Below are 62,441 nucleotides of genomic sequence, written 5' to 3'. Positions count from 1 at the left end.
TTATTAAAAAGTCATTAAGGCAGTTGAGGTGGGAGGTGCAGGGAGCTGGGCTAAGCCGCTGAGTCAGGGTTGTGGATCTGGCAGTGACAGTAGGCAAGGGGACCTCTGCAAGCAGGAGGAGACCCCAGGTCTGTCTCACTCTTAAGTCCAACTGTATCCAAGGGGCCTGTTCAAGGTGAAATGAGACCTTAAAAGTCAATTCTTGCCCCCTCCCCAGCAACCCCACCCTATGCCTATCCAGCTGTCCAGAGTCTGCCCCATCCAGACTGAGCTCCATAGGACAGAGCAGTGGGAGTAAAAGGTCCCTCGGGGGACAATGTGACATACTGAGCCTGAGCCCACTTTGCAGTGGTCCTGCACAAACAGCTGAGAGTCCACCTGACTCCCCCACCTCTGGCAGGGAGACCAGCCCCTCCTCCCAGCTCAGGCTCTCAGAGCCCCCAGCTGAGGACATGTGGCTCTTTGGAAGGACACCTGGTGTGGCCGGGTGCCTTGTTCCAGTCACTGGCCCTGCTCACTCAATCATTTAATTACTCCTCTGACACTTCCTACTCCCACGAGGGATTTGCAGGGGTTTAAGAGGCTGGCAAGCTACAAGCCCAGCTTAGCCTGTGTCCTGGCTGGGATGGGAGCTGAGGGGCCTCAGTAGGACCTACGATCAAGTCACGGCTCAGCCACTTGCAAACTGTTAACCTTGGACAAGTCAGTTAATCTTGCTGCACCTGAGTTTCCACTCGTGGAGAAAGGTGGTGTTTCTGCCTGTCTCCTTGCACAGGGAAAGGCTGGTCATAGGATCTGTCTGTCCCTCCTGGCCTAGAATTCTGCCATGTCACCACCCTGCCCCTCTGCCATCAAGGCAAAGTCCTGGCTACTCCCTCAGGGGCCACTTTACCTATGTTGTTCCCTCTGACTAGAATCCCTGCCCTCTCCCATGGGTCTTCCTTCTAGAGAATTCCACCCACTCCTCTTTCAAGCCTCTGCTTTAAAGATATTCTCTAAATCTGAACGGGACCTTTAGATGTTCCCATGGCCTCTGGGCTGTTCCCTTTTATCGCACAGTGCTGACCAGAGTCTTTTCTGCCCCCATTAAGCATGGACCCCCAAAGAGTCAAATCCTGTTCCTGACCTCCACCAGCAAAGACCTTATGCCCTTCCTCCACCTGAGACTGACCCTAATCTGGCCTGAGACCTTGCTGGACTGAGCTGGCTATTCTTTCTGGGGCTGTATTGGGAGGGTCTAGGATCCCAGAGCCAGAGGATCAGACAGTGCTCGGCCCTCATATGCTCTCTTGATCCAGTGCTGAGAGACCCTATGCAGTAGCAAGACCTTTCAGCCCTACCCCACCCCAGTGCTCTACTCTGGATGTGTTGCCAGGGAAGGAAGACACAACCCCATTCGCAGGATGCCCCATACCCACCAAGAAACCCAGGATGAGGCAGGTGCTGGGACCAGAACTTACACTGCCACCGACTTCTGGGTTACCTTGATTAGTTCCGTCTCTATGTTCCTCAGTTTCCCCCCACCATGTTAGCTGAACAGGAATGGAACTGGGAATTAAATATCTGAATGGAGGGAAGATTCCAGGATAGCAAGGACCTGGGAGCAAGGACTGGGGGTTGAGCATTTGCATAATTGGGGGTGACCGGTGGGATTGAGGCTGGACCTGAGGCACAGGGCTGGATTCCAGGCTTGCCTGACTCCCTACTGTCAGAGCCCACAAGGCCACAGAGAAGGATCTCTGGTGCCAGGCACCCTGCCCCCCTCCCTACACCTCTCACCTGCGGGCAGGTGGAATTGAGCGTGTTCCAGACACTCCATTTCCTGGGAATTTATGGAGGATTTTATCTTCCCTCTTTGATCACCGGTGAGGGGAAGGAGAGGGCACATTTGGCTCCCTCCTCTCCAGAGGGGCAAGGAACAGCAGCCTGGCCACCCTCAAGCTTGGAAAATACTGTCTGAATCCCACCTCAGCAACCCCCTTCCACCTATGGGGCCTTGTCAGGGCCCGGCGAGTATGGGGAGGGGATGGCAGCCATTTAAGCTGTCACTAGCTCCATCAGAGGATTTAAATCACTGACACAGAGTAACAGCGCTGTAGATTACAGCACGTGAGCCACGCGGGCACAGCATGGCAGAGGCAGAGGAGGGGTGAGAGAGGAGGAAGGAGGTACAGGCCAAGAGAGGCATAGCTCTGGCACTTCAGTGGTGGTGGGGGGGGGCTCTCTGCAGCTGAGGCTGCCTGCCCTTCCACTCAAACTAGCCCCCCACAGAAGCCTCCACACCTCTGGGCTGCTCCTGGGCCCCTCCCCAGGTGGAAGATCCATTCTTTGTTCCTTCCAGATAATGGCTGAGACCATGGCTCATGTCTCTCCCAGATTCTCCATGGACCTTGCATCCACAGCCATGGGCACCTCTGTGAGTGGGTGAGGACAGGATGGGGGCTGGGGGCACCTGGCAGGGAGCCTGCCTGCTCCTGCTCACAGGCGCCCAGCCATTGTCTCTGATTGCATGGTATTAGCCGTAAATTACAGCCTTTGGGAGGCCGCATGTAAAAATAAAATAAAATAAGTGTCAAAAGACAGAGAAAATATTGATTCTTCAGGGAGAAGAAAAGATGGCTTGGTTAAATTAAAACTTTGAGAGGAAAGCGAGTGTGGGAAGATGGTCCCCAGGACTGGAGAGCAGCCTGGGGCATGGTGGAGGTAGCCAGGCAGACCATGATTCAGTTGGTCAACAAACACACTGGTCCTGAAATCCTGGCCTGTTAAGGCCAATGTGGAGGAGACACAGGAAGGATGTGACACCACTCACTGAGGAGACAACAGACCCATGAGACTCACCAGGAGGGACCCCAGACAGGGACTCACAGGCTGCAGTTTGGCTCTGGCTGGGGCCTGGGTGGGTTGTGGGAGCTCTCCATGGTGCTGATGGCCATATGCTAGGTGAGAGGACTCCCTGATCCTGCCCTCCCAGCCCAGGGAGAATTCCACACTCACCCCTTCTCTGCCTGAGTCTGGGACCTGGAGGGGGGCCCACATTAGAGCCCAGTTTTCCCACCCATCTATTTCCCGCTCCACAAACACTCATCTTCTTGTCCCTCTTCCTTTCCTCTCCCACTGAGAAAGATGGGGAGATTTCCCAAGACTGACTCAATGGGGGCAGAAACAATGGAAAGACATTCTGGAGGACTGACAATGGCCCTCACTGCTTGGGACAGATGGACCATATCCACAATGATGTTTCCATACAGGTGGCATTTCCCATTGGGGTCTGATATAGATACCAGAACTACAGCATCTTGAGGCCAAGGCCAGGCATTCAGCATCCTTGCATTCCTCGGCCTGTGGGGTTGGGCTGAGGCAGAGAGGATGCTCAGAGCATGGAGAATGTCAGGCCCAAAGAGACAGACAGGAGCCCTTAGAAGTGTTGACTGACAAGGGCTGAAGTGATAGAAAGTGTCCCTCACTGCCTGCAGGTCGCCTAGAGCTCTACTGGGCCCCTTTGAAGGGACCAGGAGAATTCTGAGGCTGCAGCTATTTTTCTAGAGGCTCCTGGGCTTCAGATTGGGGGACTCATTTATTTCTTCAATAAGCAAAATGCATTAAAAGGACACTCCACTCCCAGCAATAGCCTCTGGGTCCTTCACTCACTCCCCATAGCCATGGGCAGAGGGAAGCTCTAAGTTAGCCCTGCCAGGCTCCCTTTCCTGTAATGAAGGAGGTCACAGCAGGGACATCTCTAAGGTGCTTGCCATGAAGGAACAATGATCTGGGCACAGCAAGGGCTGTGTAGCTGTCTCTTGCCAGAGATGGGGAAGGAATTCTTGGGCGTGAGACACCTTGTCACCAGGGGCACCTGCCTGAACCTCTCCCCTTTCCTTCACCTACAGGCTCTGGCTCCACTCACCTAGCTGTTCCCACTTTTCAAGCTTACTGCCCTCAAAGTGTGGCAGGAAGGGGCACTGGAACAGGTCGGCTGGATAGGTCCTGGCATGGCCTGCAGTGTAGTGCCTGCCCTTATCAGCAAGTGGGTCCTTGCTTGGGAACACCCTCTCTGATGAAGGTGCCCACATGATGCCAGTCATCTGGATGAAAGATGCCTGCCTTCCTGAAGTGGGGAGGTGGGTGGGGCCAGAGCCAGAGCAACCTCTGGTGCCAGGAACCTCTACTCACCTTCCTGCTCAGTAGCCCTGAGGCTGGTCATGTTTAATTCTCCACTGGCACTCAAGGCCAAAGTCTGGCCCTGGCTTCCTCTTGCCACTTGGGCTCCCTGACCCTGCAGCCCATGCACAGCTGCCCCGGATGCCCACATGGATGACAACTGCAGGACTCAGGAAGTACCTGGGGTGGGTGACTCTCTGAGGACCCTACAGGGATCTGACCTAAAAACCCTCTCCTCAGTACCTAAATCTCCTTGACACATCCAGCCACCTCCGGTGTCTTTGAACCTATCCTCCCCTCCCCATAGTTTGGCCCCCAGAGCAGCCTTTCCCCTCATCCCTCCTTCCTCAGCTTCCCTCACTCCAGTGCCTCTTCGAGTCCCCTCCTGTTTACCTCCTCCCCACTCTGAACCCCTCCCCTGCCCAGCCTAGGGGCCATGCTGGCTGATTTCACCTTGAAGCTCCCTTATCACAGTCTCCATCTCCTGCTCAGCCTTAGCTAGAGCAAAATTGTTTTCTTTGTGCTTGCCCTGAGCAGTGGGGCCAGAGTGAGTGTGGGGGTGGGATTGGGCTATGGTGGGCGGAAATTCAAGTCCTAATATCCAAGGGTCTCCTCTGCCCCCTCTTCCGGCACGTGATCCTGTCCCTATTCCCCAACCCCTGGGCCAAGCACAGGCGTGGCTCACCCTAATTTGCTGTTCATGCCCACACTCACTCCTTTCATCCTGGGCTGAGCTGACTTAGCAGACACTTGGATTGCCCTCTCCCCTGTGTGAACATGCTTCCCCCACCCCATGGGTTAGGATGCACACAAGCACATGCTCACATTTCTTTGGACTCACATTTTGCACTTGTGCTCCCCCTAGGCATGCACATACTCCCCCCGCCCAAACATGTACCCACGTGTGTGCATATGCCTAATAGAGACACCTCCAGATCAGAGCCCAGAGAAGCCCAAGAAAGTTCCATTTTCTTGACCCAGTCAAGACACCCTATTGTACAAATGGGAACGCAGAGGCCCACAAGGGTGAAATGGAAGCGGGCATCCTGGGTGGGAGGTAGGGCTGCAAAGTCCCAAGGAGAGGTTAGGGTTAGGAGCCCACCTGGTTTTCCTACTGCCTTCAAGACAGGCCTCTCTGCTGGGCTATTCACCTGGGCACATTCTCTCTCCAGCCTTTATTCCTCCCCAGAGCAATCAAGATCGCAGTGCTGCCCTAGGGTGTTTCAGTCCCCCATGTCCCTCCACCCCTACCATCCACCCTTTCCTCTCTATCCCTTCCTTTCTATCCCTCGCCACCTCCCCATCAGGAAAATCATCTCAGACCCCAGCCATGGTCTGGAGTCCCAGCTCCAGGATCCTGCTCTGTGACCTCAGGCAGGTCATCTCACCTCTCTGAGTTTCCATTTCTTCACAAATGGGGATGATAACAGAGCTGACCTCACAACCTCACAAGATCTTATGAAGCTGAAAGACTTACCTGGAAAAGGACTTAGAACAGGGAACAGGTATATTACATTATACCAGCATAATAGTAACAGCAATGGTAATAATAAAGCTGCTGCCCTTCCTGCATCCCCATCCCTGGCCCCACCCTTAAGGATAATTTCTGTATCAAACTTCTTGCAAGAGTTACCTGCACCCCAGCCACTACTTCTTCTCTACGCACATACTCCTACACGTGTGTGTCCACCCATGGGGGTGCGCCCCCCCAAATTCACATTCATATCTAGTACTCTCACATGCTCACACACACACACACAAATGGTAAACAGAATATAATTCATTTGTAAAGGAGACTTCAGTCGTGCCATCCATCTTAAGCTAAAATCCAATATTTCCCAGCGCAGCCCGCCGGGTCTTGATGAATGGAGAGGACAAAGGCTCCGACCCACACTCCCTGCTCTCTGGCACATCTAAACGCCAGCCACGAGGGGCCAAGTGGGGCTGGAGGGGCAGGGCAGCAGTCCAGCCATCCTGAAAGGGGTTTTCTAACAGTCTAGCAGCCCAGGTAAGGCCAGAGCAGGAACTCCTCTGCATCTGTCTCCCATCTGTAGCCTCCCAGAGGTTCAGGTGGTTCCTTTCTGATGCTGTATTTTTTCTGGGCCTTTTGGGCCTGTGCATCCTGACTAGGGGATGGGCTGAGCCTCTCCAACTGCCTAGATGCCAGTCCCCACTCAATTCCATTTCTCTGTCCCCAGCCTCTTCACTCTCTCAGCTACCCCTTCTTTTTTTTTTTTTAAATGTTTATTTATTTTTGAGAGAGAGAGAAGAGACAGAGTGCAAGTAGGAGAGGGGCAGAGAGAGAGGGAGACACAGAACCTGAAGTAGGCTCCAGGCCCTGACCTGTCAGCACAGGGCCCGATGTGGGGCTCGAACCCATGGACCGTGAGATCATGACCTGAGCCGAAGTCAGATGCTTAACCAACTGAGCCACCCAGGTGCCCCTCTCAGCTACCCCTTCTGAAACAAGTTCCCCTGTCCCTGCCTGCACTCCACTCCCTTAGAGCCTGAGGCCACTTCTCGAGTACCCCTGGCCTCTGCTAAGATGTTCCACACCCTAGATCACCATTCCTTCCCTTCTTAACCTGAGGAGCTCCTCTGCACCATTCAAGGCCCAGTTCAAATGCCCTTCTCCCAAGAAGCCAGCCCTGACCCTCCTGGAAACAAACGAGTCCCAGTTAGTCAAGGTGACTACGGCCATGCGGCTGGACACGGTGAGGGAGGACAGAGCATCTGTCTGGGGCCCCACCACGTAGGCCCCTGCAGGCCAAGGAGGGGGCTAAGATGCAACCCAGGCAATGGGGATCCATGCAAGGGATTAAGAGGAAACAGCGTGGCCAACTGAAGCTCCTGGGTGTGGTCCTTTCCTGACGGTAAGCCTGGCTGAGGAGCCCCAGCGCGGGCTGTTGGCTGTCGGAGTGCTCGGCTCCCGGTTAGCGCTGGCGCCAGAGCTCTCTAAGTGCACATTCCTCCGCTTGGGGAGTTTGATGGCGCGCGGGGCTTCCTCCGCAATGGCCTGTGCTGTTTACGAACCCCTCTCTGGCTTGGAAATAGACTGTCTTTCCTGAACGATTTTCTCTTTTCCCATTTACTAAACATTGATTTCCCCCCTCCTGCGCCTCTAATAGAGCAGAAACCAATACGTCTTTGTTTGCTTTTCTCGCGCGTTTGGGACGCGGGCGGCGGTGGGGGGCGCTGCGGAGGCGGCGGGGCCAGGCGGCGGCTGCGCGCATGTGCATCGGTTCAGGTGGCAGTGCCCTCCGCTGAGCCACTCGAGCCCCGGCCGGGCTGCCCAGGCCCACATCTGGGACACCAGTACGGTGCCGGCACACCCAGTACTCTGGGCTGCCGCGGGGAGTGGTGGCAATGGTACCGGGAAGATAACCTTTTCTTAATCGTTTCCTAACTTTCCTACAGGCAATTTTATTAGCAGTGCCTCACCTCCAGATCCTTCTTTGAAGTCAAGGTACTTCTGGATGAGGGGTCCATTTAGTGCCTGGGCTGCATTCAGTAGTGGCCAAGTGAGGCTGGGACATTCTTTTCTTCTTGCATTCAGTCACCAGACATGTCAGAACACTTGCTGTGAGCCAGGTCTGTTGCTGGCTTGGCATGGAGGAGGATGAGGCCCCTGCTCTAGGGGCTCTAACTACGGGTCCCACACTGCTTTCTCCTCAGGAGGCGCTGGAGTAGAGAGAATTCCTAGACTGAGGCAGCTCTGGCAGGGGAGCGAGGAGCATCAGATTCCTAGGGGTAGGCCCTGGGCAGGCCACTGCTCCCTCTAAGCATCAGATTGTGTATCTGAAAACCCGGACTATAATAGTTCCCTGAACAGAGTGGCTTCAGGAATGAAGTGTTGCCCAGCATTGTGACTGGCATGGTGTAGCTGCTCAAGAAAAGTTCCTTTCCATCCTGGTCCTGCCGTCCCCCTCAGCCCACTGAAGAAGCAAACAAACCAGGGCAGGGAGGAAGGATAACTGAGCATGAGAAGACCTCAGCCACCTGTGGCCATGGTGTTCCCCAGACCAGCCAGCTGTGCAAGCCTTCCCCTTGCAGAGTGGGGATTCAGCTCCCTGGTTGTCAGGAGGAGCTTGGCAGATGGAGTCACTGCTAGACCAGGATTCACATGTGACTTTGGCAAGTGTTTTCCCTCTCTGGACTCTGGTGTCGCTATCTGGAACATGAGTCTGGTGCTCAGGTGGGCTAGAACTGCTGACCGAGGCTGGTGCTGCCCATCCTGACCCTCAGGAGCACCCAGGCTTACCAGCACCCACTAACCCCCCCCAAGAATAGCTGCCACAGCTCTGGGTCCAAATTTTACTTTGCTGTTATTCGCGGTGGGAGCTTAGGCATATCCCTTCTGTCTTTGTGCCAGCTGATGGCCCCTAGTTCATAGAGTTGTGCTGGGGATCAAATGTCATGAGAGTATCCAGCTCCTGAAATGCAGTAAAGACTCCATTTGTGGAGAGGGTAGAGGGGCTCAGAGAAAAGAATGGTGGGCCTGGGTGAGATGCCCCAAAGTAGAAGTTAAAACAGGGCCCCTGGCCTCTCTGCCAACAAGTTATGTGGTTACATGTCCATCCAGAACCCCTAGGAGCTTCCCAACAGCTCTGTGAGGGACCTTTTAGAAACTGTGGTTTGTTCCCATTTTACAGATGAAAACAACGGGAACTCAGAGAAGGGAAGGATCTTGCTGAAGTCACACAGCAAGAGAAAGGCAGAACCAGAAGAGGGCCCAGACCTACTGACTCTAGGTTGGGGTAGTCTGTAGTCATTGGATGTGTCAAGAGAAGAGAGGGCACATCTGGCAGGGATGCCTGCTGGGAGCAAAGATCTAGAGGCAAGAATATGTATGATGCAGTCTGGAGGAAATGAAGGTCAAGGTCAATTTTTAAACTTCCCAGGAATTTGGCTCTGGCTTGTTTGTGACAAGTGAAATGTAGGAGGAGACTTCATGGAGTTGTGGCTCATGGAGACAAAAACCAGAAGTCTCGGTGGACAAATACCAAGGGAACAAGGCTAGGGCAGATGCAAAGAGGAGTTTGGGGAGACTGAAGGGCAAAAAATCAGACAGGGATACAGGCAGAGAGATGGAGAGATAGAGGGATGCACAGATAGATGGGTTAACAATGGATAGATGGATAGACAAATGGACAGACCAATGAACAGAATCACTGAGAGCACTGAGCAGGATCCAGCAGAGCCAAGAGGAAGAAGGGTATCCCCATATCCCAGGCAAGAGTACCTGTGTGAGCAAAGGCTCCGAGGTGAGGCTGAGAATGACCTCAGGGCTTTGGGCAGTTGGGAAGGAGGCTGGTATCCATTACAGTAAACCTCAGAGGCCGAGGGCTATGAGGAAAGCAGGACTGGGGTGGCAAGTGGTTGGGAGGTGGGAGAGGAGGTAGTTATGTCCCCCTCCAGACTCCTGCCAACCCCAGAAAAGCCCACAACAGGACAAAGGTGATTCTAGGGTGGGTTGGGTCATTCACATCCTCTAAGGATCACTGTACCCGTAACCCCGTACAGTTGGTGCCCAATGTCTATTTGGAGAAAGGACTCAGATGGAGATGACTTCACTGCACCAGGAGCCAGGTGTGAGGCTGACCTCCAGAGTAAGGCTGTGACCACCCAGGGCCAGCTAGGGCAGGTGGTGGGCAAGCGACAGACACCCTGAGGGAGCCAGCTGCAGCCACAGCACAGGGAGCCTCAGTAGGGGCCTGGACCAATTAGGAAGGAAGGGGAGGCAGCAATAATTAAAAATTAAAAGCCAACAAGACAGCAGTTTAAAAATGGAAGGAGTGAGTAAAACAATTAGCAGAAATGAGGCAACAGGGCAGGCATGATACAAATGGAGCTGATCACAAAGCACTAATGACATCGGGAAACCTAATTTTTACGGTGTCAGGACTGCGTGATGAAGCACTGGGCCTGCTCCCCTGAACCAGTCTCATGCTGTCTGAGGTCAGTGGCACTTGGTCTCCCTCCGCACACCGCAGAGGGGCCTGAACACGAGGCCTGGGGGCAGAGGGCACCTGCTGGTGGGGAAACTTGGAGGCGGAGAGGCCTAGGGACAGTGCTGGGGGGTGGGGGTGGGGTGGAGGAGGTTTCTGGGAAACCAAGGCACGAGTCGAGGGGGCCAGATATCACCCCCTCAGTGTCGACGCTGACAAGGCAGCGGTGGTGAAGTCACAGTCCTCCCCAGCACGCACCCGGTTGCCGTGGAGACCAGGGGACCCTCCCGCCAGAGGGAGGCTGAGTCAGTTTGAGTAATGGCGGAGAACGCCGCCGCTGATGGGGAAAAATACATCTTCATAACAGGGTGAACCTTTTGGAAAATGGAATAAGTAAAATAATTGAGAGAAAGAAAATTGAGTTTTTATTGCTTTTTAAGTGTTTAAGTGGAGGTTTCATTTAGGGAAATTATCGTTGCTTTTATTTTTAGCCACCCGGTAGGGTAGGGCGGGGCCTGGGAGAGCTTTGATTCGGGGCGGGGCTCTCCCGCCCCTCCTCCGAGGAGCCCCAGGGGCAGCCCATCCATCTCCCCAAGATAGGAAGGCGTCCAGGGCTCCTTCTGGATCGTGCCTTGCCTCATGGGGTGTCTTGGGTCCTGCGTCAGGCTGGTTGCTTCACCACCTCTCTTGTCCTTCTCCTGTGTTGGAACGCCCCCCCTGTTCTGTCACAGCTCTTGCCCACACAGTCTGGGATGAGCTGGAGGCCTCCCCCAGGGCTCCTCTTTAGGCTGAGTCTCTGGATGCCCCGCTTTTAATTTCCTGGCTCCTCCTGACTGGTCCTGTGTCTTCTGTCCCCTGCTCTTGTTGAGGGACTCATCTGCTCCATCCCTGATGGAGTCGGGGGCGGGGGGGGGGGGGGGGGGGGAGGGATTCCTCAGTCTTTGGACCTGATGCCCAGAAAGTGCTTGTTGAGCCTCTCTGATGCCCTCTGCCAAGCCTGGGTGTCTACAGCCGCATCCACCATTCTTATCCCCATTCACTCCCCCGTCCCACCTCTGGTTGGAACCCTTCCATCTCCTGGAAATGGTTCAGTCCAAGGCCACCAAAGACCCCACCAGGCAGATCACACACAGTGGACGAGGTGGCCTGCCTCTCCAGACCCCAGTGCCCTCCTCTGCCCCATGTCTGGCTGTTACTTGGGGTTCCATCTTAGGCCTACTCCAGTACTCCCTTTTCTGTCTCTGGGATTGGTATCTCCAAAGCTCCAGTCTTCCTAGGATCTTCCAGATTCTCTCCTGAGCCTCACATGGAAAGCTTTGCTGGCTAGTCTTCCTCACTCTTCACTGGACCCACCAACCCTTCTTGTGCAGTTCAACCCCTGATCGATTTATTCCACAGACCCCCTCAGCTCTCACCAACATGGCAGTTCCAGCAACTCCTTGGTCTCCTGCCTCCACTCTTGGGCTCCCTGCCCTGACAGCTTTTTTCAATTCTTCAATAGTGTCAAGCTTTTTTCAACCCCTTTGGGGCCTTTGCTCATGTTATTCTATTTGCTGAGAAACTCCCCCCTTCTTCACTTAGCCTTGCCCAGGCATAGGGGGTACTTTCATCCTTCACGTCGTGAATTGGGAGGCAGAAACCATGATTCATGTTATTGCAGTAACAAAATGGAATTTACTGGCACAAGTAACTGAAAAGTCCAGATCTATGAGCTTCAGGCATAGCTGGATACAGGTGCTCAAACATTATTACCAGAACACAGCCTCTCTATCTTATACTTCTCTGAGTGTGAACTCCATGCTTCTCCAAGACCTTCCATGTCCTTCCCCCTCAGAATACCTCATTCCTGTACCCCCGGCAGAAGCCTCAGCTTCGAATTGGTCACATGCCCATCCCAGAAAGTCATTATGGTCCTGAAGCTGGAAGAAGCTGATTGGCCAGGCTTGCACCAAGTCAGGGAGATAGGGGGAGGACGTGTGCTTGTCTCCAACCCATAGAGAGAGAATGATGGAGTCATGGATTCCCCAGGGACAACTGGGAGTGAGAACGGGAACAGGCCCGGCCACTGCTGAGGCTTCATGCTGCTTTAATTCCCTTTCCTTGATTCATTCCTGGGGCGGGGTGGGTGGTGGGTGGGGGTGATTCTTTTCTTGTCTGGTCCCCTCTAGGCTGTGCCCCAGAGGCAGGGACCAGGCTGTCTTGTTCACCACAGGATCCCCAGTGCCAATGAGTTAAGGGGAGCCCCCTCGTGTTACAGATGGGGAAACTGAGACAGGGTCTTGGCTAAGATCACACATCTATGTTCATGCTAAGGTGCCCTATGCTCTGCTCCTCATGACATCTCCATTACTCTCCCACCAGCGCCTCCCCACCCTCTTCCCAGTGCTCCCACAGCCATCTCCCCCCTCCCAAATCACCCCCATTCCCACACATGCCTCCATCCGTCTGCCTGTCTGCTCATCTCTCCTATACTCCTCCCATGGTATCCACACTCTGATCTCTACTTCCTCAGTCCCAAAGCTGCCATATGCAGCTCCAAGGCCTTGGTGGCCCCCCACTGATTCTGACATGCACACAACAGCCCCTCACCAGCATGTGGCTTGTTGGCTTGTTAGCAACTGCTTTCCACACCACACACCTGCCTCCCCTCCTGCCCCTTAGCTACACTGTCTCAGTCCCTTCAGACATGTCTTCTTCCAGCTGTCCCTGGATCATGCCTGTCCCAGGGCTCTGTCCCCACTGATGGTCTCATACCTTCTCTCCAAGTCCATCCTTGCTTGTGGCCTCATTCTCATCCTTGGGCCATAGTATGCATGTTGTTCTCTTGGATCCTTTTTTTTAAATTTTTTTTTAATGTTTATCTATTTTTGAGAGAGAGAGAGAGAGAGAGAGACAGAGTGCGAGCAGGGGAGGGTCAGAGAGAGAGGGAGACACAGAATCTGAAGCAGGCTTCAGGCTCCGAGTTGTCAGCGCAGAGCCTGATGTGGGGCTTGAACCCACAAACCGTGAGATCATGACCTGAGCTGAAGTCAGATGCTTAACTGACTGAGCCTCCCAGGTGCCCCTGTTCTCCTGGATCCTGACCTCTGACTCGAGTCACCTTATGAGACACCTCCCACACTGCACTTAGGATCTATTCCCAGACATGCTGCTCCCACCCACAACCAATCCATCCCTCCTCCCAGCCCTGCATGCCCTATAGAGCACAGGTTACAACACTCTGGTTTGGACAATCCAAACTCCAGATGGGCCTTCCCATCCCACCTCTGCTCAAAACCATCCCTGACTCCCTATTGTCCTCAGGATCAGCCTAAGCTCCTCCCTCCCACACCTACCACACTGACTGCTCCAACCCACGCCCATGTCCTGACCCTGGCTGCTGGTCTCCACAGATAGACAAAGTGCCATCTCTGGAGGGTGTTTTCATTGGCTTTCTTCCCATGCCCCTGCTGTCCCCAATGCCTAAGTGCCTTCCCTGTCTTCTCCCTACACCTATTCCTTTCCTTGGTTAACTGCTCCTATTCTTCCACCTTAGATCAGAGATCACCCACTCTAGGGAGACTTCTGTGCCCTCCATCCTGAGCCAGACTCTTGTCCCTGTCTTCTCCCCTGCTGTAGGATGTTTACCCATGTGTGCACTGATTCCTCTCAGTGTCTGCCTGTGTCAAACCCTGAGCCTGGTGCACATTACTGAATGAATGAATGAATGAATGACTTTCCAGTGCTAGGGACTTTCACACATTGGACCGGTTCTTCCAATGTAGGATGTAGGTCAGTCAAAAAGGCCTCCCAGCGCATGTTTGGCAGAGTCCAAGACCAGCATTGCCAATTGAACAGGTCCTAAAGCATCCTGAAATGTGGGTAATATGTCTGTATTATCACCACTGGCCCCTGCCCCACCAGGAGAGGATCCTTGGGAAGCTGAGAGGGCACAAGCTCATCCTCTGCCCACCTTGGGTCTCCTTTACATCCTTCTTATTCTCTCTGCCACCACTGAGTCCCGTCCTGGTCCCTTTGGTCAGTGACCTTGGTCATAGTTCCTTTCCCTTCCCCTTGCCTTCTGCCTTCCTCCCTGGGGTGTGTTCAGGAGCTGTCTCTGGCAGCCTCCCGCCTCACCCCCACACACACCTTGCCCTGCCAGCTCCCATCCCCTCCTTGTGCAGCCTCTGTCTCCTGAAGCCCTGCCCTCCCTCAGCTGAGTGCAGCTGCTTTCCTCTACGAAGTTAAGTTGAACTGATCTGCTGTTTAATTGCCTGATGTGTTCATTGTCCATGTGGTCCATTGGCAGAGGTGGCTGAGGTGGTGGGCAGGCAGAGAGCTGGGATGTCTCAATGCCTAAGTGGGCACCTGCCTGCCCACCTGGGAGCATAGCAGTGCAGATGTGCTTCCCAGAGAGGCCAGGGCAGCAGGAGAGGACTGCATACACCCACCCACACATGCATTCACCAACACACAACACACACACACACACACACACACACACACACACACACACACACTGGCAGACTCTACTTCTAGCTGCAGCCAACAGCTGTTATCACTGTCTCTCCTGGGCCTGGCATTCAAGGCCTCCATGATCAAGCTGTAATAGACCACGCCAGCCACACCTCCTCAAGGTATTCCTGGACACACTGGGGGCTGACCAGAGGAGGAGGCATTCTATCTTTGTCCATCAGTCTGTCAGTGTGTCTATGGAGGCGTCAGTCACTGTGGGACTCCCCTCTACAGGCACTTCTCTCTGAGCCTGCCAGGGTGGGCAGGAGTAGGCCAGGCCTCCCACTCACATGCCACCTGTCTTCCTCTCTCAAATCTGCACTGGGAAGCTCCTGAATTCTGCCCAGCCCTGAGTTGACCCCAGGCACTAGGAAAGGAGGAGGGGTGGCAAGGAAGATACCTCCTGGAGGAGGCAGAAGTCAGAGGATGAGCCTTCACTGAGCACCTACCGTGTGAGGAGCTTTTCACACCACTGTAGTTGTTGGGTTTGGTTCTTATCACAATCCTGGCCTTCCTGTCCCCTGCCTGCACACCCTCCATGTCCCCTCCCCTTCCAACAAGCAATGAGCTCCTCAGGGTGTGCCCTTCCCAAGTCACACCCCCCTGCTTGACCCTGTCCAGCATTCCTTGGTTATTTTTGCAAGGCCAAGGATAAATCCCAGTTGCATCTCCTCTCTGGGCCAACCAGGAACCCCGGGGTGGGCTTGATTGCCCCTTCTGCCCACTGCTAACCTAGGTCCATCTTGCCACATTCCACCATGATACTCTCCTCCTTGCCTCCTCACAATGTCCATGTGCCAGGCAACCCCTGAGGTCCTCACTGGCCCTGTGGCAGAGGTGTGCCTCTTGATCCCATTGTATAGGTGGGGAAAGTGAGACATTGAGAGTTTAAGAGACTTGCTGGGGAGCTCACGGTAGAAAGTGGCAGAGGCAGGAAAGGAACTGACCCTGGGTCATCATTGGGCTGGTTGATACCCAACTCCTTTGCACACCTTCCAGACAGATGGGAAGACTGAAGCCCTGAGGCCAAGAAAGAAAGGTGCATGGTGGTCCCATGCACTGCAGCATGCTGATATTCAATGCATGGTATTCTTTCCAGAGGACAAAGTTTCCTCCTGAGGATTTCCTGCAGATTGGATTCCAGATTACCATGAGCATATCTAGGCTGCTTGGGGATGGGATGCAAACCGTCCCAGGCCACAGCTCACATTTGCATCCGATGCCCATTACTAGACCCTCTTATCTCTACAGCCCCAGGGGCCTCTCTTTCTAGGGTGCCATTAGCTGTTCCTCCCCTGTGAAGGTAAGTGGTCAAAGGGGTCTTTGTCCAGCACCAGCCCTAGAAGGCTGACCTTGGATGAGTGAGTACAGTGACCACTGTCAGTAGCCCCCTTCAACTCCTTTCTCTCCCCTAGCGAGAGGGCATGTGTGGGGGGAGGGAGCAGAGGAGGAGGAGGGGAAGTGGTGGAGGAAGAGAACAGGGAGAAGGGAGGGGAGAAAGGGAGAAGGGTGAGGAGACTGACTATGAGGGAGGGGGAGGGGAAAGGGAGGGAGGGAGGAGGAAGGTGAAGGGAGGAGAGGAAGAGGGAGGAGAGGAGAGGAAAAAGAAGGGGAGGGGAGGGGAGGAGGAAGCACAACCTGACCCGCAGTGAGGCTGGAGGGAGGGAAAGGCTGGCCGCTGGGGAGGCAGCGGTGGCTGCAGGAGACAGATAAGGTTGGGGAGAAAGACGTGGCTGATGGGAGCAGAGGGATTAGGGGCTCCAAGGGCCAGTCCTGGGCCTGTGAGTGGAAACTCAGGAAGAAGGCAGGCTGCCTTATCAGAAGGGATGAGAGAGAAGAGAGATCCCACTCTGGGGGACCCCTGTGCCCTTGGGGAGCAATGAGAAAAGCCCTGCCCCCATTCATCTCTGTTGCCTAGTGAGCTATCCAAGCAGGCTCTGGCCTCTGGACCTGGGCCCGGTCAGAGGGACAGGGCAGTGTGGAAGACACCCTGAGCTCAGGGCCCTCCCCTGTAGGGGAGGAAAACTTCCTCCTCTTCCCGTCTGGGTTTTTTGGCTAGCCTAATAATTAAATTGACATAGACAGATTAACAGGAGAAAAATATTTAATTTCATATGTACAGAAGCTCAAAAAATCTGAGACTCAAATAAGTGACCAGATTTTATACCTTTTGGACAAAAGTGGCAGCTTTTATACCTTTTGGACAAAGAAATTATAAATTTGTGAAGAACTGACAAGGCAAAGTTTGGGGCAGGGGTAGTAAACGGGTGAGGTTCTCAGCCTTGAATTCCCATCTCTGGCAATAAGGGTGTCTCTCCACCTCCTGGTACAGGAGGCTACTTTTCACCTGGGAGATGTATTTCCTGTTTTCAGGGGGACAGAGAAGGGCCAAAGTGTCCTTCCTGCACCAGCTGCTTCTTAAGTAACTTTAATTCCCAAAAATCAGTATGCCAAAATGGCATGTTTTGGGGTGGCTTGCCCTGAGCCCTATCACCTCCAATCAAAGGAGATAACTCATGGCTATGGCAGTCCACCACATGCCAACCTGGCATGCTCACACCCTGGCAGGCATGTATGCCAGCCATGGAGGCAACAGGGACTGTCCCTGCCCTGGCGGAGATTGGCTACCCTTCACACATGTGTTCTATGCAGCTGTGTTCTTACTGAGGGCCACGCACAGTCTCTTGGATTCCCATACTCTCCTTGGTGCCTGTGGCCTCTCACCTGGGGCAGGGGGAGACATGCTCATGCCAGTTGGGCTGGGCCCCAGTACCAGGTGGGGTAAGGGCCCTGCATAGCATGCTGTCATTCTCAGGGCTAGATTCTGAGAACATTCCTCTTCACCTCCTGAAACAGGATAAGGCAGGCTCCTTGGGGAGGCCTATGGGCCCCCTGGGCTCCAAGCTGGAGGAGCCCAGGCCTGAGGCTTCCTGAGTTTGCACTGATCATAAGGCTGAGCCTGGGAACCAAGTCTTTCCTGGCCAGAGGAACACAGCTCAGTGTGGGTGAGGGTGGGACCCCCACCTTGCTAACTGTGCTGTGCCCAGTACCCAACACATGTGGGCATGTTGTGGGCACTCATAGATGTCTGGAGCAGATGAATCTTGAGCTCTTAGAAGCTGAGTTTCCCAGGGGCTTGGTGGGAGGGGGTCACTTCTCCAGTCCCCTGCAGAACTGTGCAGGGACCTACCTGTGGTAGCTTCCTCCCTGGGGGAGTCCAGCTGATGAGACTGGGAGTTAGGGAAGGGCTACCCAGTATCAGCCCCATGGAATAGAGATAGGACCTGTTGGCCAAGAGCCTGGATGCTGGGAGCAGCTGATGGAGATAAATGTTCCCTATCTGGGTGGGGGTCAGGGCTGGCTAAGGTGGCCTTGGGCCTGATGGATGAGTCAGGGGTGGGCCAGGAAGTCGGGGAGGCCTCCTGCAGGGGATCTGTCCATGTAGCAGGGACCCAGCTGCCTGCAGCCTGCCCAGGCCACCTCCATGGGAGGGCTGAGAGTCTGGGGGAGGGGAGAAGCTTGCCCTACCCTGTCACGGGTGTGGATGCTGAGGCCCTGCTGGGCCCACAACTGCCCAGTGGGCCAAACTTCTGTCCAGGCAGGAAATGGTGGGTTTTCCCGGGTATATTTGTCAAGTAGACCAAGACTGTCCTCACAAAGACCTCAGTGTGAGGGCTGAGCTGCTGGAGGGCCTAGTCCCAGGCCTTATTTGTTTGTTTGTTCATTCATCTATTCATTTATTCCCACGTCTGCCCCTGGTGTCCTTTCCTGCCTGCTATAAACCCTTCTTCACCCAGTGAGGCCAGGCCCTTCCCACTCTGGCCTCTCCTTGCCCGTGCCACTCTCCTTCTGCCTCACTGGCTTCTTGGCTGTTTCTCTAAGAAACCTCTAGACCTTTGCTTTTGCTGCTGTTGTTTGTTCCCATCTGGAACCCTCCTACCCCTGATGCACGCATGGCTAACAACTCTTGACATTCGGGTGTCAGCCCGGTGCTTCAGGAGCTCCCCCTCCCTGAGTGCCCATCTGAAGCTCCCCCTCCACTTTTTATTTCCACACAGTCTTGTTTTGTCTCATTCAGAGCCTAAAAATACCTTGTTTATTGGTCCTTTGTTTATCATCTGTCTTTCCCAGGCATTGGGGAGCCCAAAGGAGCCATCACCTCACCAAGACCTTCCTAGGAGACAAGGTTTCAGCTGCTTTCCCTACTGGTCCACGAGTGCCCAGGACCCCGGGGGGGAGGACACACTCAGGTCGGAGTAAGATAGGCCTTGTTCATGGACCAGTAAAAAAAGGGTAGTTGCCAGGGCAATTGGCTGCCCATCTCTGAGGGTCTCACATAAAGGCTTAAGGCTTTGATCCAGCCTGTCAGAGGGGGCTCAAATGGTCATGACTCCAGGGACCCTACACACCTAGAAAGTAGGTTCCCCAAGCCCTGCCATGGTTAAGCCCCATGGCTGGGGTGCAGAAAGGGTGCATGCCGAGATTGCCACCAAGTCTGGGCACCTCCTTATCCAGTATGATAGAGATAAACGAGAAGCATCTGGAGCTGGAGTGGATGACAAGGAGGCTGATGCAGCCTGAGTGATGCAGGGCTTGGGGAGGGGAACAAGACATTGGGAGATGAGATGCTGGAAGAATCCAGGACACCATCCCTCCATGGCGAAGAAGAGAAATGTGCTGGGGAGTGGGGTGGAGGCAGTGGCTCCTGGGCCCAATTCAACCTCAACCCATGGATGGACAGTGCCAGAGTCTTTAATGCCACCCTGGTGCTGAGTTCTGGATGGGGAACCAAGTAGAGGGCAATGGGACCTTGCACAACAGTCCTGGCTCCTCTCCCCATCTACCCCCACCCTCTTCCTTCTTCCTCTACCTTCCCAGGGTCTTCAGTCTTCAGGAAGGGTCCTCTCTGGTTACCGGCTGGGAATCAGTGGGCATGGTCAGGGCTGTGGGTGTCTCAGGTAGCCAAGCTCCTAAGACCCACCCCAGGAACCCCCAGTCTCTGTTCTTCCCACCCAGCTACTATCCCAGCAGCCCCTACAAGTGCAGAGAGGAGTCAAGGCCAAATTTTCCTCATTCCTCTGAGATGGAAGGAGGTCCTGTACCTTGGAGGAACTATGGCCCCATCTTGCCTCAGCTTTGGAGGTCCAGGGCCACCAGATAACCTCAGGGTCCCTTTGGAGGTCAAGTTTACAGCTCCAAGGAGAAAGGACAGAACAAGGCACACTGTGGCTTCCACTGCTGCCACCTGGTGGCTGACAGAGGCAAAACACCTGCTATTCCAGTTTCCAGAAGCAGGTGGAGGGAAGACACTCCTCAGGGTTGGGGGCAGAGGCACAAGGGGGTAGGATATGCACTTCTCTCACCTCCACTAGTATTCTGGCCTGGAACCCGGGCCTTCACTTGCCTTGGCTCAGAGCAACCCCAGGTACCATCAGACATGTACCACTAGAACTTTCCAGAAGGCCTTCAAAGCAGATCTGTCTTCAGAGATGACCCATCTGGCCTCTACTATATTAAGGGAGGATTGGGGGCTAGAATGATATCCAAGATCATAGCTAATGGGTCTTGGTGGCAGAGAAGAGGGGGAGGAATAGGAGCCTAGAGGGAGGAGGGAGAAGGGGGAGCAGAGAGGTGGGTGTAGTCCAGCCAATCCCTGCTCTTCCTTGCCTTACTCTTCAATGAAGCTGGTTCTCTCTTTGCAGGACCTGAGTTAGGTGAGTCCCATGAAGTTCTCCTCAGCACCCTGAAGCTTCTCACGTGTGTTGTGATAGTCCCCCTCCCTGCTCCAGAATTGGGGAGGCTTGCTCAGGACCGTTAGGCCTTGGCCAACTGGCCCCTCAAAGTGTCCTCAGGAAGGAACAGATTTCCCTTCCCACTATCCCTTAATTCCCCGCCACTCTGCCTGTATCAAGGTTATGTCAAGGTCACAAAATTGGCTGAAGGAATTATGGTGTGGTAGGCAAAATTAAAACTGGGTACCAGGAATGACTGTTTCTGGAGTCCAAGCAAAAATCAAATGCAGCACCTAATGTGGGCTTCCCTCTCCTTTTTCTTAACCTCCAAGGGACATATCCCACCTTGCCACCCTATCCTAACAGGGCTGGTCTCCTGACATTGTTTGTCCCTGTCCACTCACCAGGCCACAGGACATGCTATTTCCCCAGTGGCACATTTCCCAAGTCTCAATAACTCATTGAGAATAACCTCCAGGAAAAGATGATGCTGAAATGACTAGATGATAATATGAGGGGAAAATTAACTTGGATCCCTACCTCACACCTTAAAACAAACACCAATTTTAGTTGGATCAAAGCTAGAGGGACCAAAGAATGAAGAACACATTTCCAGGGAAACACAAGGGGTTTTTGTATAGTTTTAATCTCATATGACCTTTTCTAACTATAACAACAACAACAACACAAAACAAAAACAAGAAAAGCCACAAGAGAAAAAAAAACAGACACATTTGACTGCATATAAAGCAAACATTTCCATGTGAAAAAATAAGGTTTAAATGTAAACAACAAATTGAGGAAAAGAGTCACAAACTTTGATACACTATGAAGGGCTCCTACATTCTAGAAGGAAAAGACCAGCAATCCCACTGAAAAATGGGCAAAAGAGATGAACACACAGTTCACACAAAAGGGAATCCAGAAGACTCAACCACAGAAACCACGCTCAACCTTATTCCTCTGAGAGAAATGCAAATTCAATAGGCAAACTTGTGAAAGGTCAATGCACACTTCTCAGAGAGCAAGGGAGTAGCAGAAACTTGTAGCTGCTTAGTAGAGTGGAAATTGTATAACCTCCATGAGAGCAACTTGGCAATGTCTATCAAAAATTAAAATGCACAGATCCTTGGGCGCTTGTGTGGCTCAGTTAATTAAGCATCCAACTTCGGCTCAGGTCATGATCTGACGGTTTGTGAGTTTGAGACCCGAGTTGGGCTCTGCCCTGAGAGCTCAGAGCCTGCTTCAGACCCTCCCTCTCCCTCTCTCTCTGCCCTTCCCTTTCTCTCTCTCAAAAATAAATAAACATTGTTTTTTAAATGCACAGATTCTTTGATCTAGCACTGCTCACTTCTGGGAATTTATCCTATAGATACATTCACACACATGTGAAATTATACCCCAGGACATTCACTGTGTGATTCTAAGAGTAATCGGTTGGAAACAGCCCACTCCGAAGAGGAGCCTGGCTGAGTGAATATGGAATAGCCTCCATATTCACTATGTACAGACTATGCAGCTATTAGAACAGAGGAGGGCGGGGCAGTGCCACATGTAGGGGTGTAAGAATGAGGTGTAGTATATGTTCAGGATGTTAACCTCGTGTTTTTTAAAAGAAGGGTAAGTGCTCTGGAACACTGTGGTACCCTCCAGATCTCTCAGCCCCTATCTTCCCTGCTCTGTCCAGCAAAGTTGAGTTGTATGGGGGGCATCTCCCTGGCTCTGCCCACTGGTGTTGGTTATGACCACTGGGATCCCACCAGAAATTTAGCAGGTGAGAGGAGGAAGCCATGTTTATTCCCTTGGTCCCTCCAAGTCCATCCTCCTTTTGGTTTTTCTAAACAGATATCTGGTCACATCCCTCCCTGTTCACACTCTGTGGCTCCCCATTTCTCTCTGGATAGAAGCCAATCCCTACCTCTGACCATGGGGCCCCACCATGGCTTTCGAGGGTCTGCTCCTGCCAGCTTCCTGGCTGCCTGTTCTCTGTGTCTCCAAATCTCTCCCAGACTCCTGGCCTCTTCCTGCTACCTGCAACACTCCTCTTACCTGAGGGGACAGCCTCAAAGGAACTCCTTGTCCTCTCCTGGCTGCTGGGCTCCTGCCCTCACAGTGTCAGCCCCTATTGTAGTGCCTGCTGCTGGGCTGGGCTCTGCCAGGAGGCTGAAAGCAGGGGTGCTCTTCCCTGAGCCCCACCAGTGCTCCTGGAATGCAGAGTCTAGCCAAATGAACAGAGGTTCCGCGAGGCTCTTGGCCTCTGAATCCCTTCTGAGTCTGAGTTCTGCTGCAGGGCCCAGCTCTATTCCTTCCAGACTTTGGAGAGAAGGTGCCCTGCTTGACTCACCTATGGGAGACTGGACCAAAAGAGGCGACTGGACCAAAAGACTGGACCTAGGAGACTGGAGACCAAGACTCAGGCAAGAACCCTGGTAGAACAGCTGCCTGTCAAGACCGGGTAGGAAAGGGGCTGTGTGCAGCCAGAAGCTATGTTTTTAAAAATAACTTTGCTGTCAGCAGCAGTGAAACAATGTAATAAATATGAGAAATAAATCTCGTTAACATGTAATGAGCTGCCTTATTAATGTGTTAAACTTGTAAGAAATGCTTAAGTGTTTAATTGGCACCTAATGAGGGTGCCAATTAGGAATCATTATACATTTCTTTAAAAAATCGTAATTGGCAGGGGGCCATTTCAATCAATGCCACAGGGCTGGTTTCATAGGGACCCCATCCTGGTGGTGCATCTGGTAGTTCTACCTGCAGGACCACACATCTGGTGGCTAGCCCCACTGGAGCCCACAGCAAGGTTAGGGCCATCGGGGTTGGATCTGTCCTAAACCCCACCAAGCATCAAGACTCAGTTTCTTCCCAACCACCAAATCCTGCTACTGATTAAAGCCCACCTGAACTGGTGCCTTTGTCAGGAGGCCACCTTGTTCCTTCAGCCAGATGGGGGTAGGGGGAGATTTGGTCTGCTTGGAGGCTTCGAGAGGCTGGGAGCTCAGTGAGGATTAGGACCGTGGCTGTCCACCACTGCCCAGCTCACAGAACCTCTGTGTCCCTTAATCAGCTCCCCCAGGAGCCCACAAGAGGAGGCTGAGAGAAGGCTGAGCTGGGGGAGGAGCTGCCACTGGGGTAGGGACCTCCCTGTGGCTGGAGACAGGCTGAGAAGCAGTGCTAAAGAGCATCCTAGGGCACCCTAAGGGCCTCCGAGGGGCAGAATCTGGGTATCTCTTTCTCTCTCCCTCTCTCAGCTAAATATCATCTTGGTTACCTTTACAAGTAGCCCCTGTGTGTCTGGCAATGCCCAGGGAAGGGTAGGCAATGGACTCAGAGTGGATTCCATTTCTCCTGCCTTCAGGGATCAGCCCCCCTTCCCAGGAAAGTAAAGCCAAGCAGATCTATATTCCAGGCCAGGCCGGAGGAAGAGAAGCATCTTGAGCAGCCAGAGCATGATTAATTACCAAATTAATTACCAAATTAATCACTTGGGTAATTGCCAGAGAGCTGGGAGGAGGGCAGGGAGGGAGGCTGCTGCCCACCAGGGGCAAGGTCCAGCCAGGGGCAGGGTGGGTCGTGACCCTAGCCCACGCATGGGGCTGGAGGGTTGAGGGCTGGCTGCAGGGGAGGCAGCAGGTTGAAGGCCTTGGGGGCCAGACTAGAGGGCTCCAGAGTTCAGTGAAAGCCTTGCTGGCCTGTGAGTGGAGGATGGAGGGGACATGGGGCAGTGTGGCAAGTAGGCATGGCTGGGAGCCTGGTTAAGGTGACTGGGAGGCTCAGGGAAGATGACCGGGTGGCCTGTGTGAGCATACTGTAAGACTTGGGCAGAGGTACTTGGTCTTCTGAGCTGGACAGAGAACATGGTGGGCAAGGGGCCAGCCCCTCCCCTGCAGCCTGTGGACCCCCAGGCCTCCTGGGCTCTGAGCCCCTCTGTGGCTCTTGTATTAAGAGTGACCAGGGAGTGGCAAAGCAGCCTCTGCCATCTTCTGGTTTTCAGGAACTGTCAGGAACCAGAGGAACCCCATCTGTCCCAGTGGAAAAATACTCAAGGTGGCCACTTAGAACCAGGCAGAGGGCTCTCTGGCCCCAGAGCTCAGGTTCCACCTTATCCTTCTTGCTTGCCGTACCTGCTGCCACTTGTCCCACCCAGGCCAGATCCTAGAGGCTGAACTGTGTTCCTAGGAGCCCCCAAGTCAGGTCAGGTTTGGAGGAGGAAACTGCCCCATACTCCTGTCCCCATTTACCAGTGGGGGACCTGGTGGGGCCATTTGTACTGCAGGCAGAGGCAATGTTAGGACTTGAGCTGCTAACAGGGGGTTGGAGGGCAAGACCTTACTTAGGAGGTGTGGCCTGGGCCAGGTGGACCTGCAGCCCCCGTGGACCCCAGGGCTGCCGGAGGGCTGGGCCTATAGGTGACTCCTTCCACTCCTGCGAAGGCCCTACTCCTTTGGGCCACCCCTTAGATCTTTAGTGTGTTATTTATTTACTTGGTGTGTACCATGTGTCAGGCACTGTTTGAGGCCCTCTACAAATATGAACTCTTAATTGTATCAAGTAGGGAGGACCTGTCCAGGTTAAAGGTGAAGAAATTGAGGCAAGAGGTACAGAGGCTTGTCTGGGGTTGCATAGTGGTTAAGCTGGGATTCAGACCAGCTGTTCATGCAGCAAGGGGCATACAGGTGAGTCCAGTTGTCCCAGGGTCCCTGGGCGGGGGTCTCTGGGACGTCTGTCCCAGATGTCTCTGGGACCCCTGTCCCATCGGGACCCCTGTCACCGATGCCCATGGTGGAAGGAAGAGCCAACTTACCAGGAGTCATACCTCCTCCTGACAGCTGGAAGAGGGTTCCAGGCCAGTTGTACCACCACTTCCTCCTCGGAGTCAGTCTGCCTGCTGCACTTGACCACCAGTAATCACATTGCAGGAGCTGCCTGTTTCCTGCTATCTGCCTTGTTGGAGATGATATATGGGGAGGAGATGGGCAGCGCCCGCCCTCCCCAGCCACACAGCTTGGCTGCTGCAGGCAGCGAACGCTCCATCTCATGTGTTCACTCATGGGGATACCGGAGCTAAAAGGAGGGGGCATCTCGGTGATATACCCAGGAACCAGCCTCAGCCCAGGACCAGAATGGGGCCTGCCATGAGGGATGCAGGAGTGAACCTGATCCATTCAGAGGCTGGCCACAGAACTGGGTTCAAACCCTGTGTGATCTAAGATAAGTCACACAATCTTACTGAAACTCGGGTGCAGGTGGGATAGCTGATTAATTTCAGAAGAGTTCAGTGTGGGGGGGGGGGGGAAGGCTTCATGGTTGGGGGAGGGGAGAGACATTTATTGCATTTCTGTGTGATGCCTGTGTGGGCACTGCAAGGATTTGAGGTAAAGATGGGACAGGCATTTACAGTGGAGGTCAGGATAGACACAGGTGGCAGTGAGAAAGTTCCAGGAAGGAGTGATCTGCTGATTTGTGAGCTTGGGCCATGACCACCAAAGGGCATGTCCCCCAGCTTCACCCCTGCCCAACCTCCAGCCAGCTGAACCTTCCAGCTGGCCAGCCCTGTCAGGGGAGGAGAAGGCTGGCTGTCTCTCCTCCCTATGGAAGACCCCTGGTGAAGGTGAGGGGGGCCCAGGCCCTCTGCCACCCTCAGTGCTTGGCACAATCCCCTGCTGGCCCCAAATATCCACAGGGCTGCTGCTGAAAGGTGAGACACCTTGGGGTTCAGTTTTTATCCCCTGCTGGGCAACGCTAATTAGATCCTGGGGTGGGGCCCGCTTAGACCCCCTAGGCCCAAGATGGGTGGGGTTTCTAGGGCCTGTGCTCTGGGAAGAGCCATCTTTCATAGTAGAAGTACAAATAACTACATACATTTATTGAAGACTCTCCATGTGCTTTTTATACATTAACTCATTTAATTTCCGTGATGCAAGACCCATTTATCGATCCTCTATTTAGTAAATAGCCCTGAATACCTAGTATGCACAGGTCTCCGTTCTGGTGGCTCAGGCCACAGCCAAGAACAGTTGCCCTGACCCAGCTCCAGTCCAGACTTGCTCCTGGTGGGGACGAAGCGAACAGCTTCATTGCACCAGCCATCCAAGAGTCCTGAAAGACGCCTCAAGGCTAAATTTCACCCGGAGTCCCGCCCTTGCCCCCATCGCTCGGCCGGCCTCCACCTGCCTCCCCCGCCACCCTGCCCTACCAACCAACCCCCTAATCTGGGCGTGCACCGCCACCTGGTGGTCACATTGGGAAAGGGCTTAGAACTGAGTGCTCTTGTCTCCAGGAGGGAAACCGTGCTGGCTCCACCCACTCAAGCCCGGGAAGGTCAGCACTTGGGCCTCCTGGGGGCCTCTGGGGGTAGCGGAGATGGGTGTGGTCTGTCTAGGGGAGCCTTGCAGCAGCACCACTCTCCTGACGATTCTTGCAGGGAAGCCTCTGATGCATCCCTTCTCCTACCTGCACCAGTGTAGAAGACAAGGGGTTACTTTGTAGAGAGGCAGTGTGGTCATGTCATGTAGGGCTGGTCTGGCACAATGTAGGCCTTCCACGTGTGCGGGGTTGCCAGGTGAGATCCCCATCCTCAGTGCCCTGGCTGGGAGAAATCCCATCATTCCTTATACCTTGCTCAGCCTGAAACATCTCCCGCCACCTTGTGTCCCAACTCTGTGCAAGGTCCAACACAGTGAAAGCCTTGCCTTGCCCCCAGCCAGAAGTGATTGACCTCTTTCGAATTCTCCTGTCACCTGACCTGCATCTTTGTCACTTCCTGGGGAGGGGCATGTTGTTGCTGTCAGTATCACTGTTCTGGTTTGCACACCAGGTGGGACTCTCCCACAGCCAGCCCCTTCTGGATGCCCCCTCAGCTCTGGAATCCAGCAGAGGGCCTGGTGTGGGAGCTGGGACCGTTTGAAGGGAACGAGTGAGGGGCAAGAGGAGGGGGCAGCTCTGTCTTCAGAAAACATTCTTTCCTTCTTTGGGAGTGTTGGGTGTGAGCTCTGGGGTTTGCCCTCTGGGGTCAGATCCAGGCCCTGCCTCATGCTGAGCAACCCTACTGTTCTGTGTCTCAGTTTCCCCATCTGTAATATGAACGCACACTTTGGGGCTGCTGCGGCATTATATGGGTTCTGATTCTGCCTGCAAGTGTCCCAGGAGGTTCCCCCACACAGATTCTGGGTCTGACCCACCTGCAGGGACTCACAGCAGAAGCCCTACCCTCCTCCTTCGCCCCAGACTTCATCTTATTGAGTGTCACCTTACTGACCCGTTATTGAGCTCCTGCTAAGTCCCTTAAGTCTCTCATAATCTGGTGTTCTCAGCCTTCTGCCAGTGAAGAGCATCTCCACGAGCTCCAGCCAGGGCAGGGGCCCTCCCTCTCACTGCATGGACTCCTGGGTCCTCCAACCTGCTGGCATGGGAGTGGGGGTGAGATGGGGGGTTAGTGTTTGCCTGCTGGGCGCTGACCAAGAGGGACCTCAGCAGCAGGGCCAGGACTAGGACGAGGCACATGAGGCACCTAGGGCACAAATTTAAGGAGGCACTCATGCTCAGGTTGGTGCATGTGCCATCTGAGTGAGTGGTTCCTTACGTTTGGAACCCTAGGCCCCTATTCACTTCACCCTAGTCTTGGCGTCGCCAGATGAACCCTTGACGTGGGGCTTGCAGCGTGAGGGCTGCTCTCCACACCAAATGAGGGAGAGGCTGAATGCAGGGAGGGATTCAAGGATGGGGCCTGAGGAGAACTGGCAGTGCGGGGTGGGGGTGGGGGTGCAGGGTGCGGGGAGCTCCAGACAAGTGACCTGGCTGAGGCTGGGGGCAGGAAGGCTCCTTGCAGTGCCTGCAGCTACCAGCAGGTGGCAGCACAGGCTGGCGTTGGAGTCTGAGAGGCAGCTTGGGAACCCAAGTAGGCAGTGCCTTCTGGGTGCCCTCTAAGGCCCCATTACTGTTTCTAGGGTTTGTCTGAGACTCCTTTCTGAAATGGTGTAGAAGAAAAGCCAGTGCCTGGCTCTGAGCCTGATGACCTCAGTCTCTGGGTGCTGATGTCTTCCCCTGTAAGATGAATGACGGTAGGCCCTCATAATGGACACTGGGAATAAAGCGAGATTGTGCAGGATGTGCTAATCAAGGGTAATTGTTACTAGGACCAGATTCTGGCCATTGTTCAGCCATGCATACCTTTGAGCTGAATGGCACTCCTGCTGGCAGTGGGGAAGACTGACCTAACCCTCCTCCCTCCATGAGTGATCCACTAGGTCTGGCACATGGCATGAGCTCAATAAATCATGCATCATTATGATTTATTATTGCTATTATTATTATTGGCATTGTTATTACCCTGAAGTCTTTTATCTCTTGTCACACCCCAGGAAGTAGAGCTGACTGCCCCTCCTAACCCAGGCCTCCAGGCCTCCAGACCTCCAAAGGAAGTGTACTAAGAGCTGGGCGAATGGGAATGGCCAGGGTGAACACCTTTCTCTCCTGTTCAACCAGTGGGTAGAGGACAGGGGGCCCACCAGCCCCAATGGCTGGTACTTCTGCCATTTTCCCCTCCCTACATTCTCCCAGGCCAGACCGCAGGTTGCAGCCGGGTATAGGAGAAGCTGAGGGGACTGGCTGGACCTCAGCCAGAAGACCCTGGGAAGCCCCAGCAAGTGGACACTTTCATCCAGGAAGCTGACATCCAGGAAGGCAGGAGCTGGACAAGTGTGAGACTGGGAGACTGGGCACTTCTTGACAGTCACCTGTGCGGCTGGGCAGCCCCAGGTAGGAGAGCTGGCACCTAGCGACAATGTTTCAGAACAGAGGGCTAGCAGACAAGGCATGGATCCTCCCATGCAATACCACACATGTACTCCTGGATGATATGGGGCTAGGATCCAGGCTGCCATGAAGCCTCAGAAGTGACCTAGTCCTAGCCCTCACCTATGAAAGCTGGGCTGAACCTGTGGCCCTTTCTCCTGAGCTACCTATGTGTAAGAGGTCTGGAGACCAGATCTGCCAGGCTAAAGAGACCAGGAAGGTGGGGGCTTAGAGCATTTTGGGCCATCCTGGTGGGTGCAGGCAGATTTGTGCCCTGAGAGACTCCATGCAAAGGCCTGCCTGGGCCACATGGGTTGTGGGCCCTGGGCCCAGGCTGTACCAAGTTCGAATCTAGGCTCTGATGTGCCCACTGGCTGTACACAGGGCCCTGGGATGCTTGCCTCTGACTGCTCAGTTGCAAGGTCCTCACATATGAAATGGGAGTGAGAAAACCCTCCTTCTCCAGCCATTTGTGGGCATCAGACATGATGGATGTTGTTCCCCAGTGAGAGATACTCTGGTCCTCCACCCCCCTGCCCAGACCTCCAGCCCACACAGGAATTCATAGTCCATCCAGGCACCCAGAGAGTTACCTTTCAAGCTGAGCTGTGAGAAAGAAAGGGACCCTCCAAAGCTGAGGGGAGATCCTGCTCAGGGTGGCAGGGAGGTCTCTGACCCAGATTGCGTACCTCCAGCCAGAGGCTGGGAAAAGGAACCCCCTCCCCAGACAGGTCTCAGCCCCACCTAGCCCTCTGCTCCCCACACAAATGCCCTCCTGGGCTGAGCCTCTAGACCCAGGGTTTCCTCTGTGGTGGAGGAGACCATCCCTATTTTTTGTTCCTCCCCAGCCCCCTATGCCTGCTGACTTTCCTCTAGGTCCCACAGGTGTGTGGAGGTGGTCTCCCCCTGGGGAGAACAGACACCTACCCTGATCTTCTACTTGCAGAATCCAAGAGGCCAGAGTGACGAGTGGGGGTGAGCACCACTGCCAAGGGGCTCTGAGGTAGGGGTGAGAGAGGGCAGACCCAGGCGCAGATGGGACAGCATCCCAGCCTCACCCCTCTCCACTGTACCTGAAGTTCTCCACACTCTCCTCTTCCTCCCCTGCCTCCTCCTCCTCTCCCTCCTCCTCTCCCTGTACTTTCTGCTTACACAGTTCTTGTTCATTTCTCAGCTTCACTGGCCTTTCAAAAGAGGCCTCTGTACAACCATAGATACCTCTGCCTGCAGTTCCCCTTGTCCTGAGCCCACAGAGGCCAGGCTGGATGGGGTGCCAGACCAGCGGCTCCTGGGGTTCCCTCGGATACCCTCAGCCAAGATGCTCCACACTGAGGACTGCTGAGGGGTGCAGTTGGACAGGATAGGGTGGGTTATCTGCCCTCAGCCTCTGAATGCCCCCCCAGGCACACCTGGCCCTTATCCCTGCGTTCTTTTGCATATAGATGTAGATATAAAGATATACAGACATAGTGTATGTATGTATACACATCATACACACACACAGTCATCCTTTTTTCCTATTTGACACCTGCTTCCTCCCATCTCAAATGGAGGTGCAGATACCAACCAATGGAGCTGGTTCACTGACAGGATCACAGTGCTGGGCTCGGTAATGTTTCTGGAAGGAATCCATAGCAAGGTTAAACTGCTACTGGTTTCTGAGCTCACCTCCACAAGAATGACCTTTACATTCTGAAGGTGTCCTTGATGTCTGCCTGCAGCCAGGCAGTGGGGTTACTGTATACACTTTGGCTGGAAGTTGACACTTCACTTCACTAAACAAGGTGGCTTCCTCTGAAGGTGCCCATCTACGTCCACGCTGATAGCACCCACTGCAAACTGCTGCAGCTTTTACCCTGAAGCCCTGGTTGCTATTCATTTATAGAGGATTCGCTTAGCGATGTATGTGTGTGTGTGGCAGGGGTATTTCACAAGGGCCTCCTTTAACAGACAAGTTCAGGAGCGATAGGGCAGGCAGGTGACTTTCTCACCCCATTGGCCTCCTTCTCTGGTGAAGAGAGTTCTGGTCAGCCCGCCAGGCCCATGGTCACAAGGACACATCAACTGAATCCTTCCACCATGATATTTATTGATCCCATGCTCTGTGGAAGACCTAGGAATGTGCAGGGAGTTTGGGTCTCCTCCAGGATTGGGAGAGAGAGCTAGCAAATAGAAGGTGGGTAGGAGGTATCTGCAAAGGGATAGGGATGAGGCAGTGGCCCTGTCACTCACAAAAAGTTGTACTGTCCACCTACCTGGGCCCACCCTTCGGAAAGGGCATGGAGCAGGCAGCAGGAGAGAATGGCGACAGGGTCCTCCTGGAGCCTCCATCCTGGCCCTAGTCCCTAGGTGCTAGCCTTACTCCATAGGCCTCATTCTTTTAGGGTCCCTTAGACACTGAGTCTTCTGTAGCTCCCACATTTTTGGATTGAGGGGTTATCCAGCAGGATGGGGGGCACACAGCCCATCCATCCCTCTCCTCTCACCCCATGACCCTTAAGAATCCTTCTGCTAGTCTGTGAGACCAGGGTCATCACTGACAGGCCCATCTGTGTGACCCCAATGAGGGTGGCCTATGGAATGCTTGGGGCATCACCTTTACCCAGGGCCCTGGCCTGCAACCCCGGCTCCCAGCCTAGCCCTCCGCCATGGAACTGCTGCTCACCCTGTCCTTGTTTCCTATGCTGGTCTGAAGGCTCAGGTCTTTAGGGGAGGATCTAGATATCACTTAGAGTCCTGGTTTGTGGGATTTTCAATGCTAAAATTGGGCAGTCCTGAGAAAACCAGGAGAGTTGGTCACCCTGGTGTCATTCTCCCCAAACCCTTCTGAACCCTGTAGGTGGTTTCCACACAGATGACCTCAAGGCTTCCCAACTCTACCCACTCCCTGCACCCTGTGATCTGGGAAAGACCACATTATTGTGTTCCCTTTTGTGTTTCAGACCCAGTTCCTATGGATCCTGAGGCACCACACCTCCCCCTAGTCCTTGGGGCTCAAGCCCCCTCCTTCCTCAGGTCCCACAAGGTCCTGTCCACTTTGCCTCTCCACCCAAGGGGATGGTAGGCATTGTGACTCCATCCCACAGTTGAGACACGAGGCCCCACAGCAGCCTGAACTCAGGGCCAGAGGCATTTCATCAGATAGTTCAAGGAAAACCAATGGAGCTGCCAGCTCATAGCTGGGCTCCAAGTGACTATGCCAGGCCCCCACACAGCCCTTCACCCATCCTGTCCCTCCTGGTGTTTCACACCCCAAGTGTCACAGACTCACACTCTTTTTGTGTAAACATCTTAATTACATCTTTAATGCTCTCACATGGAGATGCTGTGAGTTAAATTACAGCGTCTGTGCATCCTAAATTACCCACAGCCCTCCAGTTGGTTCAAGTGCTAATGTATTTATAGCATCTAGAGGAGGGAATACATCCCAAATCTTCCCTACACGGGCCTCCTTGGCCCTCACATCCTGACACATGGTATTTGCCCAACAGAAGGTCTGTGCTGCTGCCCCCGCATCCCCTCCAGAAAGCGGAGGACAGCAATGGTGGTGAGGCTGGGCATGGGGGCATGCTTCTGTGCATGCTCACGTGCGCATGCATGCTCAGAGTAGAAAATTGCTCAGCTCCTGGGGTCTGGCTTAGCCCCATGCCTTGCTCACATGCCCCAGACTGGTAGAATTCCTGAGGGATGTGGGGTGGGTAGACAACGGGTGGGTGGGCTATGCTATCAAATGCTATCAAATAGGTCTGTTTCCCATGGGGCTACCCCCACCCTGTTTCAGGCAGTCAGAAGTCCCCAGATAGCCCACAGCCTGTGACCAGTGCCCTCAGACCAGTAGCCTCTCCCACAACCCTAGATCCCCAATATACACCAGGACAGGGAACCATTTTCAGAAGCAGGTTACCTGGCTTGTAGAGCCCAGTGAAGAGATGAGATGGGCAGCAGGACCTTCACCTTGGCTTTCCTTTCCCTTCAGTCCTGAACACTGAAGGCAGAGAAGGTGGCCTATCCTGGTGCTCCCACACACATCAAGGGGTGGGGTGGACTTGGAGGGTGGGGCCCATACAGAAGGTCTTCATCCTACCCTGTGCTGGGATACGCACATCCTACCCTGCACATGGGCACATTCACGCACATGTCTGAGGCCTTTCAGCAGGTCCAGGCACTGTGTTCCTCTACACCCATTCCCCTACTTCCTTTGCTCTTTCCCAGCCAACAGCTGGCTGCCAGGGAGGGTGGCTGGGAGGCCTCATGGACCCTCCAAAATACAGATGGGCCTTGGGTAGGAGCAGCCCTCTTCCTGGCATCCTTGCCCACTTGGCAGTTCTTGCTTCATCCCTGGGCTTCTCCTGGGGCGACCCGGTTGGTTGCCTCTCTGCACTGTAGAGGAGGCTCCAGATTCTGAAGACAGGTCTCTCCCTGACAAAGGGGAAACCCTCCCTACTCCTCTCTCCTTTTCCCTCCCATCCCATGTCTCCCCCCCCCCCCCATTTCCTCCACATTAGAGGAGCAGACCATGATGTAAGGAGTCTGGGGAGGACACAAGGAAGCTAGCATAGCTCTCAACCTTCCTGACATGAGGGATGCCCTCCATGCCAGGGCCCTCAGATCAGGGGACATCAGTAGCCAGATGTCCAGCCTGCCTGGCCAGGGCCTCTCTTAGGGCCTGGAGAGTCAGCAGGTGGGTCCTGGGAATAGCTGGGCCTTGGCAGGGCAGGTCCTTAGAGTAGGTCTGAACAATCACGGAGTGGGCAGCTCAATGGGCACTGTGGCAGGTGTCTTCATCAGAAGTCCAGGCCTGTCCCCGGGGCACTCATGCATGGATGGCATTGGCTACGTCGGTGAACACCAGCCGGCTGGGCCTCTGCAGTGGGCCCTGAGAGGGGAGAGTGGTCTGCAGAGAGACAGGGGCATCAGGGACCTTGACCAAGGCCATTCACCTCCACCCTCGCTTCCGGGTTGGTCTGTTTTCACTTGGCACCAGCTACGCCTTCCATTTGGAATGCTCTCCTTGCAAGTTCAGCCTGGATATACCAACCGGCTCAGATGACCCTTCCCCCCCTCCCCCCCCCCCCCCCCCCCCCAGCCACCACCAGTTTGCTAGCATGCACTTGCCCTGCGGGCCTAGAGGCTGGATTAATTATGCATGCACCACTCTCTCCCAGCAGAAGGGGGCCCACCTCTGTATCCCCTAGCTCTAGCACAGGGGCTGGACCAGAGGAGGCAGGGAGGCGCACAGGAAACAACTGTCAAATTGTCAGTAGTCCCATGGGCTGGGTGGACCAAGGTTCTCAGTCTGATTTCCCAAATATCCCAAGTGGGGAATGTGTCCTGATCAGTTGCCACAGAACTGGTGGCAAAATCAGGAGGTCTCTGGACTTCCAGTCTGGACTCTTCCTGAATCCAGTCTCCTAATTCTGCCCTGGCAGGGCCAGCGCCTCCCCCCCAAGCAACCTGTGGGGTCAAGGCAAGGAGAAATGCAAAGGGGTTTCATGGGTCAGGGAGAGACCAGGCCTCCTCATGTTGCTTTGGCCCTTGGGAATTTTAGGGACTGGTGGCAAATGGCCATGCAGCCCAGTGGCTCTGACAGGGTGACCACACAGGTACCTAACCCTTTGGATGTAGGAGGCGAATTTGGCTGGGGTCTCCACACACCCAGCGTTTGTCAGTTGCTAGGAACCCCCTAGTGTAGTCAGAGGTGCCCCTGTTCCAGAATCTGACCCCAATCATGATGTGCTCAGGACCAGGGCCCTCAGGGGGCAGAGGCACCAGCCTCCCAGTTCCAACAATCTCTCCCATCAGTCCTCTCCTGCTTTCCTAGCCAAGGCGTGGGGGCACAGAAGGCAAGAATTAGGACTTTCATTTGCAGACAAGAAAGCAGAGGCTCAGAGAGGCCAAGGGGCTGCCAAGATCACTATGTTAGCAGGGGTAGAGCTGGGCTGGATTCCAGGGCTGCCCTGGCCTCATGCAGTCAGTTTATAGGTGGCCACAGGGAAACTCTACCTGTTTCTAAACAAACCTGACAAAACCCATATACCCACTTGACCGTATGGCAGGTGCTGGAAAGCTGCATGAGAAAGGAGGGAGGGGTGGGGGCAGAGGACTCATGAGCAGCCTGCAGCCTGGGTGGGGAGCCTGGTTAGTGCCCACCTTGCCCTGCATGGCCTGCATAGAGGCAGCAGCCTGCATGGAGGCAGCGTCCCGCCCGTGCTCCAGCAGCTCCTGCTCCAGTTCATCTTGTTCCTCCGTAGGGTCGAAGTTGTACATGGGCATGAGCTGGTGGCGGAGCTTCTCCAGCCTGGGGGTGGGGGGAGGCTGCTGGGGGCATGGCAGGTCCTTGCCCTCCCTCCAGCCTTCTGGGCCCTGCCTGATGCCCAGCTGAGCCATAGCACACAGCTATGCTTAGGGGGTCTGAGGTTTCCTCTGGGATTAAATGAAAGCTATTTTTGTACCTGCAGTACCACCTCCACCCCTCTGTTAGTTACCCACTCCTGGGACCAGATGGGGCCACGGCCCATGGAGGCATCATCTGTGGGGTCCATGGGGACTGCGTAGGCCAGGGCCTTGTGTGATCCACAGCCTCTGCGGGCCAGGCAGGGTAGGGGAGTCAGTGACCTGGAGCTCAGGGTATTGGGGCAAGGGTGGCTCAGCACTCCTGGAGGGAAAGTATTCATCCCCAGCCATGAGTGGGCAGAAGAGGACCTGACTCCCTGACCAGGGAGAGGGGCCCCAATGTTGGAGGGACTCTCTTTTCCCACCCATGTCTCCTGGAGTCCAGCCCAACACTGCCAACAGGCTGGAGTTTTGGGTGGCAACTGGGGAGTTACCTCTTCTTCTTCCTGATGTATAAAACCTGCAAGAGAAGGAGCAGTGTCAAATGGCTGGGAATGAAGTCCCTGACTAGTCAGCAGTCCCTTGGGACAGGGGACATCCTGAGGCTGACGATGGGGAGAAGTGTGGGTCCCCATGTCCTCAGGGGATTCCCTCCCAGGGACACACACATCCTGCATTTGTGCCTCCTTTTGACATTTATCAGCTGCTGACAGTGCCTGGGCTTGGAGGTGGGGAGCAGGCCCGTGCTTGAGGAGCCCAGCCTGGGAAGACCACGCAGTCAGGCCTGGCCTGCAGACAGGAGGACCCTATCTCTGCCAATATAGACTGTGGTTTCAGCCGCTCAGCACCTGCCTCAGACTCCTCAGGGCTGAGGGGGGAGGGAAGATTTCAGCACACCCTCTCCTCTCAACTCTCCCCAGGGAGTACATGGCTTCCCCAGAGCCATGGATGGGCAAAAAGAACAGGGGGCCAAACTCTGCAGGGCAGTGGCTCTAGGCAAGGCTCTGGGCTGGGCTTCTGAGGTTTCCATGGGAGGCTGATGGGCTTCAGTGGATGGGGCCTGGGGAGGAGAGCGTGAGCTCCTGAATAGCAGCCCAGACTGAACACCGGAGCTCAGATGCTGGAGGAATGTAGAAAGGCCTTGGGTCCTAATCCCCATGGTACAGACTGGAAGATAAAGGCCTAGGCAGCTTGAGGAAACGTGCAAGACCTAAGAGCTCCAGGTGGGAGCAGAACATCCTGATGCAAAGCACTGAGAAGGGAAGAAGGGCTGGCCACCAGGGCAGGGACTCCAGGGACCTCTGCCACCACCTGGCTGTTCCCTAAACTGGTGGTTTCTGGCTGCCAGGAAAATGACCACTTCTACCTGGGGAAAAGCTATGTCCCTAGAGTCTGTCCTCTGTGGCTCTCATATCCTTTGTGCCTCATTCACAGCTTGAATCTGGTTTGGTTTCCAGCCTGGCCCAGAGTTCCTCTTGCTGCTTGTTTCCTCGGAAACCCCAAAGGCCTGAAAAGAAACTGACTTGCCCCTTGCTTTCCATCCCCTCCAGGGGTCACACATGGATGATACCCTTGCTGTCCTGTGGAAAGGATGCTGGGGGAGCTCCAGGTCTCAGACCCAGCCCCCTATCTGCCCTGAACCAGCAGCTTCAGCCCAAGCACCTGGACTCCCTCTACTCCCTCTACTCTGGCCCTTCTCCAAACCCTCCTTACTGCCCTGTGGTTCTGTCCTACAGATGGGTCTTCACAAGAGTCCAAAACCTTTAACAAATCTCCATGCCATGGTCCTGCTCTTCCCTCTGCACCAACTACTGACACCACCCTCCCACATACCTTCCTTCCAAATCTTCCCACCCCTCACCATCCAGCTGCAGTGCTGCCTTCTCCAGGAAGCCCTCCCATACCACTCCATCTGTGTGAGGCACACAACCTGGTACTGATTTGCCTCTCCTCATACCCAACATGGCCCTGCTGGGGGCTGGCATGAGAGGAGAGGAAGCAGCATTCAGGGAGCATCTCTGAACCTGTTCCCTAGTGCCCAAGAGCTATTTTCTGCCCTCCATTGCCTTTGTCCCACAATCTTCCTACCTCTCTGGTTTGGGCAAGAAGTTCCTCTATCCTGGCCCTCTGAACGTTCCTCCAGAATGAAACGTAAGGGGGTGCTCCCAAATTCCTGGGACAAAATCTTTTGCCTAGAGTCACAAGGGCAGATTCCAGACCCCACATTTTCCCTGAGGTAAGATTGTTTCAGTTTACTTAACTGCCACATTGGTGCCATGGGGAAACATTGGCGCTCTGCCTTGCTCCTGCCCAGGGAACCCACTCACTCTGTGTGTTGCATCCTGGCCCTGCTTGCTGGCCAGGAGTTGTTCCCTGGCAGTAATCCGGAGCCTACAGGGCCCATATGGCAACCTTGGTTTAACAGTAGCTCCAGCCAGGTCATGGATGGACCATCCACAGCCTTATTTGCCAGAGCAACCTGGTCCTGAGCCTAAGGCTAGCCATCAGAGTCTGCAAGGGGCAGTGGCCAGGATGCCACCATTGTCAGCCCACCCAGGGGACCACAGGTGCACCCCAACTCAGTCCCTCTAGGCTGCCCTTGGCATCCTTGGTTTATCTGTCTCCTATTTCCCCAAAGAAACACAGGGCAGGACCTTGTCTCCCTAGTCCCTGGGGACCTGAAGGCTTGGTCCAGGGCAGATGCCCAGTAAATAACTGCCAAGTGAATGAACATTGCCAGCAGGCTGCCATGCCCAGAGCATCCCACCCCTACTCTGCAGCCCAGGTTCTATTCCCATCGCCTTCTGGCCTCTACTCCTATGGCACCCCTCCCCATACTTGCCTCACTGTCCTGCTTGCTGCTCACAGAAACCCCTGCCTGCTTCCCAACTTTTGCCCATCAGGACCCTCCACCTGGAACAACCCCCTCCCCAACTCCTACATGGCCCCCATGGCCCAGCTCAAGACACCATGTATCCTGAGAACCTTCTCTGGTTCTTCCAGTTGGAGGCAGCCTCTCTGGTCTCTGGGTCCCTAGTGGAAAAATACCTGGAGAAGGGGAAGATCGTGCTATCATTAACAGACAATTATCTTCTGATTAAGAGTCTCTAAAATCTAAACACTGACCACCCTCCTCCAACTGACGGCCATCTGGGTCAGCCCCAGCCTGCCAGCTCTTACCATGGCCACAGCCAGGCCAATCACTGTGATGATCCCAAAGGACAGAAGCATTGTGCCCACACCAGCTGTGCCACCAGCCACATCAGGGATTCTGGTGTCATTAAAGCTGGTAGCTTCTGTGCTGAGGGTAGTGGTCTCGGAAGCTGGCCCATCTGTGGCAGGCTCCAGGTCAAGCTCAGAGGTGGGTGGGCGGCTGCTGAACCAGCCCCTGGCAGATGGGATCCTGGAGTTCATGCTGATGCTGAGAGGGCCCTGGCTGAGAGACTGCCTGTGGTCAGCCAACCTGCCAACTTGATTCTGACATCAGTAGTGTTCCAGACTGTGGCCCCCCACTATACTTGCAGGTTGCCACCTCCTTGGATAAAGGGAGCTCCTTGGCTCCTTGGGTGCTGGAAAAGAAAGAATAAAAAACCATGAGGCTTAGAACAGGACTCAGTGGTAACATCAAGTACCCCTAAGTTCTGAAGGCACTGGGGAAATAAAAGTTTGAGGGCAAAGGCAAGTTCAAGGGACATCAGGACATGTGCTTTACTTATGTACAGTTCCCATGTGGATTTAGGAAGGTGAAAATGAAGCCCTTCCCCTTCTCTGAGGGTATGATAACCATAGTGATCGATTGGAAGATGTGAAAGGTGGCGGGGAGGTTTGAAAGGAAAAGTCTCTCCCCTGTGTAATAGCCACCTTCCCACCCCTGCTCCCTGCATTTCCCATCTCCTCACTCCCTGCCCCCCATATCCCTCACCTCCTGCTTGGAGAAAAAAAATACTGCAGCTTTTTCCTTTCCTGGAGGGAAACACTTGCCCAAGAGTCAGATGACCTTAGGCATGTCACTCCACTTCTGTGTCTCAGTTCTCCTGAGTCTGAGATAAAACAAAAACAAAAACAAAAACAAAACCCCACCTCCCTCACAGGTTCGTTAAAATGGCAGAATGAACTGGTCCCTTGAAAAGACAGTTCAGCGCAACCCTTGCCCACAGTAAGCACCCAATGTATAGACCTTCCCCACTGGGCAGCCCACTTGGGAAAGAAGCCCCTGGACCCAGCCAATTTTGTGATCCAGGCTGTGTTTGCAGTGGGGCAGGGCAGGTGTGGAGAGCCCAGAAGGCAGGAAGGGGAGAGAGGCTAAGGTCAGGTCCTCTGGCACGACTTCTCTGCAGGCTCTTAGGGTCACAGGACCTCCATTGGGGAGCTAGGGGCTGCCGGAGACAAGGAAAAACCAGGTGAGCAGGGAGTGTGTCTTCATATGCAGGGATGGAGCACCCACTCTGAGATGATTCTTCTCCCCTCCCTCCTCCCTTGGGAGGAGAGGGTGGGAGATGAGGCAAGAGGGTGTGGCTTAGGTGTTCCCAGGCCAGAGGGCGCAGGGTAAGGCAAGGTGGGAAGGGGGCCCATTCAAGCTGCCTAAGGGCAGGTCTAGGGAGAAGGGGGAGATACACAGCTCATGGCTGCACACATACCTCCCTGTCCTAGCTCATGGGTGTATGCAGGGTGCCTCCCTGTGCAGGTGCATGGGTGTGTGTGTGAGGAGTGTACACACTAATGATGGCTCCTTAGGAAGGGGTAAGGTTGGCAGAGGGATATGGGGGCTCATCCCTCTCTGCCCTCTCCCTCCAGCTAGGCTGAACGCATCAGCAGCCCCAGGTTCTTCCTTGGCTCTGCCTCTGACCCCAGACATGACCTTGGGCCAGACCCTTAACTCTTGCTCTGGGCTCTCTTGATTCCTCGATCCAAAGCAGAGAAAAGGCCCTGCCCATCACTGTCTGGGACTGCCTGAGGGTCCAAAGGGCAAGAGAATGAAACGGGTGAAATGGGTTGGCACCGCGACCTCCGAGAACCCGCATACCGTTCTCTACCAGGTTCTTCAGTCCTCCCTGCTCCAATCCCCATCCCCGCTCTGCGACTCTGTGATTCCTCCATTCTTGCACAGAAGCTGCGACCTCAGCACTTACTTAATCCTCTCTGGGACGCCGAGCTCAGCCGGAGAGGCTAGGGGTGATAGCGATCGGCAGGAGGCCAGGGCCGGGGACTGCGGGTCCGACCCCAGGTTCGCCCTCCCAGTGCACTCCGAGCCGGGGCGGGGCCAGCTACAGCGCACCGCCGGCAGCCGTGAGTGCCGGCTCAGTCGGCTTGGGCCGGGACCAGCGGGGCCTGGACCCACCGCGGGGGTGGGGCCGAGGCGAGTAGCCCCAAGGGTCCCCCATGCTCCAGTGCCTCGCCTCTCTGCCCGCTCCGCGCTCTTGGCTCCCGATTGGCTGTCAGGCCCAGAGCCTGCCCGGCACTGGCCCGATTGCCTGTCGCTCTGATCTGGCTCCGCCCCCAGCAGGAGCCGGACACTGGGTGTCGGTTCTTGCAGATCACCCCTCGCTCCCCGTGGCCTTTGCTGAAGTAGGGTCGAGGACCTTGGGTGGCTAAGCCCTTCTTGCACTAGAACTCGGGCGGAGCTCTACCTCCGCCGAGATAGACGCGTGCGCCCGAAACGCAGGCGGACGCTGAAGGCTCGGGGAGAGCACTGGACTGGGAGTCCTTGGACCTCCATTGAACTCTGGCTCGCCCCTCTATGGCTTTGTGACCTAGAGCAAGATGCTTCCCCTCCCTGGGGCTCGCTTCCTGCCCAGATGGGCTCTACTGACTGGCCTCTTGGGTAAACGCCCACCCCAGGCTAGAAATGGGGTAGCTTAGTTCAGAGAAGTTGGGAGCAGGATCGTATTATTATTATTGGATTGGTATTATTATTGGGCAGCCTGACACAATCCTACATATATTCCTCACAATAGCCTCCATCCACAGCGCGATCATCTCAGGGGAGGGACCCTTGGATACCTTCTGATCTTCGGATTTTCAAGGGAGTTTACGAGGATTAAGGGTCTGGGATCGAGCCCAGGAAACTGCATGTTTAATAGTAGTTAACAGTGATCTAGTTAACAATAGATCCTGGTGGTAGGAGGGTGTCAGCAGATCACACTTGTGTGGGACAGGTCACACTTTTGTGGGACACTGCCGTGAGTTTTATAGAAGGAGCAACTGAGGCCCAGAGTGAGCTGGCAACAGCCAGAGTTCGAACCCAGGTCTCCAGCATCCAAACCCTAAAACCTGGGAGCAAGAGGGTCAAAAGCAGCCCTGGGGTCTAGTGACCCCTGGCCCCCAGCGCGGCTCGGACCACTCTCGGCCAGGTCTTGAACACTGGGTCCCGCCCTCAGATTGCTACCGTCCCCACCACTGGAATCCATCCAAGTGCTGCTAGGCCTGTGCAGAGGCTACGCTAGACCATGCCCCTGGACATCGCACTCCAATTCTCAAACCCTGGGCTGGCTGCTGACAGCCCCGTTGGGGCTGACCACGCACCACCGCGGCTGGGTACCCAAACGCCAGCTCGTAGTAGTCCCCGCGGGCTGGGGCCATGTCCCCTCCGTGAGCTTCAGGAAGAATGGGGAGACCTGGCTCCTAGGGCGCAACCTCCCACGCATCCACGCACCCTGGCGCGGGTGGACTACCGACGCACCCCGCATGGCTTTCACAGCCTCCTCAACAGCCCGCAGCGGCTTCCTGGGTGGAACCCAGTAGCACTAGGAACTCTGGAGCTGGGCAACTGGGTCCGCCCGAGTCCTTTCTCAGAAGCACCGACACCGGAAGCAGGGCGTCCGAGGGTGCTCACGTCGGGTCTTGCATATCCGGGGGCCATGCCCCGGCAGTTTCTGCATCCGGGCGGGCGGGCGCGGTAATTCTTCAGGCCGGTATGTGCTAGAAATGGGAACCGGGACGGGTGCCCCTGGACTGCAGCACTCTCGAGACCCCCACTCCGCGTTATATAGATGAGGAAACAGGCTTGGGGAGAGGCGACCTTGCCTGGGTCTTTAACGATGCTTTGCAGAGCTGAGAGGGAAGCTGCGTCCCGGACTTCAGGCCTTGGCTCCTCCTGGGGCAACGCTCAGGTGGACAGAGCTGCTCTGGAGACCGGAGGACGTGGGTTTGTGTCCTGCCTGGGACAGTGCTAGCGAGGTGATTTTAGGCAAGTCGCTTTCCCTCCCAGCTGGTCTCTGAAGGTGTGACACTTAGCAGGTGCTCAGTATGCTAGTTTGGACCTTAGTCCGTGCGACGGGAAGGGGGAGCACTAATTTTAAATCTTCTGTTAAATCTTGTTTGTGATAACTTAAGTATAAAGTTAACAAATAATCGTCAATTTCTTTTTGGCTGGGGATTTATGCTGATGTTTAGGATTATGGGTTAAACGGGGCAGGGGGAGAATTTTAGCATACAAATCAGTCCGTGCAAAATGTCAAAAGCAAAGCAAAGCTCCCAAGCAAAGGCAGTCTCCTCTCTTCTTGCAATATTAGTTAAGAGCATGTAACATTGAGTCCCTCCCGTGTGTTGAGCTGACTCTCAGGCCCTTGACATTCATTGTCTGCTGCACTGCTCACGTGGAGTTGATGCTATTCTCCCCATTTTATGGAGGACACTGGAACTCAGAAATAATGACTTTCCCAAGTCGCACACACTAGATGATACAGATCTGTTCAGCCCTCAAGCCTGAGCCCCGACCCATCACCAGGGACTGAGCTCTGGGTTCAGCCCACTTCAGCTAAAAACATGATGAAAACATGATTGGCCAAGACAAGAAGAATCAAATAAGTGGGTGAGGGTCTAAAATGGAGTTAAGGAGGTAGTAGAGCAAGAGCATGCCCTCTCTCAGGCAGCAGGTCAGGGAAGAGTGGGTCACACAAGGCTCTCTCACACAAGCTGCTCTCCTGGTTCTTCTCTCTTCCAGGTTGGCAGTCACATTTGGATCAGAGCCACCTTGAGGAGCCAGAGCCTGTGACCGTCTCTACCTGGTTGGAGCCAGTGACCCATCTTCAGCAGCTGACATCACTTGGAAGACTTAGGGACCTGGGAGCACTCAGGAGAGCCTTTCCCTGAGACGTGGAGCTTGGGGACCAAATGCTCCAGGCCCTCCTGTCTGGCCTGGGAAGGAAGGGAGGCACCAGGGGCTGGGCCTTCAGCTCATGGCAACCCTATCTGCCCCTGGCTGGGTTGTTGAGTGCCACAGAGGTGGTCAGCCACTGGACTGCAGTCTTTGAGAAGAGGGGCATCCCTGAGGCCCAGGCATCCAGTGAGTACATCGTGGCTCATGTCCTTGGAGCCAAAACAGTTAAGTGCAGTGTTGTTAAGAGGGCAGAATATGGGGAGGGAGAACCTTAGGGAAGAACATCCAGGCTTTTCTGCCCCACTGAGAATGCTAAGCTAAGAGTGATGGGGTTTTTCTGAAGTCATGTCTTAGATGGATACTTTTTCATTCACCCAGCTAACGTTTACAGTGTGTGCCAGGCAGTAGGGATCCAGGGATGACCAAGGTGGTCAGTGTTGGGCCCACAAGCATTGTCCACCTAAACCTGGGTCAGGCCCTTGGATCAGGGGAGGCAGCCACTCACATTCTCTGTGGGGCAGTTTCAGAGCCTGAGACCAGTACTTCGGACCCAGCCCCTGAGTCCTTGGCAGCTACAGCATGTGCAGAAGCTGAGTAGCTGCCGATTGCAAAGGTGAGCATCCATGGGCCAGACCTGAGGGCTCTGTGTGGGGAACAGATGTCTGATTTCCTCCAGCCCAACTAGTTCGTGGTCAGGGAGGAGGAAAGTATCCAAGGACTAGGAAGGTGTTGGTCTGAGGGGTTGATGAGAGGGGAATCAGGCAAGTAGAAAGGGAGAAGGGAGGGAGGGAAGGCCTTGGCTCAGAGTCCTGGGGCAAGGAGGACGACCCTGACGCTTTTGGTATCCCACAAGTTCTCTCAAATCAGTCATGGTCCTATTGGTCCAGGCTCTAGCACTGATGTCACCCAGCTGCCTCCTCTGTAGGATGCCTGTGCAGTACATCCTTGGGGAGTGGGACTTTCAAGGGCTCAGTCTGAAGATGGCCCCCCCAGTGTTCATCCCTCGCCCGGAAACTGAGGTAGGTGTGGCACCAGGACAGGGCAGGATGGGGATGAGGGTGGGGTTTAGGGTACCTGTCTTGCTCCAGATTTCCTCCAGGGGGCGCTGGGACCCTGTGATTATTGTCCTCAGAGGCCTTGCTTTTCCATACTGGTGTCTCCTGGAAGGCTTGGTAGGTGGGGCCAAGAGTGTAGAGGTCTCCTTCTGGCCTCCTTGAGTGTCCTCACATCCCAGACCAATGTCCTAGCTCCCAGACATGGCCTATCCAATCCATGGGGGGAAGTGCCTTCCTCCTATCTCAGGAGGTGTGGGTGGAGTGGACAGGGCTCCAGCTGGACACCTGGAGGCCTGGTACAGCTATGTGACCTCAGGAAAGTCATTGACCCCTCTGGGCCCACGTGATAAAAGGGTTGGGCCAGGGAATCTGTGACTTGGTGGTTCCCTTAGATCCACTGTCTGGTCAGGTAATTACCCGTGTCCCTCAAATTACTAGGACTAGGGATTGGGTGGCTCTAGATACTGTCTGTTGGTAAGGCACCCTTATTGTGGGAGAGATGTTTTCTGTAGCCCTTCTTGGGCTTCCCCTTGACCTTATAGGGAGCCAGAGAGAACAGAGCAGGTGGATGGGGCTGTGTGGGGGCTGATGGGCAAGCTAGAGGGCACCAGGCTCTGAGAAGGAGTGTTTCTCAAAAGGTACCCAGGCATACAAACATTCCTAGGAAACATCATACCTCATTCACCTGCCCAGACAGGTACCCAGAGTCCCACCTCATTTTCCTAGACTCTCTCCCCTGGCCAAGAAACCTTCTGACCCCATTCACTTCCACATCATGTGGTTCAGAGGCCAGGTCCTCACTTTACAGCCCAGTACTGGGAGGGACAGTAGGGAATCTGAGAACTACCTAAAGTCACAGGGCTGCCAGTGGAAGGAGCGTGGGGGCAGCACTCGGACTTTCTGACTCTGGGTCAGGGCCCCACATCTCCCATAGGGCTGTCCCATCTGGGATTGGATGAGCTGGGATGGAATGCGGAGATCCAGAGCAGGAAGTGGTGGTCTGCCACCTGTAGGTTCTTGGGAGGCTACCCTGTGTCTTTCCCAAGCATGTGACCTCTGGCTGGGAGCTCACTTACTGTCTCCTGAGGCTGCCAAGGGTCAGGACATGGGAGGGAAGCTACCATGATGACCTTTTAGTCCCCTCAGAGCTGATCTGACACCAGCCATGTGCTCCAGGGTTCTGAATGTGGAATGTGGACTTCTGGCTCACATGGGGGCCCCCCATTCCTGTGTGGGTCTGGGGCAGAGAGCAGCTCTGTTGCAAGGAGCAGGGGGAGGGGAGAACGGAGGGGGAGGCTGTGGTTGGGAGGTCAGGTCCTCACCTCACTGTGCAGACATTTCTGAGAACTTGCCAGGTTTGCCCCAATGTGAAGCCACATTGGGGGTGCTTTACCAAGAACTTGAGAGGACGTGGCCTGTGGCAGGGAGTAGGGAGAATGGGTGCAGGGAACAGTTCATGGTGCCTGTGATCTTTCTATCCACTGGAGGACAGTTTCTGATGATGGGGGCAGAAGTCAGAAATGTGAAGCTGTAGGTGGCATGTGGCTCGATGAGTTGGGCTTTCCCTGTGGGTGGGAAGGTGGCTCAGTCCCCAGGCTGGCGGTGTGTACAGTGGGAAACCCAAGGCTGAGAGTGTGAGCCATTCATATCCAATTGGGCAAGATGAGACTCTGCGGGGTAGGGGAGGCTCAGTGCCTTATCTGTGATTAGCTTGAAAGAGGCAGTGCCACCTTCATGGGGCTGCTGTCTCAGAGTATCCGAATGGAGGGTACTCACAGCAGTCAGGTCCTGCTGAGGCCTTGGGCTGACTTCTTGACGGAAGCTGTCTGTTCCCCACATTCCCTTCTATCCCCACCCCATCGTGGTTTTGGATTCTTCCCTTACTCACCTAGAAGAGGTGCCCTGAGTCTGAGGCCAGCTCAGCTTTCAGCCTCCTCTAAAGAGCCACCAATTTCAGGCTGATGGAGGCTGGAGGCTCTTCACTTGGTGAGGAGGAAAGTTTGTGGACTTCTTGCAGGTGGTCTCTACCCCTATAATTGTCCCATAGCCAAGTTGATCCTCAAGTGGTCTGGAGTGTAATAGAGGGTCCAGGGGACACTCAGCTTCATGCGCTCCCTGGGATGGCCGTTCATATATGTTGTATGTCTCTCTGAGGTCAGGGGTGTCTCTGTGAGGTGGCTGGCCAGTGTGGCTGTCCAAGAGGTCATTCTCCAACCAGAGTAGGTCTGTCTGTGGCCAGGAAACCAAGAGAAGTTCACACCCCTGACAAGCCTCAGCTGTCCTACCAGATGCTCAGTATGTGGCCTCAGTGCTGAGCCCGCAATCTCCCACCACAGCTCTAGAGTTCTCGCGCTATGGTAGTCCCAGTGCTATGGGCCCAGGTTGCTGCAAGCACCCCTGCAATCTCCAGTAGTGCCTGGTACAGGACTAGTGGGAGCAAGTGAGGGAAACAGGAGGGGTTGAACCCATAGGCCAAGTCCTACCTGCCTTGAACTTGCTACCCTGGGCACAGGTGAGCTTTGCTCCTGGGATTGGGGGGCCTGGAAGGATAAAATGCCTTTTGGGATTCAGGACTGAGGAGCTTATATGGCAAATTGGTTTGAGTGATCTGGAGCTGTTGAGCTTGACTGTTGATATTGGGAGTTTGGGAGGACCTAGGGGAGTCTGAGACTTAGAGGGTAGCTTCCCACGACCACTGAGAGCTTGCCCAGCACTTGGAAAGTGGCCAGGAGGCCCCTCTGAGGGTCAGGCTTTGCCTGTGGGACACACTGTGATGGGTTAGATTCCTGGTCTTCCCATCATGGAGCCTTCAGTCTGGTGGGAAAGGCAAACTGCATCCTGGACTTTAGACTCATGGTGAGGAGCCATGGTAGAGGGAGCCTGGTGGGGCGGTGGGGGTGGGGAAGCCTTTTTGGAGAGGTGGACCTGTTTATAGATGAAGGGAGCACCCACTTGCAGACCCCTTTGCCCATTCCTGAGCCAGCCCTGCCTAGGATTCCAGGAGTCCCAAGTAGGGAAATTCTCCTAAGGGTTGTCTTTGAGAAGGAAGCACACTGCCCTTTCCCAGTTCCATGCCTGGCTGCTTGGGCCCTCACTCCACTGCTCATTAGAAACAGTTGGCTACTGGGCAGCAGCAGCCCTCCACTCTCACCTCCACCCTGTATTTGTTTCCTGCACAGTCCCTGCAGGTAGCAGATGGGTGGACAAGACTTGAAAGCCTGTTGTTTCCAAAGTGACAGTGTCTGTAAGTGTCCCCAGGCCCCCAAGGCAGGTGCAATCAGGCACCTCCCACCACACTATGCCCACTTATTCCCATGCCTTGTGTATGCATGCCACAGCCCTCTTCGGATATGGGGCTTAGGTGGGACTGTGCTCTCCCTACTATGCCCCACCTCCATGGAGGCAATTCCCTGTCCCTCCCTGGGGGCCTTCTAAGTTCAGCTCTATAAAGAAGCTGGGGCCACTCTGGCCCCTGATAATTGGCCATCATGAGCTGTGAACCAGGCTCCAGGAGGGGCCTTGGCCCCTGGGCCTTAGCTTCCTCATGGACCATTTGTGAGGATCCAACAGATTAATGGAGGGAAAGTTCTGGAATCAGGGCCAGTCAAATAGAAAGTGGTCGAGGAACATCAGGCATGGTTCTAGCATTGCCATGTGCACAAAACAGAGGCTGTCTATAAAAGGCCTAGCTGAGGTTTATTGAACACTTACCATGTACCAGGAATGGGACCCATGTCTCACGAATGTGTTTCTGTTTAATGTCCCCAGCATCCTGATGAGGTGGGTTATCATCCACTCAGTTTCACAGGTGGGGAATCTGAGGCCTAGAGAGGCAGAGTGACCTGCCCATGGCCTGACATAAAGTTCAGTCTAGCTTTAGACACCCCCCTACATTGACCCCTCTAACCATGCTTGGGCCTCTGTGCCAGTACCCCCTGGAGGGCTGGGTTGTCACTAACCCTGATCCAGACCCCTTTGCCTCACAGGAGCTGGTTGAATGGGTGCTGAAAGAAGTGACCCAGAGTTCCTGTCCAATGGGAGCCCAAGGTGGCCCCCTCATCTTGGAAGTGGGCTGCGGATCAGGAGCCATCTCCCTCAGCCTGCTGAGTCAGCTTCCCCAGGTGAGCCCCCTCTGCGTCCCTGTGCCCCACCCTGAGTAGACTGGGATTACCACTCACTGTCCTACAGATCCTTTCCCCACCCGTTTCTGCTAGAAGCACTTGAGAGGACGTGGCCAGATATGGGAAGACAGGGCTGCCCTCAGCCTATCATGGTCATATCCTCTAACTCTTTCCCCTTTTCTCTGGCCAGACCCTGGCTACAGAGAGGGGAATGGCTGTAGGGTATTTCCCTCCTCTCTGGTAGGGGTTGGAGGAGAGCTCTGGTCCCCAGCCCTGGCCTCTCCAGGCACCCTGCCCCCTACATACCCATCATTTATTCTTGGGGCAGAGTCGAGTCATTGCTGTGGATAAAGGAGAAGCTGCCATCTGCCTGACCCAGGAGAATGCTCAGAGGTAGGCGGGCTGGGGAGACAGAAGGTCAGGGTTGGGGAAGTCTGACTTTGGGACCTGGTCTCAATCCCTATTCAGGTATTAAACTCACTGATGTCTGTTTTCTACTCCTAAGAAAGGGGAGGTCGGGGGTGGGGTGGGTTGCCTGGCATGGGTCCCACAGGGTTATGAAGGACAGTGGGCACCAGATAACTGCCAGTCCAAGAAGAGTTTATTCTCATAGTCCTGGTAGCCACAAGCAGGAGCCTCCCCTGTGCTCACCCTCACTTCCCATCTCTTCAGGCTTCGGTTGCTGGACAGAATTCAGATCGTTCCCCTGGATGTGACTTTAGGTATCTTCCCTACCCATCTTCCTTGGGGTGGGGATCCTCAGCACAGGTGCTGACTGGTGGAGAGATGGATGGAGGGCTTCCCCAACACACACACACACACACACACACACACACACACACACACACACACACACACTATCTTAGACCAATCCTGCAAGTCCCTGCTGCCTCCTGGGCTGATTTGACCCATGCAGGGACCAGCCACAGGGTCTTTGTTATTTTCTGAACCCCTGTAACTAGTGAGATTAACTAGGGCTTGCTTGCTTGTTGTCAAGAGATGAGCAGAAGCTCAGGAGAAAAGCTTTAGGACCAGAATACTTTAATACTTTAGTGCCTACCCATGCTGCTCCTGCCTGGCCCAGGCACAGCACAGCTCAGCCACACCTTTGCAGAGTGTTCTTGGGTTCTGGCTGCAGTTCTGGCTTCATTACATATCCACAAGATCTTTGAGCCTCATATGCACCCTCCATAGAGTGTGATACACCTGGTGTGGCACCTGGCACCTGGATGGAATGGACAAGCAGAGTTGCCAGGAATTGACTGACTAAAGCCAGGCATGCCCTCCACACACCGAGTCCATGTTGGCTATGGGACAGCATATGGCAGGGCCAGTAGGGTTACAGAGAACAGAGGCTCTTGCATTGACCAAGCAGTCAGAGAGGTCTTCCTAAAGGTGGCACTTGAGCTGAGATTTGAGAGGAGGGAGAGAGGGCAAGGATATTCCATGTGAAAAGTTGCCATCTCAGAGTATACATGCTCCTGGCCAGGCTGCTGGCCGGGGACCCTGGGCACTAATTTGCAGGTCTGGGTTATCAGATCCAGAGATAGGCCCATGGTGTGGCTTGGGGAGGGAGACTACCCAAGGGACATGGTGGCAGGTAGAGCTGCCACCTAGTCTCTGCTGTGTGTTCCCTTTGACCATAGAGGGGAGCTGGTCACACCTCCTGCCCTGGGGCCCCATGGACCTGGTCGTCAGCAACCCTCCCTACATCTTCCACCAAGACATGGAGCAGCTGGCCCCTGAGATCCGCAGGTACAGGGTATGATAGGAGGGAGCCAGGCCTGAGAAGGCCTTGGGGGATGTGTCTGCCCTGGGGGAACTACACTATTGGGAGGGCCAGGGAGGGAGAGGGGACTGAAAGGGACAGTGATGTTGAAAGAGAGGTTCACTTAGGAGCCCACAGACCTACTCGGTTCAGCTTCTGCCTTCCCACTTAAGACCACTGAACTTCTCTGAGCCTCATTTCCTGCCTTTGAAAGGGGAGTGATAGACCTTTGCAGGGCCATGAGGAGGACTTAGCAATGAATAACATTAGACATGGTATAGAATACATAGAAGGTGCTCAAATGGGTACATCATTTTACAGAAGAATGAGGCCCGGAGAGGGAAGATGCCTGGTCCAAGGTCATGTAGGGGCTTAGCAAGAAGGCTGGGACTAAGACCCTACTCCAGGCTTTGCTGTGAGTCATCCTGTTCTCAAACAAGGGCTGAGAACTAGGGGTAGTCCAGGATCCCTTGGACAAAGCAGCAGTAATGTGGGTCAAGGTGCTGGCTCCCCCTTTCCAGGCTCTCAGGAATGGTCTAGCCAGTTCCAAGCCCCCCCCCCCCCCCCACTCCAGACTAAGCATAGGAACAGCCTTGCCTTGCTATCAGTCAGTGGGATTCGCTAAGCACTCCCAGCACTGCCTGGTGGGCTGCTGCCTATAGGAGGTAGGGGCATCAGAGCTGCTGTTTGGGTCTCCTTCCTCTGTGTCCTCAGATTTTCCTCTCAGCCCAGAGTGTAAGTTCCATGGGGCCCCTTTGTGGAGGGCCCTGCTCAGTTTAAGATACCCCCTGTCCCAGACTCTCACCTTCCACTGTTTTCCCTTCAGCTATGAAGACCCAGTAGCCCTGGATGGTGGGGAGGAGGGCATGGACATCATTACCCACATCTTGGCCCTGGCACCTTGGCTTCTGAAGGACTCTGGGTATGGATAGGGCAGGTCTCCTGGATCTGTCCCAGTGTGTACTAGGCCTGCCCTGACAGTCATTCTGCCCCCATGCCTCCCAGTCCAGGTAACCCAGAAGTGCAGGTCCTAGTCCTGCCTGGTTGAGCTGACCCATTTCTCCTCCATGTAGGAGCATCTTCTTAGAAGTGGACCCAAGACATCCAGAGCTTGTTGGCAGCTGGCTTCAGAGCCGGCCTGACCTGTCCCTTGATCTCGTGGCTGTGCGCAAGGATTTCTGTGGGAGGTGAGCTCTACCTACCCCACCCCTACCTCCATAGTCATAGCCACACTGGTTCTTCCACTCAGGCCATCCACAGCTCTGGCTGTGGGGAGAATGTGCTGTTCCCACACTCTGCTCATCTCCTGGGATTCAGGCAATGATTGGCCTCTTGTCCCTGTCTCCTTAGGCCCAGGTTCCTGCATATCCGGAGGTCTGGGCCATAGTGTGGCTGCCTTATGGAAGCCTGACCAGGGCCCCAGCCTACCAGAGTGCCTGGCTGATCCTTCTTCCTGGAATGCTACTTGGAGGGAGATGATGGCACTTTCTAGAACCCAGATGGTTATGACATTTCCCATGGCTCTGTGATTCCCCAAGCTCCACATTTCTGGGAGACTTGGGGATAGAAGCAGGGGTGGGGATGTCCTTCTTGGGGTGGGAAAGAACAAGGATATCCATAGTTTGGCTCAGAGCTGAGCAGACCTAGGTTCCCATTCTGGCTTCCCATCACATCAGTGTGGCCAAGGGTAGGTTGCTCAGTGTCTCTGTGAGTGGAATTGCCTTGGGGATGTTGGGAGATATGGCCAATAAAGTGTCGAGAGACCAACAAATAGTCGTCTAATGTTTTGTTACTGTGATTTGTGGGTCCCCTGCCCCCTTGTCCCCAGGCAGTGCTGGGAGTAAGAGCTTCCTCCTGCTCCAGCAGGACTAGCCATCAGTCTCCCATCTGGTGGGAGTGTGAGAGTGCAGTGTGGAGAAAGGCACATGGGTGCTCCTTTTGGCCTTGGATGCCAGGGCCTTGGGACTGATCAACTCACTCCTAGGGTTCGACCTAGCCCTCAGCTGCCCTAGGTACACTCCCACACACCCTGACTGGGTCTAGGCTCTGAGCACAGGAGTGTCATCTGAATTTTAGCTCAGAGCTGACTGCCTGCTTTCTGGAGGGGATTGGGCTGAGGGTCTTTGGTGCACAGTTCTGGGGTCACCTATCCTCATTTATTTCACTGAAGGCTTGAGCCAGTAAGGAGTAAGCAGCGTTTACGTTTACTTTCTATTCTCATAGCTTTTGGCTAAAACATTCCTTCCAAGTTGACCTTGCAGTTTCAGGTAACCCATCTGTCCCTGGTTGGAGCTGGGGAGAGTGAGAAACCCAGACAGCGCAGGTAGCTGGTTGTGACCTCCACCCAAGCTCTGGTCTGTGCAGACTTGTGGCCACCAGGAGGCCCGAAAGCCCAGCCCTTCTGTCCACAGCGACAGGAAACCTCCCAGTTGGCAGGTGCTGGTGTGAATCTGCATCAGAGTGGGTCCTGAGGAACATGCCAGACCAGACTGGCTCATCCCACTGGCACTTTCAAGGGCCTGACCTGGTGGTACGGTGGCCAGAGGCAGTATGGTCTGGTGGTCAGTATCCTCTGCTAAAGCTAGGATGCTGGGCTCCAGGGCTGTGTCTTGCACTGGGACCTCGGGCAGCTCCTTTCCCTGCAAGAAGCTGGCTCTTCTGGCTCCAAGGCCAGTGTAAGGTGGCAGCCTCATTTTAGCCTTAGTCAGCCAGGTGGGGTGTGAGCTGGCATCTGAATCCTCACTCCTCCAGCAGGGACTCCCCAAGAGAAGATGTGGCCTGCCTGACATCCCATGGTGGGAAGTAGCCAAGTGGAGATGGGAAGTTAGGTCCCTGCCTTTGGGGAGTCTGTATTGCTGGGCTCATACCTGGCTTGAGTGACCCACTCCTTCCCCTACTGTGCTGAGGGTCACATCTGCCTTAGCAGGGGCCACACTGCCGCTCCTAAGGCTCCTGTGTCCTGCTCCTTGCCCAGTGCCAGCCACATGGACTCCAAGCTCCTCCTGACTTCGTTTGAGGAGGATCAGGGACTCCCCATCATGGCTGCCTAGAAGGAACCTGGGAGGGTGCTGTAGGGCACAGCCAGAGAGAGGTTCCTGGCTTTCTGAGCCCCCTTGTGCTCTCCAACCTCTGCCCACATAGGTCCTTACCAGTATCGCCCATCTCTTCTGCCTGTGCCCTTCAGCTCCTGCTGTCTTCAGCAGCATCTCAAGGCAACCTGCCCCATTGTTCCACAGCCTGGGCCACACCTCAGCCAGTACTGGCTTCCCTGATGGTTTCACTCTCCTGGCCTTGGACCTATCACCAAGGAAAGGTCTTGGCAAGCATGTGGATATGTCACCCCAAGAGACCATAATGATGGGAATTACAATGTCGGGGCAGCTGGGGTCACAGAAGCAGGAGCAACCTTTGGAGACAACCTTCCTAGAAAACCATGAGGCTTGACTCCTCTGATAAAGAGATGCAGGCCAAGTGGACTGGCGGGCCGGGCCTCAAGCCTGCAGCTAGAGGGGTGGCCAGAGGCCCCTGTGGGGACCACGTACAGCACTGGCTTGATTGGGCCTTGGACATTGAGCTCTGATGTTGAAGCCACACCACCCTGAGTTCAGATCTTGGCATCTGCCCCTCACCAGGATGTGACCTTGGCCAGATGACTTCACCTCCCTCAGCCTTGGCTTTCATACCTGATAAATGGGACCCTGTGATTTATCTCATAGGATGGTTCTGAGGAGTCCGCGGGATGCACATTTGACGGGGCATTGTGTTTTCACCGCTTGCTCCAGAGAGCAGACATGTGGGGAGACACAAGGAGGGCCTGTACCCTTATGCGTCTGTCTGGTGCTTGACACCAAAACAAAGCAGGCAGAGAAATGGCAGTTTGGAAAGGAGGGAAGGCAGGGATTTCACTCTTGGGCTCTTGACGTCTACCTGCTCTCTGGAGATGGAGCCCCCAAGAGGCTGGTAGTCTGGCCGCCTAGATTTCCCTCAGCACCTCCTCTCTGCACTAGGACTTGAATGCCCTGAGGTCCAGGCCACAACAATCAGTGGCTCTGCCCAGGAAAGCCAGGCTCACCTGCCCTATCTCCTCCCTCCTTCCTGGGGCCAAAGCAGGAGATGAGTACCCCCCACCCCCGCCCCAGCATGTGTTATGGAGCTGATGGTAGAGTCCAGGCTCTTCAGACCCCTGAGATCTTGAGCAATGTGCCTACTGCCCTTCCAACCTCCTTCAGCCAACCCTAAGCATGGGCAGGGGGTGTAGGAGTCCTTGACTGATGTACTCGGAAAGCAATTCCATCCTGTTTGCTGACAGTTGAGGAAACAAGCTTTGTCTCACAGTTGGGTGCTTGTCCTAACTGCCCTTAGGTTTCTCCATGGGGGCCCATCTAGCTGCCCTATTGAAATGTACCCCTAAACTCATAAAGCCTTTTCTTTTTAATTTTTAAAGTTTTTTTAATGTTTATTTAAAAATTTTTTTCTTAATGTTTATTTATTTTTGAGAGACAGAGAGAGACAGAATGATCAGGGAGGGGCAGAGGGAGAGGGAGACACAGAATCTGAAGCAGGCTTCAGGCTCTGAGCTGTCAGTACAGCTGACATGACAGCCCCCTGACATGGGGCTCAAACCCATGAACTGTGAGATCATGACCTGAGCCAAAGTTGGATGCTTAACTGACTGAACCACCCAGGTGTCCCAATGTTTATTTATTTTTGAGAGAGAGAGAGAGAGAGAGAGAGCACGCAAGCACAAGTGGGGGAGGGGCAGAGAGAGAGGGAGACAGAATCTGAAGCAGGCTCCAGGATCTGAGCTGTCAGCACAGAGCCCAACACGGGGCTTGAACTCACAGACTGTGAGATCATGACCTGAGTCGAAGTCAGACACTTAACTGACTGAGACACCCAGGTACCTCGCCCCTAAACCCTTTTCTGCCACCACCCTGTACCTGGACCCTGGGCCATTGACTGCTGCCAATCCCTGCCCTAAACCCTTGGCTGTCTCCTCATGACTTAAGTATGGTCACTGTGTCCTGCAGAGTCCAGGTCTGAAGAGGTGGGAGGGGGGTGGTGATGGCTGTGGGAAAGGCCCTGTGTGGACCCCTTTCAAAGCCCCATCAGTGCTCTGAGTAAGCTTCCATCAGAACAAAGTGTTCCACTGCTGACAGGCTTTGAGAGCTGCTTTAACCTTTTCAGGCCAGCATGTCCTTCCCTGTCCACCTTCGGATTCTTTTGTCCATCGCCCTGGACTGCAGCTTCCTCGCAGGACTCTCTATTCCCTAAACATACCTCCTTCCCTTTGCCCAGGCAGTGTCTCCCATCAGGAATGCCTTGCCCACCACTGCCACCCAAATGGTCCCTCCCCTCCCTTCAAGCTCCAACATAGATGCTGCCTCCTCCAGAACACCCGCCCTGATCCCTCTGTCCTCCCTCCCTCCTACATACCATGCTCCTAGCCCAAACTTCTGCCAGCACTGATGACATTCTGCCCCATGCATTTGGAAACCTTCCTGTCTCCCTCATCTCTCTAGGGCCCCATGTGGGTCTGGCATACCCTAGGGTCAGTAATGTCCACTCATAAACCAATAATGTGTGTATTTTCTAGAATGGAGCTGGAACTTCCTGTGTGGCTCTTGTCTGATCTGACAGCAGCTTTTGCATATTCTGGTCAATAGGGAGAGAAGAAGCTATGAGGGCCCAGCCTCCCACCCAAACTAGGCAGCTGTCCGAGTTAAGCCATGGCTACTAACGGGCTCAAGTGCACCTGATCTGTGCACAGCGGCTGCGCCAGGAGTACAGGCTGTTCTTGGCGGCAACGGGGGCAGGTGCCAGCTTTCCTGGAGCTCTGGGCCCTGGCCAGCCCCCACCCAGAGTCATGGCCAGAACAGCGGCCTGATCCCCTGTCAGGACTCCTCAGTCCTGGACGAGGCTTCTGGATGGGGCTTGGGATTGGCAAAGCAACCCTACCCCTCCTGTGGCAGACAGAAAAATGGCCCCTAAGATGTCTGTGTCCTAATCCCCCAAACCTGTGAATGTGTTACCTCACATGGCAAAAGGAACTGCAGGTGTGATTAAGTTAAGGATCTTGAAATGGAAGGATTATCCTGGATTATTCAGATGAGTTCAGTGTAATCAACAAGGGTCCTTATAAGATGGGGGTGGGGAAGGAGATTCGAGGGAAGCAGAGGTCACAGGGAGGCAGTGTGCTGGAGAAAAGGGCCATGAGCCAAGGAATGCAGACAGCCTCTAGACACTGGCAAGGGCGAGGAAATAGATTCTCCCCTAGAGCCTCAAGAAAGAATAGAATCCTGCCAGCGCCTTGATTTTCGCCTGGTGAAACTAATTTTGGACTTCTGACCTCTGGAGCTATAAAATGATAAATTTGTGTGGTTTTAAGCCACTGTTACAGCAGCAGTAGGAAACTAGTACAGATTTTGCTACTTGAAGTGTTGCTGTCACAAATACCTAAAAATGGAAGTGGCTTTGGAAATGGGCAGGAGCTGGAGGAAATTTGAGGTGCATGATAGATTGCCTTGAATACCTCTGCTCTGAGAAGGGGGGTGGCTGAGGTGGGGATGGGGAACACCCCTCCATCTGGAGACCTGAGCTGCCCAGGCTCCCTATCCACAGGTCTAACGTGGTAGAGAAGACTGGAAGACTGCTCGGGGTGGGCCCTGGAGAGGCTGGCCTGGCACCAGGGGCAGCTATGGAATAGGACTGCGATCAGGGGAAAGGAGGCAAGGCTGGCTTCCATGGCCCATCTCTGTGGCATGGGGGCCACCCAGGCCTTCAGAGAGGATGTCAGGGACTGGATCCAGCACCTCTTGAGTATATGAAGATGAGCAGGGGCCCTGCACTCTGGGTTGCCAGTACCACATCTGTGAAATGGGCACAAGAGTGCCTGACTTCAAGCTGATGGATCTGAACCCTCTGTGTGAGTTGTGAAGGGTTTGTCTCCTTCCAGTCATCAGCCAGTGCCCAGCTCCTGCTTCGGGTCTGGACTGGGCTTTGTGGCTCAGATAAAATTGAGTCATTCCTGGGATTCTCGGCCTGTGATAACCAAACCTGAAATGGCCAGCTAGAGTCCTTGATCCTGTCCCTGTTCAGGCTGGCCAAGTCCTGGGGCTCTTGAAGCCATGGTCCCATCTGAGGAGCCACAAGGAGAGCTACTGGGAATCCAGGCATGGGCTGATGTGCCTCATGGCAGGTCTGGGAATCTGGATTCTCCTGATATGCTTTCGATGAAGCCAAGAGGGCCTGATCATATTGGGAGGGGTGGATTTTTAGCAAGACTAACGTCTACTCCTTGATCTCCCTCTTTCCAAACAGTTCCAAGGAAGGGGCCTACTAGGGGTCACATAGCACTTACCTCCTGACTTGTTGTGCAGTGCTCTCCACCTCCATTGCTGCCAAGGGCCTGTGGTCATTTACTTGGATGGTGTGGCTCTTTCATATGGCTCTTCAGGTAGCTCCTAAACAGAACTGACTTCAACCATTGCTGAGGGGTTGGGTGGAGGAGATGTCCGGGACAATGGGACCCATGACTCTGACTAGAGCCTGGGGCTACCCTAAATTGGAGAGTGGGATGTTAAGGATAGTCAGCTCAAGAGTGTGGGATGCCATCAGACATGCCAGAAGCAGTGTTGGACAATGGACAAGGGCGTCAGGAGATCCAGATGCGACCAGTGGTGGCATAGGTCAGAGACAGCCCTTGAGGTAAAATTGGGAAGACCACCTTCCCAGGCCCAGTAACCAGGCATCTCCACATGCCAGGTGCCAGGTGCTGCACATGCTGGCATAAGTCCTGTCTGCACATCAGGAATGGCTTTCTTGGCCACTAGACAGGTGAAGAGACTAAGACTTAAGTTGCCCAACATCACACAACCAGGAAGCGGCCATGCTGGGGTTTGAACCAGTCCTCTGATGTCCCAGCTAGTGGGCGGGGACTTTGAGCAGGCCCCCTCTGGAGGCTGACTGCATCCCAGGGCCTCAGTTCCCGGAGAGGCTCAGATGCCTGGGGGTGGGGGGAGCGGCAGGGCTGACCTGAGTTTCCAGACAAAGGGGAAGGTGGCAAGTCAAACAGAAGCACCAGACGTGGAGCAAGCTTCCTTCCTTCCCAGGTGCCCAGCTTTCACACTCCGCAGCAGAGGAACCAGATGCAGAGCCCCTGCATGCGGGGGAGGGGAGGGCAGTGAGAGTGGCTGCTACCGAAAGGAGACTGATGTCCCCTGGATGTGGGGTGGGACTGATAGACATCAGACTCTGCTTCTCAGCTGACAAGTGGGTGGGAAGGTGAGTCCTACCTCAGCATAAGGGGTATGAAGCCTGCCTGGTGGCAGAGGCGTTTTAGGTCCCCAGGCCCAGGAGATCCTGGGAGGAGGCGCTGGGTGGATGTGCCTAAAGCCCTCCTTGAAGGCATTCCACAGCTCAAGAACTAACTACAGCTCCCTCTCTCTGCCTGCACAGAAGTGCGCCATCTCTTCCTCACTCTGCCCAGCCCTTTAGAGCCGTGGAGTTTGTTCTTTCAAAGCAAGCTTCAGGTGCAACTCCACCATGTAGTTTTACAAAGATAAAAGCAGTACCTTAAACATGAATGTATTTTTAAAGTTCAAATTCTCAACATTTTCTCAGCGTTAAGTCCATCAGGAGGACAGCAGTGAACACACGTTTGAACTGGGGGTTGGGATAGGAGTTGCAGTCTCAGGTCAGCTTTGGTGTCTAGCTTCTTTCAGGGTTTGATTTCAGTGGCACAGGACCAAGTGACCCCTGACTCCCACAAAGAGGTGGTTACAAGTGGTGGCAGTGTTTCTGAAGGCCACCTTGCAGTCTCTTTCATTCACAGGGACAGCAAGAGAAGATTTATTTCAAGCTCAGCACAAACCCGGTTCTCTGGACACAAGGGGAGGAATCTAATGTGTCATAATTTGATGGTGTGCCCATTTGAGTCTGTGCGTGGTTTTTAAAATTGGGCTCCTTATGATAGCTAAAAATATGAAAAGAACAGAGAGAGAAAGCGAGAGGAAGGAAAGGAAAGGAGGAAGGGAAGAGAAGGGAATGAGGAAAGAGAAGGGAAGGGGGAGGAAACTCATGTGTGGCTCCTTTGGGTTCTTGGTGTCGGCAGCCTCTGCCTCCGCCTCTCCTGGGAAGCCCACCCTGGGCTGCTTTACCCCCACAACCTGGAGATTCCCAGTGCCTCCTTTCATTTAGTGTCTGTCTCAGCAGGTGAATCTGGGCCACATGCTCCTGAAAAGTCTCAGGAGTCCACAATCCCCTCTCGGCTCCAATGTGGACCGATTCAATCCCTGATTCTGGGGTATGGAAGAAGGCACCAAGCAGGGAACAGGGACTAGGGGCTTCCCCCCAGGGTGTATGGTTGTGCCTGCACGGGTGGGAGGACTGGGGAACCCAGTGCCCCTGAAAGCCTGGGGTTTCTGTAGTTCTGGGTACCTTCATTTCTGAGAATTTGCTTTGGAAAGAGAGAAATGAGAAGCAAAACCCTAGGGCCCAGCACCACCCCCCTGCCTTCCTGCCTTCCTTCCGCTGAGTCACAGCCAAGAGCTCAGCACCTCAGCCTCCTCTTGGGGCCACTTGGGTGGGGTGGAATTCAGGGTCATGTGAGGATGCAGCATCTGGGACAAGTCTTCTTTTCCTGCCAACATCCTTTGTGAAATTACTGAGGGCTGAGGCTACTTCCCAAGCTTGGGGAAGGGGTGGCTGAGGTCCTTACCTGCCCTGTCTCTCCTCCCATTGTCAGGCCCATTGTTCACCAACAAGCACTGAGCACCAGCTGTAAATCAAGCCAGGGTTGGGGTGGTTCAGGCAGGAGGTCCTGTCACTGAGGAACTTGTGGACTTGGACAGGGACTTCTCCTGACAGACCTCCAGTGAGTGGCTGTGTCCTTAGGTTTGCTCTAGTCAGCAATGGGGAGCCACAGGAGGCCCTAGGCTCTGAGGAAACCAGGCCACATCACACACGCACCTGTTAGAGACTTGCACACCCCTGCACAGGTGCCCCTGTATACAGGCATGTGCACAGGTGTGGGACTTAAGCACTTGGGTCCATGTCCATGATCACAGGTGTCTGTGCAGGGCTCCCATGGTTGGAGGAGCTCTATGCTTCGGGAGCCAGGTCAGGACTTTGTGTGTGTTAGGGGGGTATCACCCCATCTGAGGCCCAACCACTGTCTCTGAGTCATGGGAGCCCATGGGAACTTGAGTACTATGCTCCCATTTCATGGGGAAAAAAGCTGAAGTCTGGAGAGGCCCCCCATCTCAGCCAGGCTCACACAGCAAGTTAGGGGAGATCTGAGAGGGGAGTGAGCCTGACCTGGGTGCCTTGCCCACATTCCTGACCTCTTTGACCTGGCATTTGGGGCTTGACACCCCCCTGATGACCACACTGCGTTAAACTCTGCGAGATAAGATTGGTGATTCTCCCAGCAAACTCACCTGAGGACCTACCACAGGGTCTTCCCAAGCTTTATGGACCATTCCCAGGGATTTCCCACATGGCACGTCTTTGGTTGGGCCATCCTAGATGCTTGGAATGCTGTCTCTTGCTCTCACTCTCAATCTTCCTCTCTCTCTCCCTCTCTATTAATCAAATGAAATCCAGCTTCCATATTCGATTTAAATGCTTCCTCCATCTTTTCTGACCCCATGGAACTTTTCCTGTCTCTGGCCTCCTCTGAGCATCTCTTCCCCTTCCACCCACTGCTCACCCACCTCTAAACATAAAATTGATCTTTAGAGGCCAAGGCTGTCAGTGGAGGGTCCTTGAGTTAGAGACGGTGGGAGCCACATCCAGGCCAGCTCAGCCTTTCAGACTTTGTCAGTCACTGGGGTGGGCCTGGAGCTAAGACAGGAGACAGCACTACCGGGTGCCACCACCTGCCCCAGTCCTGCCCCTTCTCTGAAGCGGCAGCAAAGTCCTGCTGTGTCCTCTGAGGGCGGAGGAGACTGCAGCTGACAGAGAAGGCCTGTAGCACTGCGCTCGAGACAAGATTGGCCCCTCAGAGTTTGTCATTCTGGATTGTGTTTATTCCTCCACACCCCTCAGCACCCCTCAACTATGTGCCAGGTCTGTGCCTGTGTTTGGCAGGTGAAGGGTGAGGGCTGGACAAAGTGTAGAGAACCCTCAGGTTTGTTGGGTGCTGCTGTTTCATAAAATGGCCCAGACTGAGTTCTCCGCTCCTTCACAGAGCTCTTCCCTTCCACCTGGTCTCGGGAAGGGGGCTTGGGGGCTGCCTTTGCCCCACGAGGCTCTAAGCCCCATCGCTGCATGGCCATGCCCTCACCCCTAACAACTAAGAACTCTGTCCAGGGCTTTAGCTGCTGGCTTTGCTGTGTCTCAGGGAATGGACACAACCGACCTGCCCTCTGGAATGGCCAGCTTGTGTCCAGCCTCTAGTGCAGAGGGCCCAGCTTGGGAAAGGCCATCGGGATTTCACCTGTGCCCCTGGCTCAGGGCCCTGGAGAAAGTTTGGTGGCTTATGGGGGGCGGGGTAGGAGGGGAAAGCTCACAGCTGAGGGGAAGGTGGTTTCAGTTGCTCATGCCTCATTTTCTCCCCTGGCTATCCCAGACCCATGCCCCTAATGAAAAGTCAGCTTTGCTGCTTATCTACTATACAGCTATACGGTGTTTGTTGTTGTTTATTATACAGGGAGATAGCCTAACTGGTTCTTGCTGGTGTACTGGAAAGCTGTTAATGTATGTGGTTTATCCTATAACTGGCCACTTCTTGGTTTCTCTTAGATCTGTTGGTCATTGCTTCCCTTGGATTTTCTATGCCGATATTTTACCACTGAAAATAATGATAAATTTGTTTTTTTCCTTTCTAATATTTATAGCTCTTATTTTTTTTCCTTGTCTCATAGCTTGGCTAAGACCTTCAATATAATATTGAAAAATGGTGATGGCTAGAGTACTTGTATCGTGTTTCCCA

The 62,441-nt window shown here is 54.4% G+C and overlaps 2 protein-coding genes across 15 annotated transcripts; one reads left to right on the top strand and one right to left on the bottom strand.

Annotated features, from left to right (window-relative positions):
• Positions 1 to 32,406: 32,406 nt before the first annotated feature.
• On the bottom strand, positions 32,407 to 42,166 carry CA2H3orf18 (chromosome A2 C3orf18 homolog). Of its 3 annotated transcripts, none has more exons than XR_008297140.1 (6): positions 39,387 to 42,166; positions 38,645 to 39,033; positions 35,959 to 35,984; positions 35,282 to 35,429; positions 33,036 to 34,025; positions 32,407 to 32,811 (listed from the first exon to the last, which is right to left on the bottom strand). XR_008297140.1 is itself a non-coding variant. In XM_027038816.2 (6 exons), the coding sequence occupies exons 3-6, from the start codon at positions 38,876 to 38,878 to the stop codon at positions 33,945 to 33,947; spliced, it is 489 nt and encodes a 162-aa protein (XP_026894617.1). In that variant the 5' UTR covers positions 38,879 to 39,033; positions 39,387 to 39,504; positions 40,488 to 42,166; the 3' UTR covers positions 32,407 to 33,944. The 3 variants fall into 3 exon arrangements, 2 of the variants coding, with proteins under 2 accessions (XP_026894617.1, XP_026894616.1); XM_027038816.2 differs by having other exon boundaries at positions 32,407 to 34,025; positions 39,387 to 39,504; positions 40,488 to 42,166; XM_027038815.2 differs by having other exon boundaries at positions 32,407 to 34,025; positions 39,387 to 39,504; positions 40,594 to 42,166.
• Positions 42,167 to 42,304: 138 nt separating this feature from the next.
• Positions 42,305 to 56,881, top strand: HEMK1 (HemK methyltransferase family member 1). Of its 12 annotated transcripts, none has more exons than XR_008297139.1 (11): positions 42,305 to 42,375; positions 43,407 to 43,786; positions 44,084 to 44,175; positions 44,488 to 44,581; positions 48,604 to 48,738; positions 49,067 to 49,131; positions 49,411 to 49,460; positions 50,385 to 50,500; positions 50,828 to 50,921; positions 51,333 to 51,428; positions 51,580 to 51,693. XR_008297139.1 is itself a non-coding variant. In XM_015077108.3 (11 exons), the coding sequence occupies exons 2-11, from the start codon at positions 43,577 to 43,579 to the stop codon at positions 51,891 to 51,893; spliced, it is 1,002 nt and encodes a 333-aa protein (XP_014932594.3). In that variant the 5' UTR covers positions 42,305 to 42,375; positions 43,407 to 43,576; the 3' UTR covers positions 51,894 to 54,917. The 12 variants fall into 12 exon arrangements, 9 of the variants coding, with proteins under 9 accessions (XP_014932594.3, XP_014932597.3, XP_053075294.1 ...); XM_015077108.3 differs by lacking the exon at positions 50,828 to 50,921 and adding an exon at positions 51,857 to 54,917 and having other exon boundaries at positions 50,385 to 50,493; XR_008297137.1 differs by adding an exon at positions 51,857 to 51,890 and having other exon boundaries at positions 50,828 to 51,693.
• The last annotated feature ends 5,560 nt before the right edge of the window (positions 56,882 to 62,441 follow it).

Source organism: Acinonyx jubatus, chromosome A2 (assembly GCF_027475565.1).
Source record: "Acinonyx jubatus isolate Ajub_Pintada_27869175 chromosome A2, VMU_Ajub_asm_v1.0, whole genome shotgun sequence".
NCBI classification, from domain to species: domain Eukaryota; kingdom Metazoa; phylum Chordata; class Mammalia; order Carnivora; family Felidae; genus Acinonyx; species Acinonyx jubatus.
This window is presented reverse-complemented; position numbering and strand designations above follow the sequence as displayed.

Excerpts from the sequence above, each read along its gene's own strand:
- CA2H3orf18 (XM_027038816.2), bottom strand. The coding sequence starts at position 38,878 with ATGAACTCCAGGATCCCATCTGCCAGGGGCTGGTTCAGCAGCCGCCCA. Across the intron at positions 35,985-38,644 it reads TTGGCCTGGCTGTGGCCATG|GTTTTATACATCAGGAAGAA; the intron begins GTAAGAGCTGGC and ends CTTCTCTTGCAG. Across the intron at positions 34,026-35,281 it reads TGCAGGCCATGCAGGGCAAG|ACCACTCTCCCCTCTCAGGG; the intron begins GTGGGCACTAAC and ends GTCTCTCTGCAG.
- HEMK1 (XM_015077108.3), top strand. The coding sequence starts at position 43,577 with ATGCTCCAGGCCCTCCTGTCTGGCCTGGGAAGGAAGGGAGGCACCAGG. Across the intron at positions 49,461-50,384 it reads TCCCCTGGATGTGACTTTAG|AGGGGAGCTGGTCACACCTC; the intron begins GTATCTTCCCTA and ends CTTTGACCATAG. Across the intron at positions 51,429-51,579 it reads TGGCTTCTGAAGGACTCTGG|GAGCATCTTCTTAGAAGTGG; the intron begins GTATGGATAGGG and ends TCCTCCATGTAG.